This window comes from Amphibalanus amphitrite, unplaced genomic scaffold, assembly GCF_019059575.1.
Source record: "Amphibalanus amphitrite isolate SeventyFive unplaced genomic scaffold, NRLGWU_Aamphi_draft 000028F_arrow, whole genome shotgun sequence".
NCBI classification, from domain to species: Eukaryota; Metazoa; Arthropoda; class Thecostraca; order Balanomorpha; family Balanidae; genus Amphibalanus; species Amphibalanus amphitrite.
Genome location: NW_024881524.1, coordinates 1,182,747 through 1,234,988, shown reverse-complemented (window position 1 = coordinate 1,234,988; position 52,242 = coordinate 1,182,747). Strand labels below are relative to the sequence as shown.

General features: G+C 46.9%; 2 protein-coding genes across 2 annotated transcripts in view; both read left to right on the top strand.

Annotated features, from left to right (window-relative positions):
- Positions 1 to 4,030: 4,030 nt before the first annotated feature.
- Positions 4,031 to 38,252, top strand: LOC122365665 (ras-related and estrogen-regulated growth inhibitor-like). Its single transcript, XM_043337079.1, has 5 exons — positions 4,031 to 4,492; positions 25,636 to 25,783; positions 32,314 to 32,447; positions 34,064 to 34,283; positions 35,420 to 38,252. Exons 2-5 carry the CDS (start codon positions 25,690 to 25,692, stop codon positions 35,638 to 35,640), a joined length of 669 nt encoding a protein of 222 aa, XP_043193014.1. The 5' UTR covers positions 4,031 to 4,492; positions 25,636 to 25,689; the 3' UTR covers positions 35,641 to 38,252.
- A 12,921-nt stretch (positions 38,253 to 51,173) lies between these two features.
- The window catches only part of LOC122365656 (diuretic hormone class 2-like), a 10,098-nt gene continuing 9,029 nt past the window's right edge, over positions 51,174 to 52,242 (top strand). Inside the window, exon 1 of the mRNA XM_043337067.1 lies at positions 51,174 to 51,285. The gene's annotated coding sequence lies outside the window, so the exon portion shown is untranslated. The remainder of the gene's footprint in view (positions 51,286 to 52,242) is intronic.

Genomic DNA, 52,242 nt, shown 5'->3' with positions numbered 1-52,242 from the left:
ATGGCTGCGGTTATCCATGTCTAGTTTGGGCGCCGTCGTGGTAGCTATTAGTGGAGCATGTGGCTGACTTCCAGACCGCTGAAGCTTCACTGATGTAACGTTGCGCAAGTGTCCACTTTTATGTAGTTTCACGAAACTCTTAGAATTATCGGCTATGGGTTTCGATTATTTCAGCAAGCCGTGAGCCTAGCTGGTCATAAACAAGAGGAGACCCTTCATTTTTAATTTGGTGACGTCACCATCGGCTGTGCGTGATCGCACTGCGGATGGAGCTATTTCCGGTCCGTTTTGGGCTCCAACTGAGCCCACACGTTCCACCCAGGAGCTCAGCGGATGAAAGGCCCAGATGGTTCCGATTCGGGGGCTTATCGTAATTGTCGAGTTTACGATGGGATCAGGCTTGTGCGATAGGTCTCATAATCGAGTTAAAAGAGCCTACTTTAGACGACCAATCGCGGCTAATTTGTTTTTATGTTGTCGAGAACGAGCTCCAGTGTAGTGGCGCTGCCGAGTATTGCGGCACAGCATAGATGCAGGCGCTTGTGCTACTGCTGCCATCTATGGGAGAGATTCGAAGGTCGCCCGCAGAGCCCGAGGTCCCAAGTCCCAACGTTCGCTAAGCGCGCGCGGTGTCCAGTTACGGATATTCTCGTTTGTAATTGTTTGTTTTGATCGTGATATCGGAAACGGAAAGCCTGTGGATGACTCACCGACTTCTTTATTTGCCCCGTGTTTTGATAGCACGTTTATGTTTCAGCATCTGGTCACTATTTACCTTCAATTAGATCGACACATCGCTTCACAAGCTCGCTGGAGGCATAGTTGTCGATGTTCAAATCTTATTAATCGCTTTGCTATTTTGCTGAATTCTGCTCCGTTTCCAAACTATCTACTCGTAGGTTCTATCCATAAAGACAGGGCATACATTTCGGCGTATTTCCGTTCCGTTCATATATTTCCGTTCAGTGCTCTGCCTAAATATTATACGAAGGAAAAAAGTATTCGGTAAAATTAACATTGGCCGAATGACATTCATTCCGTCACTCACCAACTATATGACGCGCTCGATGCGGACCCACTGGCGGCATAATCTGCAGTCTCATTTCTCCTCTCAGTGGCTGAACGGATCGTCTGCTGTGCATGCGGATGTTATGACAATAGATTGTGCCAGCCCTCGAGGATCCTCGTGGCGTCCGGGCTCGTCTACGAGATAGTATAAGAACGTGTCTCATTCCGAAAATAGCATTGGCAATGGGCATATTTATTATCGCTATGTGCGAAAGGACATAGGTATACCAAGCTGTTGAAGAATATATGTATGCACATCATTTTTGAGCGATGCATATAATAATTTCAACGGGATCATTGCGAAGCTCACTCAAAGCAAGCAAAGAGCATGTTTTACCGATTTACATATCCTAGCTCAGACGGTCATGGGATACGAGCTTTTCCCGGCTGTTTTACATCTAGTGCAGTGAGATATGTTTGAACTGCAGCCTGGGCTGTGTCAAAAAAAAAAATAGGTGGAGTTTGACTGGTTCACAAACTAGCTATGCAGAATCAGATCAATCAATGACCTCACAAGTCAGGCCAAAGAAAACTCGTCCCATATTTGTCCACCTCAGTCCTTTCGGGACGATCTCACTCCCGACAGAAGCAGACCCCTGGGGGCACGTGTGTCGTGTTGTGACATTCGGCCCATCACGGTAACGTACCGTGATGTCTGCCGTGACTCTCTCACGACTGTCGGGAAGGACGGCCCGGCGTGACTGTTGCAAACGGTGAGTATTTGATGGCCCTGCTCGGTCGCCTGTCCACTCCGCCTCTTACCTGTCGGGCCGCCCGACGCCCAGTCCACGTCCCAAAGCCACGTCCGCTGGACAGTGAGACGGAACCGACGATCTGTCCGGGCCGGCTGGATGAGAAAGGCGGGAACGGGATGACGTATCAGATGCTCAGTTAATTAGTGTAATACGCGTTTTCAGTGACATGCTAATGACGATTTAGATCCATCATACTACACAAAGCTTCTCACCAATGCAATGCAATCGACTTAGAAAAATATCGAGTCCTGGTTCACCTTCACACTGCATGCTGCTGGATTTACATGATATGTTTGGCGAAGCCCCACTATATCTGCTGCAGTTTCTAAGCTCGTTTATACTGGTTCTCCCTAGTTTCCACTATTATCTTCGGCCCTCCATTAGCTCACGGATCTTCTCCAGCCGAGCCGTAAAATACGTCGCCATTTCAGAGCACGGCCGATTTCCTCCCCATTCAGTTCTCTGGTTAGGCGACATCCGGGAACATGACCCACCGTTCCCGTCCATTCAGAAGAACGGATAAGACTTACTCCATCGACCAACTCGCTCTCTTGGTCAGCACCAGCTAAGACAAATGAACGCCGTTTTTGGAGTGCAGGCTGACTGCATCCGCGGCGTTCGTTAGACTTCTATAAATTCGTCTTGTTCCCGGACTGTAGTCGTTTCGAGGAGTCCAGCAGCGCTCATCGCTCTGTGACCGAGTTTTGAACGAGCGCAGATGATCGTTAGTCGACCGTTCTTCATGTGGCGGCTCCGGGTGATGAAACTGGACGCTAATCTCAGCCCAGGAGAAGCCGTGTTGAACGAGACATGGCCGTTTGGCTGCAAATATTACGTGAAGCTTGCAATATTTTGCTGGAAGCAGACCATGCAGAAAACTACTATTTGACAAAAACAAAAGAAGAGAACTTTTGTTTTGAGGTGATGAATTTGTCGGCTCAGCTTTGTTGAATATCTTGCAACCCAAGAAACTGCGTCACTGGGTGAATGAAACATTACAAGTGAAATATGTGTCGATATATCTTTTTAAAAAATGGGATTCCGCTCTTGCTAGCCTTTCTGTTGTTGATAAGGTTGCGCTTAGATCCATAGGCGGCGGAACGGGGGGACACCGGGCACCGTGCCCCCTCCCCCTTGATTTTGCTATTTTAACATTAGCCTTATGGGCGTTGCATGAAAAGAATGGGACCAAAAGTCGGCAGTGTCCCCCCCCCCCCTTAATTGAAGGTGTTCCGCCGCTACTGCTTAGATCAATGCTTTTCTATAAGTAAATATAATTTGTAAATATTGTTGTCGGGTTTTGTAATTGAGTAACAGCTTCTGCTTACGCCTTACGTTGTTTATGAATTCGAAGCATGATGTTGATTACTTTGTGTTATATAACACGTCCCGGTCGATTGCAGGCTCCCACACGCATTCCGTCCATGTAATAACCCTCTCGAGAGAAGGCTATGTACGTACGGTAAGTTTGAATGCATGGGGAATATGATAAATGATCATCACACAGTCAGGCGACATAAGGATTGTCTGGAGCGATCTACGCCGTTAGGCACGCGTCAAATAAGTATGCTGTGCGCCAGAGGAACGCACCGGCCAGGTTATTGTTTGTGCGATGGCACATACTAATGTCAGGCGCATAGACTGCAGTCCCATTGCCGTAAATTCTGTGAAATTGACCCTGTTTGCTGTTAATCGACTGTGAAGAGAATGCCCTGTGTTTGAATTTCATCCGACGTAGGAAAAAGATCATTCCGGGAGTCCAAACCGAGGCAGTGAGATGCCTGGAATCTCGAGCTGATTGTCGGCTTTTCCAGAAGTCTTAGTGTTGAGGCTGAACCCCCACTCACTTGTCAAATAAAGGTGGTGAACTAATAAGCTCTCTATTTCGTGAGCAGGTAGAGGTGTTGAGAGGCACAGACATATTTGCGACGAGTGAGTTCTGTTTGCTAAACCTAACGCACCGTTCTCCGCGGTCCAGCAGCACGATCGTCGCCATTTTGTTTCGTCGGCTCCAGTGTACCGATGATGTCACCTTTACCGCACCGACGACATGGAACAACCCGCCGGTCACCCTCCGTCGCGGTCGACGCGTCGGCGGTGGTCCTCAACTCGCCCTCCCCGGGGCTCTCAACTCTGCGCGCGCGCACGGTACCCTGCTAATATTAGCGGAGCCAGGCACTGCTGGCCTTGTGGTCGCGGGAATGTCCAAACAGACAGTGCCTCAGGCAGTGGGTGCAGTGCCGCCGCAGCGATCGAGGGCAGCTCACTGGCGCGCGCTGCACGTCCCGCGCCACGACGTTGACCTGAGGTGACCTGACCTCAGACGACCCGACCCGACCGCGAAGTGACGTGAATAGAACTGCACGCAAAGGATCTTAGACGGTCAGAGCTCAACTGATTTGAAAGGCTGTGTTGGAGTGAATGTGGGAAATCCTGCGCAGACTCATATCGGCGTCGACCTAAGTGGCGGCTGGCCTGCCCTTGACTAGCAAGGGACGTTTCGTCGGTCAGCAGAGGAGACTGGAGGTGACAGAGCCCGTCCCATCAGACGTAGACGTCACTGGAGAGCAGAAACGAGACTGAATCGTGCGCCTCCTCGGGAGCACGGGAACACAGGAGGAGCCAGTTGTGTTCTAATCTGAACATTGAAGAGTGGGGAGCTGGATCAGGTAAGCAGACCGGGCGAAAGCCGGGAAAGAGATAGGGCTGCATCATCTAACTATGTAATTATTTTCACTCTGTATTGTCGTGTATAAGATGGTTAACGTAGCTTATTTGACTATATCAGGGCTGATGAATATGCTTTTAATCCTTACTTCCTCAAGCAACCTGGGTGGTGACTTTATTGAATGATCTGTTCAGTTCCAGAGTAACGTTGACGTGTATTTTTCGATAATATGAAATTCACATGAAATGATGTGCTGATTCTGCAAATATGTATGTTTTGATGTTTGCCTTGTGTTGTGAATGTTGCATTAGAAAGAGTTTTTGTGTTCCAACAGTGACAATATAAGGGAGTTGATTCGGATATAAAATATATAGGTAGGTAGGTAGGAGGATGTCACCAAGTCACTAACGGCTGACCATAGACAAAGTCCGAGGCATACACCTCTCTTTTGTAACTTTTCCTATGGCTAGTTATCCTTTGACCGAGATCAAATGAGGTGTACTTGCGGGTAACCTATTCGTATAAGCAGCTATGATTGACCGCCGACTTGCAGAAAAGGAAGGGAGGCGTAAAATCCCACAATTTTGTTGCCGTGTCTTATTTATGAGACGACGCGGCGCCGTATATTTCCTGTCGCAATGAAAATGTATCCCGAGAAAGTCCATAAAATCGGACTTTCATTTTGAATCATCGAGTTTCAAGTTCGGTTATATAAGCTCTCATTTTTTACTCACACAAGCCACAATATATGTTAGAAAATATACAAAGTCACATTTTAATGTTTGATGCAGCCCACCCTTAAATGTTGTAATTTTGTAAGACGACAAACACCGTTTGCTTTTTCTATACACATACTTTTTGTGGCCTATTTTGATCAGATTCTACGTTTTCCCTAAATTTGGATCGACTACAGGCATGCCTTTTATATGAGGTTTGGAAGTTTACAAAAATGACACATGCGCTTGCAACCATTGTCCACACCTTGTTTGACCTAACATGTGTTCATACAAAGCCATGCGTTTTGTCTCGAGCTTTTCCTGTTTGCTTAGAATACGGCAGGGCCTCCTCTAACATACCCACTGGGTGGGCAAATGCCCACCCAGTCACCACAATTGCCTACCCAGTGGCGTCGATTTGCCCACCCAGAAGCAAATGTAAAAATAAAGGTCCAACCGGTGAGGCTGTAAATTAGGAGCTCTAACTCTCTGTTGCATCTATAAGCCTAGGTAGCATCCCTCTCACGGTATTGGGTTTTAACCCGCGCGGGGCTGGGGTCTCCAGCCGAACGCGCGGGGCTGGGGGGGGTAAATTTTACCCCCCCTGTTATCTCCCGAACTAATGGTCCGATTTGGAAAATTCAAACGCCAATCGAAAGATCTCATCGCGACCAACTAAAAACATGTACTTAATTTTAAGTTTGAGGTCAAGGTCAAGGTCAGGTCAAGGGTACAAATTGCAAGTTCCTACAGTATCGGCCTTGCACCGTAGTTGCCGAAAAATGGAGTCATGGACTGAGACTGATAAGTGATAAGAACACGCCCAAAACGTGTTCTTAGGCTACCAAGACAATATTCGTTGCATACAATATCATTCAGAGGTCAAGGTCAAGGTCAGGTCAGGTCAGGTCAGGTCACCAAAAACAAAATATAGAAAAGGGCATGTGCGACACATGTTTTATGGGTCATTTTACTCACAGAATTCAATAGGCACACACAATAAGTGATATGGACCACCTCTGGATGAATTTCAGGTCGAGGTCAGGTCAAGGTCAGGTCAAGTGAGGTCAAATTTTGAAGTTGGTTGTTAAGGTATAAAAAGGTGTCTATCTGATGCAGTTTTTCACGGCGAATCGAATGGTGCTATTTTTGTTTCCGTACGAGGTCTAGAACTTCCAAAAAAAGTGATTTTTCAAAATTTTCGTGTGTCGTGACGTCATACAATTTTGAATAACTCCCACATTTTTGAACCGATTCTTCTAAAACTTGGTATGTAGGTGCACATAGACCACTTCTCTGACATATATTCCGGTTTTTTCGATACACTCAAAATTTTGGATTTTATAGTTATTTTCCCAAAAGTCAGTTTTTTGAAAAAAATTGGGTCAAAATCCAAAATTTTCAAAAAACCGAGATAGCCATTTAATAGACAAAGTAGAATCACGTATATCCTTTTTTGTTACGTTTTGATTCCTTTAAAAATGAAGATGTTAGCGGCGTTTGAACTTTTGCCGTTTTTGAGGCGAAAATGGCGAACATGACGTCACTAAAACGTCAATTTCTCAAAAATTTTCCGACGGATTTCGCTCAAATTTTCAGGGAACGTGTCAAATTGATGTAAGAAAAGGTACTGAAAGTTTGGCGGCGCTGCGCGCCGCCGTTTTTGAGATATTGCAAAAATTCGCGAGGGGGGGTAAAATTTACCCCCCCCCCAGCCCCGCGCGGGTTAATCGGTATTTGTAAAAAAAAAAAAAACGAATTGTCTCGTGAGTGAATAGGCATGTACATTGTACATACAATGTACATGTAATATGGAACTAATAGACGTCACGAGCATCGCTAACTATAACCCTAGCCGTCACAGGGGGCGGGGTGATGCAACCCCCTATGTTTTTTTTTTTCGCAAATAAATCGCGTAAATAGCGGCCGATCGCGACGAAACTTGCAGTACCTTCGAGTTAATCAATTTTACACCTACACTGAAAATTTCATGATCCTGACCCAAATAACCTTTGACCTGTGACCTGCTTTTCAAGACAATTTTTGGCCGGAATCGCGATTCGGCGTATGTCGGCTCGCATTACCGCGTGTTTGCAGTCTTTTCGTGGTTTCAGGCTTTCAAACATGTGATATGATGTTGGTCTCATGCATTAGGTTGGATGGCAAGGTCACCTGAAGGTCAGGTCAGGTTATTGACCTTTGATAACCTCGGTTCACTTTTTCGAGTTTTATATGTTTCTAGGCTAGTTTTTAGAGCTGAATTCGAATTAGGCAACCATTTGAACATTTATGAAGTAGTTTTGGTGCCTTCGTAATATGTTACGAAGCTGTCAGAGGCTTTTGACACGTACTACGAATACCCGGCAGGACCCCTTCTGGTTGACCTGACCTGACCTGACCCGACCTGGCCTAAATGCATGAAGATATCATCTGTGATCACAAATAACATGATATTCGTGATCAGCACCCCGAAAAAACCATAGCAGCCATACTACGACGTTCTAACAGGCCCCGATTTTCTCGACTTTTGGTTCATTGACGACCTGACCTCACCTCAGAGGTCACCATTTGAACTATGACCTTAAAACTGGGTACCGTTGGCTTCGTCTCGTGATGACCTACACGATGTTTTTCCGTGGGGCTCTAGCTCAATAAGGGGCCAAACACGAGGGGTTCGCCCCCCCCCCCCCCCTTGCGCCGTCGAAGGACGCAAAATGGCCTGTGCCGGCGAGGGATAAAAATAAAACACACGACAAACGTTATCTTTGCAAACTATCATCTTGTTTCCAATAATGGCACAGCTTATTTTGCCTCACCCCCCCCCCCCCGACACAGGTTTTGAAATTGGTTGAACCCCAAAACAAGTGGCTGGATCCGCCCTCAGGCAGGGGAGCGGCGAAAAAAAATTGCCCACCCAGTGAAAAATCCTTAGAGGAGGCCCTGTAATACGGCACATGGTGATTATTTGATCCTGAGTTATCGGTTGCATATATGCACATTAAATAATTATATGTTCAATGTTATAGTTGTTTATCGAGCACAAAACATCACAAGTGACTTGTAGCGCTTGTTGCGTTTGATTTAATATTCCCCTGGCGTAACCCTTATTATGATCGATGTCACAGTCACGTGATAAATAACTGCGTATTTATAATTGCATTATTTTTTCCTTATCAGATTTAATTTAGTTACTGCATGGCGATGTTATTTCTGTCATGAAGTTGACAGCTGCTCATTGAGGCACAGTTTAGCATCAATTATTATTTATCATTTCATCATATATTCAAGGTAATTGTTATGGCATCAATGGCATACCAATGGGCCTAGGAGACATGCTTATTGCTTTGCTTAATATTTTGCTCCTTTATTCAAAATTGGAACACATGAATAATTAACGCTCGGACAGAAGGCCTCAGAAAAACGACAGCTTATTTTCATCAGTCCCCCTCTGGTTATTCTCGTACAGTGTAATTAATCGGCGTCGTGTTCCTCGAATGTTCACACGCAGGTCTATCACGTCACCCTTGACCGATCCATCAATCTGCGCCTCGGCTGGAAATAAACACGCCAACACCAGAGAGATGGACTCTTGAGTGGCTGAAAATAATAATGTGACGCATTACATGAGTCATTAGTGTAGCAAAATTAAACTCGCGCCGTAGTGGCTCGTTCTTAGTCGTTTATTTTTTTCATCAGTGGTCATCATTCCTGATGTCTGTTGCGCAGCCTGCGCGGTCATCTTTAACCCGCGCGGGGCTGGGGGGGGGGGGTAAATTTTACCCCCCTCGCGAATTTTTGCGATATCTCAAAAACGGCGGCGCGCAGCGCCGCCGAACTTTCAGTACCCTTTCTTACATCAATTTGACACGTTCCCTGAAAATTTGAGCGAAATCCGTCGGAAATTTTTGAGAAATTGACGTTTTAGTGACGTCATGTTCGCCATTTTCGCCTCAAAAACGGCAAAAGTTCAAACGCCGCTAACATCTTCATTTTTAAAGGAATCAAGACGTAACAAAAATGGTTATACGTAATTTTACTTTGTCTATCAAATGGCTATCTCGGTTTTTTGAAAATTTTGGATTTTGGCCTAAATTTTTTTTCAAAAAACTGACTTTTTTGGGAAAATCATTATAAAATCCAAAATTTTGAGTCTATCGAAAAAACCGGAATATATGTCAGAGAAGTGGTCTATGTGCACCTACATACCAAATTTTAGAAGAATCGGTTCAAAAATGTGGGAGTTATTCAAAATTTTATGACGTCACGACACACAAATTTTTTGAAAAATGACTTTTTTGGAAGTTCTAGACCTCGTACGGAAACAAAAATAGCACCATTCGATTCGCCGTGAAAAACTGCATCAGATAGACACCTTTTTAGGCCTTAAAAACCAACTTCAAAATTTGACCTCACTTGACCTGACCTTGACCTGACCTCGACCTGAAATTCATCCAGAGGTGGTCCATATCACTTATTGAGTGTGCCTATTGAATTCTATGAGTAAAATGACCCATAAAACATGTGTCGCACATGCCCTTTTCTATATTTTGTTTTTTGGTGACCTGACCTGACCTGACCTGACCTTGACCTTGACCTCTGAATGATATTGTATGCAACGAATATTGTCTTGGTAGCCTAAGAACACGTTTTGGGCGATCAGTCTCAGTCCATGACTCCATTCTTCGGCAACTACGGTGCAAGGCCGATACCGTAGAAACTTGCAATTTGTACCCTTGACCTGACCTTGACCTTGACCTTAAACTTTAAATTAAGTACATGTTTTTAGTAGTTCGTGATGAGAGCTTTCGATTGGCGTTTGAATTTTCCAAATCGGACCATTAGTTCGGGAGATAACAGGGGGGGGATAAAATTTACCCCCCCCCCCCCCAGCCCCGCGCGTTCGGCTGGAGACCCCAGCCCCGCGCGGGTTAAATGGCACGCGCCCAAAGCTGCAAGTGACTGATGACTTCTCTTGTCGGGTGTGTTTGGCGCCAGCCACCTGATGGTTAGCTGATTCAAATGATTCAAAACAATTACAAAACAATAGCATCTGTGTGCTTTGACATGTATTCCATGACCAGTAACTGAAGCGAACATCAAAAGTTGCACCTACTGCCAGGAAGTTCTCCTTTCTAGAGTGATCTATTGTGGTGCTAATGCTGCTCCACGGAACTTTGGTGATTCTGGAATTAAAGCCAGTGTGTTCATCCATTCATATTCATTCGCAATGTGTCTGGCTAGACTCTCAACGTGTGTGTATTTCTGGGTCAAGGGCAGCAAGGCGAGGAATTTATGGGCTGCTGGTCTGGTCTTATAAGTGCACAAGCTCCCATCGTGACTTTCTTCTGCTATCCTGTACATGTCCTTATTAAAATATGAGCAGTGAGCAGTGAGCACACATGACTAATGTTGGTTGAAGTATAGCTAGCTTCGCTATATCATTATCGTTGGAATCGATGTTTGATGTGTAGTCAATAGTCAGGCTCGATTGCTGCGGGAAGATAAATTTGGAATTTTCAGGAAACAAAATGCCTACGCATGCGCGACCGTTCTACCAGCAATCCGCCGAAGACTCCTGAGAGAGCACTAAATTCGTACCAAGCTCACGAAGCTGCATGTGGTCTTATGCGTAACCTATAGAGTGTGATGACATGTCGCTACATTTGTTCAGCGGGTACTCGCTGAATCCAGCACCGAGACGTTAAGACCGGTGATATGGGCTGTTCATTTTTTTTTTTTTGCTTGTTTGGATATAAACACTTCATCCACATTTATAATGAAAGGATAGAGGAGTATAAAATGAATAGATAGAGGAGCTGAACGAACCAATGTTCAGCTGAACATTGGTTCGATACATAAGCCTTCCGTGGCCAACATGCAGACAAGGATAAGGAAAGCAATCAGAGGTTGGTGCACAACTGAGAGCGCCACCCTTGGTGCTGTGCACATCTTCAGGCTATTAAGATGTCCAGTTGTTCACAGACCGGCGGTGTCCACAGACAAGTGCACAAACTGTCCGAACGCACCATCAATCGCTCAGGAACGACAAAATTACCGGCCGAATCCCAACCTGCCGCTGCTCAGTTGGCTCGCAATTCATCTTCCCTGGCAGCAAAGAAAGGAGCTGCTGAAATCACGGGACGGCTTCATCGCCCACCTTATGTACTGTTTTTCTCCCGTGTTATTTCGGTGTTAATAAATGTCGCTATGCTGAAAGGGTGCTGGAATGCAAGATATGCTTGGAAGAGTCATAGGCCGATTTTTTAGAGATTAGTTACAGATTGACTTCAAATCTAAAATCAAATGTTTGTCTTCATGCTTGGTTTGATTAATGCAAATGTTGAGGCACTAATAACCCATTTCATTACAATCAGGACACTCCCAGTTACACATACTATATCATTGTAATTTATTTGTAGAATTGGGTACCAACTGCCCATTATAAAGGCTCTGCATTTATCGCTCCCATTTAGCTCTCCTCCGCTAATGACCGGGCCGGTTCCGGTGCGAACGTTAGGCCGAGACAGTAAAATTGGCCGCTCGTGTCGGTCCGGCTGAGCCCGGCGGTCCCCTGTGGTTAGTGACCGGAAAAGTAGGTCTGTTCAGGAGCGGTCCACTCGCTGATAACGTCACGCTGCGGCCGGCACAAACTTACGGCCAGATTGTCCGGTACGGCGGTCTTACTCGGTCAGGTCAGATGGCCGCGGGCGATTTACTGGGCGACGCTTGGCTGCCTCGGACGCACCTCTCCCCGCCCCGGGTCAGCAGGGGGAGAAGCCCCCGCTCTCTGCGGTTACAGGCCACGGTGGTGCTGATGCAATGCCTTCCGTTCGAGCGGAGATCGGCGCTCATTGCCAGGTCTGCGGGCCGCGACCGACATCGGGCCGCGACCAGCCGCCGCGGCGAGTTTCCAATCTAAATATCCGGATTCTGTTGTTTGTCAATTGGAGGACAGCACAAACGGTGCCAAAATGGGGAAGCGCTGACAACTCTTTCTTTATGAATCAACGTGTAGCACGTCTGTACCTTTGTGCGAGTCGTAGACATTTGGAAAGCTGTCTTTTGCGGTCTGCCTTTTTGTCATTGCATTATTGCATGCGACGTGCGCAATTGCGCAAACCTTTGATAGATCAGTAGCGCAAAGCTATCACCCAGCCAGCAATTCGCTTGGGCTGACCTGTGGCAAGCGTTGGGCAGCTTGGGCTTAGCTTGGGTTTGCCCACTTTGATCAAAACCAATGCATTTTTTACTAGGGCTGAGCTGGGGCATGCCTCAGCTATGCCCACGTGCGGATAGCAGTAGCTCAGCCCGACATCTGCCCGCGCATCCAAAACAGGCTTAACTTGGGCGGAGCGCGGGCTGATCAAGCTGGCTGTGTCCTTCGGCTAACTGGAGTAAAGCCGGAGCTTAGCCATACTTGTTCGGCTGTTCGCGCATGCGCAGTTCTGCGCCAATCATGTGCAGCGTTTGTGACAGTCTGTGCGCTGTGCGACGAAACGACACACCGGTGTTGGGGCATTTGGTGGTTGATGTTTGGGCGCGTGTGACAGCGCGAAGAAGGGATAGTGCTCACTGCTCTTATCAAGTGGACTGGCATGGAGTTTTACGATAGGTAAGTGTATTGAATGGTGCGCTTGATCGTATGTAAACGTCATGATTTTGACTGAGTTTGACGCCATCAAACATGAAGCTGAATATCTGTTCAGCCTGGCGACTTATACCCTCGCTCAGAAAAGCTGCATTCCGTGCCTTTATATCTTTATGAAATACCAGTACTTCTGACCCAGGAAAATGAAATACAAAACACAAGTATTTATCTACTTATCACCGAGCACGCTCATTCTCTGTCCGCATTAAAAAAAAATGAACATTTTATACGGATCAATGAGAAGTGTTTTTACAGTATCAATGCATCAATAAGTTATTTTTCAAGCAAACATGCAAGTAAATTAAACCAAATAATTTCTTTTTCAGGTACGTACCATTAGAGCAAATGGTTCCAAAAAAATGGAATAGTTATACAAACCAGGACCGGGTGGACGCCGCAGTCGCCCTCGCCAAGTGGTTTAGCGGAAACTGCCTGCTTATAATTAAGTAGGTATACCTACATATACGGAAACTGCGTCGAAAGCTGGCCGACCACCTACTGCAGATGTGTGTGTGTGTGGAGGAGCCAGACGCCTCCAAAGCTCCCATTCACCAGAGTGAAGTTCCTTATAAACGATTGTTTGCTTATTGCTTTATGTCTTATGAGCGATTACTTGCTGTCCTTACTTTATGCTTTCAGTTGAGTGTTTAAAGGGACCCTCCCACCTTAACATTAGTTTTGAGTTGAGATAGCCAAGTTTGCGGCCAGGCTCAGAAACCACCATTTATCGTGGTCGCAACCCCCGCAGCTTTATAGTGTTCAAGAAATTTCTTCCCTTAACTTGCAGGGTGGGACCAGCGTGGTCCCTATCTCTTAACCATTACGGGAATCTGATGACGTCATCAGGCTTTCGAACGTCCGTTAAATGTTTGACTAAAACGTTTTGTAGCACGCGGTGGTATATGCTGCTTTGCGCGTAACAAATGCCGCACTTTCAAATAAAGTCGTTAGGAACAGCGGAGATCCCAAAAAGTAAACAAAAGTAAAAGTCTAATATCTTGAAAACCGGTGAATATTTTTCGATGAAATTTGGTAGATATTCGTTTTTGCTCTTTCTGAACCGAGCGACATCACTTTCATGCCAATTCATTAACTTTTTTGAAGGTGGGAGGGTCCCTTTAACCAAGTATTATGAACGGGGAGGGAGGCTAGCGGGAGGCTAGCGGGCCTTGTGATTGTTTTATAGTTTTGATGGCGTTTTTTCATGACTCATGCCATATTACTGCTGCAGTTTGCAGTCCACTATTTCATGTATTTGTGTTTCATTTGACGTGCCTGTAGTCGTTTGAAATATACATTCAATCAAAGTCAACCACTACTTTCCTTTTGCAATGCTCGAGCCTCGATGACCGGTTAACAGAGCATATGAGTGACCGTAACAATTTTAAATATGCATTGAAACCGCACAACCTGCTGAAAGTGCATTGGTTGCTCCTTGCTACTTGATCCAGTGTGAAGCAAAAGCAAGATGAAGTCAAGTCGAGACTAGAGAAAACAGGAGCCATCACTCGAACCGAACTCGAGCAAAGCCACAGCAGTTTGCAATGTATAAACCCCATTCACTTCTATGGCTTAAGTCGGGATAGACAGGGCACACAGAGTGGGCTTGCCGGAGTTCAGCCCGCTCGGGCCCAGAGTAATCTCCATTATATAAATGGATTCACTGCTCGGGCTTAAATCGGGCTAACGCCAATCGTCGCTCAACTAGGGCTAAACTACGGCTGTCCGGAGCTCGCAGAGCGGGCATACCTCCGGCAGAGCATGGGCTTTAGTCGGCGTATTTGTGTCATACGCCGACTTTAGCCCAAGCCCTAGCCGACTTTAGCCCGACTAAAAATCTCGGGCAATCCGCACTTGAGCCTGCTTGGGCCCGGAGCAAAATTGCTGGCTGGGCACTAGGGTAATGTAATGGCGGCTGTAGTCATCTTGCATGCTCATTACTCACTCATTTAGATAAAAATGTCATTTTAGGTGCTTTTAACATTTACAGAACATCCGATGTGCAAAAGCATTCCTCAAAATACTACAACGTTTTAAACTGTTAGACATGACCCTCATATCGCCTCTCTGTCTGTGCTCTCCGGCTACGGTGGACGTCTTTCTCCACCGTCTGACGTTTGCTTTTCACCGCGGCCGTCATTGGGGCCTCCAATCACGTCTGGAGATTACCACCGCCTCCCATTTGTCTTCTAGGACAAAAATATGGCTACGCGTGATCCGCATCGACGTCAAAATGCCTACTTCATCTGTCGTTGGAACATTATTCATAAGCTACAGTTATTTTTAGAATCCAGACGCATAAATTTTAGGAAGATATACGTACAGCATTCTTTGTGGTCTGTGATGACAGATGCAAATGGTTGCATTGCAAGTATTTGAGTTGGGTCTTGGTACTATCAGATCAGTAGCTCGTCACGCTAATCTCAACCTTCTGACACCCTTTCGGGCGCCTCCTGTCATCTACCAAGGACTGGAGCGCAAGCACACTAGTGGGATCGCAGACGATCGCTCAACAGATCAGATTCGCTGCGATCGCATCGGATTAGCGCTTCCAAGCTGCGAGGTGTGACCAGCATCACTCTCTGCCCCGCCGCGTGCGAGGGGCGCCGCGTCCCTCAAATACCGATCTGCCGACTCAGCTGCGGTGCTGCCAAATGGCTGCCAGATCCGTCAGGCGCCTGCCAGGTGTCTACGGCTGGTCGAGACGGGCCCGAGTCATGTCTCTCGCGGTGTGTCACGAGGTGTCAGCGAGCAGTCTCAGAACGAGCCGGTGTCACCGCCCGGCCGCGGGCAGATGATCATACAGAGACACTGACGAGCTACGGGATACGTCAGAAGAACAGAGGGCGCGGCAGCATGACCTCGTGCCACGTCAGTGGACGAAGGCACTGGGACTTGACCTCGTCATAGGCGCCAGACGCGCTGGCGTCACCATGAAAAAGCGTCAAAGGCACCAGGGGCACTGGCGTGACCTTGTGGCCACGTTAGAAACACCATGGAGACAATGGCACGTCCTTGCGACACGTCAGCGGCACCAGAAATACTGGCGTGACCCCCTAACACGTCACCGAACCGGAGGCACTAGGGCGTGGTCCCGTGACCGGCGTAGGAGCTGATATTGTAGCTCAGCCATAAGGAGCGGTTATCGTTATAGCCACGATAAACTGAGTTAAATGTAATTCGTTTGGTTTGCTAAAATATAGCTCTGCAGTGTTGAACTAATGTGTTTTGTAAGTACAAATCAATTTCCCCCATGGGCCATGACGATGAATTACTTAAAAATCCAACGAATTAAGTTTGTTGATCAACATCTGTATATATGCTCCTGTCGTATTCAATCTGTTCACATATTTCGTCACTGGAATTTTATTTCGCACTCAGTCAACACTTCATCATTTTCGCATTGGAACTTGGTTCCACGGCGCCCTCACGGATATCGGCCGACTTCCCATGAATGATGGCTGGCTGTTCAGTGCTGTTTTCTCTTTTCATGTCGCACCTCTTTTGCTGCTGCGCCACTTAGGTTGACAGCGTTTCATTCATGAGCACATAAAGGTTTAGCCAGTGGTCACACCGCTGCTGAAAACGTACCGATAACGGTTCAAGGGATAAGTGCTCACTATCCATCATTCGGAGCCGCGGAAAACCTGCAAAATACGACTCAGTAAGTAAATGTCACCTGCCATGGAACATTATCTGTGGCATTTTTAGACGGTTAGCTCATGCTGAAGGCTGATAATTTACCAATCAAATAGAACGAGAACGATTTTGAGCAATATGTAAAACCAACAAATATTGTGTAATGCATCGACACTGACACACCTAAAACCAACGATGGAATCGCTGAAAGATTAAAACACTACATTGCAGTGGTATAACCAATTAACCATATCAACTGAAGTGGAACATTTGGTAAATATGTTATCATATTGTAAACGCAATGAAAGAGACAAACTGCATGGTAACAGGCGCGACAAAGTGTCTCATTGCTTTTTGTGAAATCGCTCGTTAATCTAAACATATCGCTTGTTATGAGAATCACCCCATTATCTAGATCCGCATTGGAATGCCGATTGTTGAGACGACATTGGGTCCTGTTTTGGGTCTTCTTAAAATAGCCCGACCAATAGACAAACGGACGCGCCATTGGGCCGTTCCGGGACCAAAGAGTTACTTCTGGCTGCGATTGTCTCCCGCCCGGAACAGCAGTTATCGGACTGCTGAAATTCCGCTCACCACCCTGATCGAGATAAATGTGGCCCACTACCGTTTTCCCGCCCACCCAGCTTGGTAGAGGCTGCTAGACAAATCCGGGAGGGATGAGGCGCCTCAAAACACACTGTCTCTTGACCCGTCACGGACGATTTCCCTGCTCTGAATGACATGGACCCGACAGTGGCCGCAATTAAAGCGACGGAAGCCGCATAAACGGACGTCACCCACCCGCTCGCCGTTTCCGGGCCGTAATCTCGTGCACCGGGCTACATGTGGGAGTCGCCCTAGGCCCAGACAGCACATGTGGGAGACTCCACGCTTGACGCCACGGACCGAAAGCGTCTACTGCCACGTCCAGAGCCAGTGATGTCATACTTGTGACGTCACTGGCAATCGTCCGTGGTAGTAGGGGCCACTGCTGCGGCGGCGAACGCGGCCGGAAGGGTGCCGCCATGGCTCGCACACGCGTATTTCTGGAACTATGCGCGGAATGTGTGGAATAATTCGGGACCACGCAAGTTGGCACGCTATATGCGTGAACATACAGGGTGTCCCATAAGTTCGTTCTCACCTAAATTTTACGTTTTTAGGCTCTCTTGCTTAAAGGCACGCTGAAATTGGTTCGTAACTGAGCTTACGTGGTTGCCATGGCTGGTAGAAATATGCTCCACATTAGCTAATTTCTGTAGACAAAATAGTTTTTACTATAGAGCCCGCTTCCTACAGAGACGGCTAACGCCGCAACATAGAGGTCTCCGATACGGGTACGTCTCAGTATTTAGTCAGCACGTGACCATTCGCGACGATTGAGGGTGATTGAGGCCTACCAGTCTGTAGCCAATGCCCATCGCTAACTGGACGCACAGTCAGCAAGTGACGCCGATGATTTGTCGGGAGTCAGTCACTACAAGTTTATCCTCTTTCCAGTCAGCCCTCAGGAGTGAGCCAAGTGGCCAAAACTGTGTGGCGCCAAAGTGGCATCAAAAAGGTCAAAGGGTTACAAAGTTGGTAAGCAGACTTTTCAGGATGGATTACCAGCTGTCTAAGAGTGTTCTTTCGGGGTACATAACTCAAGGTGACTTAAGCTTTGCTTAACGGAGGGCACAAAACAGTCAAAAACGTCTTAAAATGGCCAAACATGAGTTTCGTTATGTCTGAGGCTAAACAAAACAGAGGGCTGATGACATCAACCAGGTCATCAGGACTAACTAGTCCACGTTCGAGATGAAACACCCGTCCAAACCCGAATACAACCCCATAAGGGCGGAGGAGGAGGCCTCCGTTTCGTCCCGTTATGTTCCTATGCAAAAGGCCAGGTCACTGTGTTAGTGTGTTGTGGGGTTATAGGCGTTCTGGAGTTGACCAAGTTGCAAGTGGCAACCCAGAAACAGTTTTGAGAAACAGAATGTTTTTCCAAGAACATCTAGGAGGAGTTTCAGCCCTCAAGCTGAACTCGAACCGCGAGTATGAACATATTTATAGAGGAGAAAATGGCATCCGGGAGGTCGTAGGCCCATCTTCAGGCAAGACAGTGCATCAGTGCACAGGTCAAGCAAAGCTTAAAAGCGGTGCAAGGAGACTGTGACAGGCGTTTGTGGCAAGATCACATGCCAGGCACCTCATTGGATCAAAATTTCATAAAAATTTGTTGGTTATGCTGAAATTGAGGCTCGTCGAAGCGTAGCGCTGTTCCAGCCTCGAGGAGCTCACGGCGCATGTCAAGTCAGTCTGGGTTAACTTTAAGCCTGCTATGCAGCCAAACATGCCGTTTGGCATGCCGCAGCATGTATTCATGTGTTTGCCAATTAAATGGGGAGCACATTGAGGGGTCATAAATATATTAAAACGCAATGTACTCTGTTTCACATGCAAACATAATGTGAGAACGAACTTATGGGACACCCTGTATGTGGCTACAACTGTTTCTGGCTCTTGAAAGGTGGATTTAGCTGCCGACTGAGATGGAAGACAACCTTTCAAAGTCCAAAAACCACTCCTCAATCTTCTTCCAAATGTAAAACAAAGCATGAGAGAAATGATGCAATCACACATTTTGAAAGCCGTTTTCAGTGTAATGATGTCCAGCGAACTGGATTATTTCTGACAGTAAATTGGGGTTGAAAACAATAGCATGCCGATCCCTCTTCGTCATTGTGAGCTGGAAGATCACCCACAGCCACCCACAGTCCACACACCTTTGTCAAGTAACTTACCATATGACTTTTGGGCAATTACCGTTCGTTGCGCGACAGTGAAGGGCCTGTTCGGAGTGGGTTTACATAGTTCACCGAAACAAATACAATCAGGAACAATCGGTACTTTGCACTCTAGAGCTGCATTTAATCTACATGCATAATAAGGCTGCTTCTGGAAGGCGGCATTATCTAGATTCTAGAAAATGAGAAGGACCGTTCGGACGCCACTACCTAGACCCAAAAATGCTGTGTGCCTCTTTTTAACACTCGAAAGATTGTAAGTTGAATAGAATGCTTGCATCCATGGGTGTTGTTTATCTCTTTCAACACATTCGTTGGAGGTTAACTATGGTTAGTTTGAGCATTATTATGAATACTATGGTGTAGAAATGATATTGTACTTATGATAAAATCAATGCTACGAACGCTAACGTTCATAGGTTTTACGAACCCTAAAAGCTATGTAGTTGTCTTTCAACACACACGGAAGTCAGCACATGCGCTTGCACGTTGGATTATTTGTGTGGTGTAGCGTCTGTCTGAATCAGTCAGCCCCCACTCTTCTGGTGGCCAAACACCAACAGTCAATCTGCCAAAACACGTCATTGGTGGAGGCACAGAGCTCAGTGTTTGACGCCGGGTCATCCATCAATCTCAGATAACCACAGTATAGCCGGGATCGGTCGCCGAATCCCCAGTTCATCAGAGTGGCTCACCGCCGCCCGACGATCGTCATGACTTTTCCAGTTAGCAGTATCAGTAACGGTTCATTGAAGAGCTGGACAAGTCTCAAAATCCGTGGAACAGCTAGCTGTATGTGCTAGCTCAGTTATAACTGATGGAATGATAATTGCGGGGGCCGGGGCGAAACTGGACATGATAGTCTCAGGTCGATAATGAGGCATGCAGCGCAAGTTTTCGTAGCTTTTCAAAAACATGTCTAAATGCTGCGTTGTTGTAGGCGAGCAATAGTATGTTTGAGCATTATTTAGAGTAAAAAAGTATGTAATAAATAATAATAGCTTTATGCTCATTCTTTTAACTTTGTAGTTAAGCTTCAATAATTAAACAAAATAATTGATATGTTTCGGCTTGCGCCATCTTCGGAATGTGAAATAATGCTTTCAGAAACGCCCATAACATCCGTTTTAAATAACCGGATTTTTGACTGAGAGCAAATTTGGTGCTTTCTTGTGGCATTTTCGCATGCATAAACTCAGCTTGATTGCATACCTAAGCAAACTTGCCGTATAAAAGTGAGTCTTTGGTATAATACAAGTACACACAATATTATTTTGTAGCAATTTTCAATTATGCAGCCTAATGTGCATATCATTAAAACCATCTTCCCAACTCTCGCTGGTGCAGGCTTTTATCCGGTGCTCTGTCTAAACTTCCTAAATGAAAATGCATGGGCGATGGGGATGGACAATGGACATACAAGAAACAGTTGGTCCACCAATGGTGGCGCCATGTGATGCAGTGACCAATGACCAGTGACCAGGGTCTTGTTCATATCGGAAAAACCTTTAGTTAGTGTCCCTTTGCCAAAATGCCACTTACACATTTGCCAACGATGGTCAGGTGTGTGAGGGTGGCTGCATGAACGCATCTGTTGGGTCGCCCTTTCCAGTAAGTGTCACTTAACAGCAAGGGGTCTATCTGAACTTGGCCCTGCACGACTGACGGCGGTTGGAGAGGCAGTTGAGTGGTTGTCAGTGGGCGGTGGCGGCGGCCGGCGCGGCGTCGGACCGCAGCCAGCCACAGAGAGGCGGCGGAGCGCGCCTAAGGCCGCCACCTTGACCCGGTTCAGTCGCTACCGCGGCGGCGGCTGCAGCTCGGCCGCGCTGACAGGCGGCACACGCGGAGCACAGGTAGCCGCGCCGCGCCGCCTCGCCTGTTAGTCACCACTTTATCAGCCGCCGCCGCCGCCTGGCACCGCCGCCCGCACGCCCGTGGCGCCGAGCCAGACGGCACCTGCTTACGACGCCGGAGTCGCACGTCGTCGTAGACGGCACCGCCGCGGACTGCTGACTGCTGAGAACGCGATGTTTTCTGGCTGTGAACTCAGATATGGTGGTAGGCTGGAGCACTGACGTCTTAGATGGCCCGAAACCTTTGATGTGTGGCGAACAATGAATATGAAATGCAACAATGAAAAAGAAAACTGGATGGAGTCGGGAGTGAAAGTGAATGGCTATGATTCACGCGAAGGCAGCGGATGTGTTTAGACATACTTTCTTTGAAAAGCGGAACTTCACTTCCTTGATCCTAAAAAGCTGCCAACGGCATGACCTTCAGTGGCTCCAAGGCTGGGATCAGCTCCAACAACACATGTTCGTCTCCCGGTATGCGCCTGATTACATACACGTCTGTACCACGGTATGCACCTGAGCGCAGACTGGTGAACCGATTCGCGCATCACTCAGGACCAGGAGTGTCGGGGCCACGGCGCCGTCTGGCCGAGCGCGGAATGAATCACACCACACCTGTGTACCGGGCTCTGGGTCTGGCGTCGGCCCGAGCCACCGTCAACAGGAAGTGGCGGGTTTCCGGCCGCTGATTCCGGGAGGAGTTTCCTGGTGCGCATTCCGGGCCGGCGTCAGGTATGCCGCCATGGGCGCTCCTGCAGGGGCGGCGAGCGGCGCCAGGAACTGTCCGGGAAAATGCAGGCTGTGGCGATTAATTCTTAGGAGACAAGTCCTATGAAGGTGGGAGAGGCTGAGCTGATGCGAGTGCTAACCATCGTCTCCCTGTACACACTTGACATATACCTACTTGTAGGTGCATTGATTTAACCCTCGCATGTGTAGGGGGGGGGGGGGGTCGGATGGACCCCCCCCCCATAGTTTTTCGCGAATAACTCGCGTAAAAAGCGGCCGATCGCGACGAAACTTTCAGTACCCTCGCATTGATCAATTTTGCACCTACCCAGAAAATTTCATGACCCTGACCCAAATGACCTTTGACCTATGACCTCTTTTCCGAGACCATGTTTGGCCGGAATCGCGATTTCGCGTATGTCGGCTCGTACTAGCCGCGTGTTTGCAAGCTTTTCGTGGCTTCAAACGTTCAAACATGTGATTTGATGTTACTCCCGTGTGTGTCAAGGTCACCTGAAGGTCAGGTCAGGTCATTGACCTTTGGTGACCTCGGGTGACCTCGGGTCACTTTTTCGAGTTTTACATGTTTCTAGGCTAGTTTTTGGAGCTGAATTCGAATTTCGCAACCATTTGAACATTCACGAAGTAGTTTTGGTGACTTCGTAACATGTTACGAAGCTGTCAGAGGCGGTTGACACGTACTACGAATACCCGTCACGACGCCTATTGGTTGACCTGACCTAACCTGACCCGACCTGGTCTAAATGCTTCAAGACATCATCTGTGATCAAAACTAACACGATATTCGTGATCAGCACCCCGAAAAACCCTTAAGCAGCCACACTTAACGACTTTCTAACAGGTCCCGATTTTCCCGACTTTGGGTCATTGACCTGACCTGGAAGGTTAACCAATGACCTAGGACCTTAAAATTGGGTATCATCGGCTTCCTCTCGTCACGGGCAACACGCTCGTTTTTTCCGCGAAGCTCTAGCTCGATCAGGGGCCAAACGACAAGGGGGGGTCCAACCGACCCCCCCCCCTACACATTAGAAGCTCTGGCAAACGCCGCACACATGCGAGGGTTAACATATCAATATAATTTTTGGGGAAGCACTTTTCATTTAGGAATGAAAAATGACACATGATTGCTAAATGCTACGTCTTTTTTCGCACTGCACAGAGTAAAGTATAACAAATTATTGGAAAGGACACGTTGTCCGATTACCTTTGCCCATCATCCTTGCTCTCTACGGCCGCTAGTGCAATGACACCTGTTTGAAAATTTATGCTGAAAGCTGCGAAATATTTTGTCTGTTATATCTCAAGACGTTTGTGGTTTTCGAGTCCGTGTCAATAGCTCAATGCATTGAACAGCTATTGCGTATTGAGCAGTTCCTCAGTCAGTGAAAAAAAATGTCTCAAACGGGCGTGATATCTCGCGCCTGAGCATGAGAAGCCCTGCTTTCGATGATAAGAACCGGAGAAGTGTCAGTGGGGATTGGTCTCACTTACGGACATTAAAGACTTTTATGTTTCATTTACGAGAGTTTCTGCGAGACGCATACATTACACAATGGAAGGCACCGACACCTAATATCCGGTAGTAGTATAATGCGGAATCGGAATCCGGGTCTACGTCAATGCCTTCAAGTATTGACAAGGATTTCTAGTTTCTGCGCACCAGAGGCGGGTTCGTATATAAACATGTTTGGAACATTTACATTTTCAAAATAAATTGGATCAGCTGACAGTTCACAGATGAGTGCCACTCTGTGCCAGGGGAGGGGTGTCCCCCCCCGCCCCGGGGGTCCGCGGCGGTCGGCACTGCGGGCTGCGCGGGGCGGCGGGGGCACCTGAGAGCGGCAGCCACCGCGCCGGCCCGGCCCGGCCCACCGCCTACCGGCTGACCCAGCTGGGTCGGCGCCAACTCAAACAGAATAACAGGGGCAAAGTCAAGGCGCCGCCGCCGCGACCGGGTGGGCCGGCACCTGTTTGAGTGACAGCGACAGCGGGTGACCACGCTATCACCACTCGCCACCACCCGAGACCACTTCTCCTCCCCACCCCCCCCCCCCCCTACACATGAGACAGTTCCGCCACGGCCTCCTCCACAGTCCACACCCGACAGCTGAGCCACTGTCAACACCCCCTTCCCCAACACCCCACCTCGTGTGGTAGGCATAGTTCCCTGGACGTCATCATTGAATGAATATCATTGAAGCCGTCTCAGTTACATGCATTGTGAGCTGATAAATGTTGAATAATTGAAAATGTTTATGTGTGCTCATTTCAATGGTCATATCAACGTTGCACAAACGCAGACTTGGGCACTCCCAACAGTCCCAACTCCGAAAGACGTTCCTTAGAATTAACTGCTAAAAAAGTCGCATGGAAAAAGGCTGCCAGCATTCGCCCAATTAGCAAGAACGTTACAGCGATTCAGGCCCACCCCCACTAGCCCTATAAGCGACTTCTAACTTGTTCGGTCTCGGCTGACAAGTCGCTCCTAACAAAAACTGAAGCATGCATCACCGGACTTATCCACGGACAAATGTGCCGTCATGGACCGACGAAGGCCATCGTCCGACGCTTTACAAACGACCTGTGTGTCTGGAGCGGTGCCAGTGGCGGTAAAAATGCGTCAGCGACCTTGTCGGGACCATTAGACAAGAGATAGTGCACGCGCAGTGGTGGCGCTAACCCCGACAGAGCTTAGCCAAGGCACTCTATTATACATACGCTTAGTCCTAACGTTTGATTAGGTACTGGGCTTAAATATTAGTTTAATCAAGAGTTTTTGGCGATGGGCTTTGACTCGGCGTGTACCCGTGCGACATCGCATTTTTTGCCTTGTATCAAATTTCTAGTGATGTAAGATGGTCATAGTACTCCTGTGTGCATGGGTTGGGTTAGCATGGTGTTGGTGACTGACTCTGTTAGTGCTCTTTCTTCATGTCTAGCTTGGGCTGGTGCCTGTTTGATGTCATTGCTGACGGCGCGAACTGGCCGCTCGGAAGTGTTTGGCAGCCGCCCCACCCATGTCGTGCAGTGTGACACCAGCACGCTGTTCAACAGTGACTGTTCTGCCTGTCCGGCCTTGTCGAGTGGCTGCTCCAAGCGCTGAATGGGAACGGTGTCTGTGACTCTGTTCGGTCGGTTTCGACCCGCAGTCAGTCGGTGCCCGGTGGGCTGAAAGACAACCTTCTCCAGCAGGCTCGCAGTCTGTATCATTCGTAGGGCTGTTAACGTGCAGTCTCCACACAGAGTGCCGTTCTATAATGGATGTCCGGATGGCGAAGTCCGGGTGAAAGGGCTACCAAAGAAAGCCTGGTCGCCCGGCGTTATAGGAGTCGGCGCCGTTGGCAGGAGTGCTTGGTCGATATCTGTCAAGATGCGTAAATGTCACGAGGCGAAGGGTTCCGCGACTTTTGTCCCCTTGGCTAAACAGTGACTCGCTTGTCTTATCCCTTTGACTAATTGGCAGTGGCACAGATTTACTGTGCTGTCGAATTTTGTGAAGTGACACCTGCTCAGACACCGTATATACGAGCCTGTTTGTGTTTTGACGCTGTCCATGATTTAGAGATACCCCCTCTCGCAAATTGGCGACATACCGAGATACGGCGCTCATTACTCACGCCGATAAGCAGGCTTAGCATAACTACGGCTCCCTTCGCTGTCAACAGGGTCGTCAGCTTCCACAAGTGTTGTCCCAGAATGTGTGCCGCTATTCATGCGGTCTCACTGCTGCGCTCTATTTTCAGGCCTGGTCTGTGCCGGAGCGCCAGCGCGGTGAGCCGCCCCGCGCGCCCCGCACCATGTCCTCCAACCTGCGAGTGATCCGACGGAAAAAGTCCTCCCTGTCAGAGGTGAAAATCGTCCTCTTTGGAGCGCCAGGAGTTGGAAAGAGTGGTAAGTGGAAGGAAGAACTGCTGCAGCAAGCAAAAATACATTTATTAACCACCTGTGTTTCAATCTAACCGTTATGTATCAGAATACGAGATGTTTAACATCAGTCTCTCCTTGCATTAATTTTACATCGAAGCGCACTTGGAATGACGATCAATTCGGATAATCCCCCTGAAGTTTCAGAGAGGATGTCACCAGAACTACTGTGGTAGTGTATGGAAATGATGCTCTGAAACAAGTTGCTACATTAGATATATGGCGATTCACGGATCGGTAATGAAAGTTAATGCCATTCAGATTTCAGATGTTTCTCTCTTTCTATTTGACGTCTATTTTGAATGAGAAGATGTCTATCCAGTCTATATTCAGTGCTAAGCTTTGTATTAATCTTTCGGAAACCGTAATGGCTTTGCTTTTATGAACATACAGAAAGTATTTAGTACATAATTCATTCCAACTTATTAGACAATCAGACTATTAAGTATTTATTTATTATTAACATGAATTATAAATAACCAATAAATTATTATAATTAAAGAATGTTAGTTTGCAGGTGTAATTTCTTTGAATAAATTTTCTATTTCTGTCCACCCATACATCAGGGGCGGCTCACACGTCCCAGGCAGCTGTGGAAATGCGAACACGTAAATGTAGGCGCGCGTCTGCTTGTTTGTGCGTCTGGCGCGACGCCGTAGGTGGCGGGCTCCCGTGCAGGTCAGAGTCGCGCCCTTGGCTGCCATTCGGCCGATCCAGTGCGCGCAGAAAGAGGGTCACGGTGGGTGGTGTGGTGGGGCTGAGAGACCCCACCTGTCGGGCGGCGGTGCTGGGAGGCAGCCAATGGGCTAGTGAAAGGAGAGGGCAGTGCAGGAAGAGGGGCAGCCGGGCAGTCATACAGGAAAGCGGGAGCGCTACGAATTGCCCTGTAGTGGGGATCGCTATGTACACTGGACTGATTGGAAACAAGTACGAGAGATGGATGTCATTGGATGGTAGCATCGGTTTGATAATGCAGTCCTCGAAATTCCCTTTGAAAGTAAGCCGCTAGCAGTCTTCAAAGCTTTGTAAGAACTCACTGTTCGTTCCTGCTCTTACGTTTAGCTAATGCTAGCAGAATGCGTTCCATGTAATTTTGCACTTCCTTCGCACTTTATTACGCCCGAAGACGAGTAAAAATTATTACATCATTTCCATAGAATTGCCTAGCTCAAAGCTCACTATTATCCTTCAGATTTTCATTTTATTTTATGGCAAGTTTCCAGACTGCGTTATCGTATGACCGTAATTCACAGCGGCCGGTCATATGCTCACCCCAATGTTCACTTATCTTGGACAAGCTCCAAATAATCCCAACATGACCACCGTCACCGGGCTCACCTTTCAGGAAGTCGTTTGTTCTTGTAACCCCTAACACCGCTGGCGCGTTGAACACCGTCCACCAGTCCTCCTCTCAGAAATCCTGCAGGCCCATTAGAGCTACACGGTGTAGTAGCTCGAACACATGACGTCTTCTGTCAATGACTGGCACCGAAACCAGCAAAAGTGCTAATCCATATCACGGTATGATTTCGTCCCCGCTGGACGTTGGTTGGGACTGGGCCAGACAAGGCCATCCGTTGGGTAGGAGAGGGGCGAAGTGCTGCCGACGACAGCCCCTGTTCTCCGTCTCCCCCAAGAACTGCAGCCCACGCGTCACATGGCCTGTGGGTGGGGGAAGGGGAGGTGTTACCACCGGGACCTCTGTTCCCCTCAATGAGCTTCCCGCTTCCGGCCTAACTCCTGTGCCTCCGCGGGTGCGGGAGGGGTGAAGTGCTACCACCAGCATCCCTGTTGCCCCTAAGTAAACTCTCGGCCCCGGCCCCAGCGGCCAGCGTATGGTCCATGGGTGGGGGAGGATGGAGATGCAGCCACCCCTGTTCCCCCTCACTGAACTCTCGACCCACGCCTGTGTGGCCCCTGGGAGGAAGAGGGGAGAGATGCTGCTCTGTTCCCCCTCACCGAACTCTCGGCCCACGCCCCTGACCGCGCCCCTGCTCCGGTGCCCCGGTCGCTCCGCTCGCTGACCCACCGGTGACCGATGCGCTCCATCCCGGCACGGTCCGCGGGTGCCGGCGCGGTGGCTGAATGCACAATCCTCCCACACGGCACCACTCCGTCAGATAGGTGGACACGGAGCGCGGTCACCTGATGGATCACCCGCGCCGCCAGCTGGTGCCGGCGAATACACCGGCCGAGATGAGATCCATCTCGACACCACACTCCTATCTGACCCCACTGCCAGGTTTTTTATCCCTGTCCTCCTGTCTTTTTGCATCTTTTTATCTTTTGTGCTACGTATTTCAATTTATCATTTTTCCTTTCCCATGATGATGGGATTTAGGTATGTTTTAATTTTGTAGTGGCCCTACAATGTCCAAAAACTTTTGAATGTAGGCATTTGTTTTCCTTAGATCCGAGGTTTATTCCTATGTAGAGCCTAGGAGAGAAATATAGTGTGTCATTGCATGCTACATGTCCAGCAAAGCGGTGCTAAGGATACATGATACATGCTAAGTGTTTACGTCGCGTACAAGTATGTATTTTCTCGTCGATGTGGTGCCGTTTTTAATTTGGCTGTGGTCGAAACTCACGAAGACTTGAAATTATCGCTATCTCGGATATTTATGCACTCCTGCATTTGCATGTGACGTTTCGCGGACACTATGAGTTAAATGTATGGAGCGATGTTTGTTTATATAAAGCAATCCAGACGAGTGTTGACGTCAGCGCTAGACCATCTTGTTTTCACAAACCAGTGTTCAATCACAAATAGTCTAATCTTTTGAGCTATAGGAAAGTCGCTCGCGGAAATATTGAAATGTGTGCGCCTTAGTTTAGATTAATTACGTCGTGCATTTGCAATGCAAGGACTCATTATTGTGACAATTAATCCTGCTGATCAGAAAAAAGGCAATTTAGAAAGAAATCAATTTGAATCTAAGTATGTTTCCATCTTAAACAAACCCAGGGGCGGTTCTCCCATATAGGCAAGGTAGGCAGTGCCTACGTCATTTGTCGTCTCCCCTGTGTCTACACCTTCACTAGACTGTGGCTTTTGATTGTTTGATTGCTTTTGTTAAAGATCTTTTTCTTTTCGTTTTTCAAAATGGGTTGAAACGAAAGAGAATTGCCTAAACTTTTCAAAAAATGTCAAACAAAGATCGTGTTATAACAACAACTTGACAAAATCCTTTGCCTAATTGTGCCTACCTCGTCCTACTAGATTATCGACTATTGCCATGTTGAGGCTATTGAGCCTTTTGGTAGAAAAAGTTTAGATGGTCGGCACATCGACTAGGTGCTACCTTCTAACTTTCAAACTTAACTTTTTATTAAGTTCATTTATCATAAAATAAAACACATTTAACGTTATCAATTTTTATCATTATTTTAGGGTACCTAGCGTTGTTATGTCTGTTGTGTTATTCTATTGTTTGTTAAAAATTATATTGGACGAACTAGACTCCTACTGGTGGACTAGCTTGCCTCTGGCTGCAGACGTGTAAGCTCTAGTTAAGTTAATGGTTTTTGTAGATGACGCTGCTGTCGCTGCTTGACGCATCCCGACTGAGCAATAAGGCTGTCTTTTCCCCCCCTAGTTTACTTATTCCGTATTCAGCTGTTCTGCCTTACCTACCAAGTGCCTACCTACTTTCAATAGGTCAGCGCCGCCCCTGAACAAACCACTCATTCGTCACACACACTAAAAAAGGTGTGCTATTTCGGGAAATGCCAGAGCCACAAAAACACCCAATTCATATCCGTTACTCGGCGGGGACGAGCGCTGGGTCTACAAATGGGCGACGTCGGACGCCCAGTCAATCGTTCGGCTCGTTTTGGGGCTAAAACGGGGAGGTGCGGGCATCCGACTGTGACGGGTGGGCCCTGCTCTGCCAACAATGTGTCAGCGGCGCGGCCGCCGAGAGGACAGGGTGCTGAGAGGGACCCTCGGCCGGCGCCGCCGCGCTAAGGGTCAGATAATCTGCCGTGTCACACAGAGGGAGGAACGACCTTGGCGGTGGCCTGAGGCGACCAGCTGACGCGGAGGGGGTCAGCGAGGTAGAGTCGCGGGCGAACGGGGGTCAGCGAGGTAGAGTCACGGGCGAACGGAATGAACAGGGATTTGGAGGTGGAGATGTGTGGGCAGCGTAGTCCGGCACAAATTTATCTTATTTACAAATTATGTGTAGATATAATGTATTCCGTGTTAGAAAAGATGGAGGCATCCTCCATTTTTTTTTTAATCATGAGGCATTCATGTTTCAGTATTTTGAATTTGATGAAATGATGGCCGTCCATTGGCTAATGGCTGTCGCTGATAGCGGCTGATTTTATGGAAGAGTGGCAACAATATATGACGAACAAACCATTCAGCTGATTGTGCCAAACAAATAACATGCAATCTCGCTACCATAAAGCGTTTTGTTTACTGCATATTAGCTCACGCCCTTCGTTGATGTTTTCTGTCATAAATATTTGCCTTTTTGTTTAATGGTTATCCTCCGCCTTGATCTAGGACGCTGGCTATTTAGAAATTCGTATTTCCTGAAGCTGATGAACGAGAGGAGCTCGTATGTGTCAAGCATGTCTCTTCTCTAGCCAGGAATGTAAGCTAAGATAGCTTATTAGCGATGGCAAACGAGGGATTTTTCTCGGCGAGCAGACATGTCAATGTCATGCCTCGCGGCCAATTAGGGAGCCGGAAACGTGCCAAAACCAAAACGAAAAACGATAGCTCAGCGCTGAACAGGATGGAGTGAAAACTATTTATGAATGGTTTTAAATAAAGACTGGAAGCGTTGCCAGTTTTGTGTTAAAATTAGCTTTAACTTTATGCATGACATTTTTATACAAATTAGGCTAATGTTTAGGGTTAGAATGTTAGACAATAGATAGTGAGCATACGTAATGGTCATTTGGAGGGAAAGAAAGCACCTGCTAGCTGAACATATCAATGATATTTACTTAACTTGATGTCAGGATGATTTTTGTTCTACTTCAAGCTTGCTTTTAAAAGACAGCATATGTACAATTGTTTCGAAATTTAAAAATTAGCAGATATCTTCTCAGAATTAAATCTTTAAGCGGCCAGCACAGCACTTTCTCTTCTGAATAATTCCTATGCGCTGGTTGTGACAGCCCTATTCTCTAATTAGTATCATGACACACGGGTGGGCCTGCACACGTATCATGGCTTAACTGGGCGGCCGAGTCCGGCTAATTGGGGCACCGGGGGAGGGGCGGGGGAGGGTCTGTGACGTCACAGGCCGGTTGTGGTCATCACTGGAGGCATCAGGCCGGATTGCGGCCATATAGTCGGCGGTAATTTCGTCCGCGGCCAGCCCGTTGAACACGGGATGAGGTGGATTAGAGGTGGGGGAGGGGTGGGGGAGGGGTGAGGGGAGCGGGTGTCTGCGCTGCACAGTCATGGCGCAGCACTAGGTTCCGCCAGAGTGTGTAATGGATCCATTTTTCAGGATCCAATGCAATCCAGATTCATTGGTCGCCGGTGGGTGGGTGATGGAGGAGTTAATGGCGTGTAAACACGCACCTCGCACACGACACACCAGGTCGAAAGCACTACCTTTTAAGATGAAGATGAACGCCTGGAAGCAGTACAAAATGGCCCATCGCCTGACCTAACGACTCGACTGACTACGTATTTGTATTGCCACCACTTTTGTGCAGATGACTGCGCCAGGTGCCGCTCTTTTGAAGTAGCCTATGTAGGTAAAGGTATAATCAAATCTGATGACAGCATAGCGACAGGCGTCGTGGTCATTTGAAACTACGTATTTTATATCATAAATATGTTACATCACAAAGCTCGTTAGTAACGTATTTATCAGTTTATAACTATCTGATCGGGAAAAGATCCGTAATCTTAGTTTGATCCATATTCCATAGTTACTTCTGGACCAAAGAGACACAAATCTTACCCCAACACTTATGTATGTTAACCAAAGAAGGATGGAAATCAGCCTGAGTAAATGATGGTTTTTGCTTCTCTGGAAACTACCTACAGTCCGTTTGGACGTATGCTGCATGCGTGTGCTATTTCTGTGCCCCAGGTGGATGGTAGTCGCGTGATTCCGAGAATAGGGGTATAAAGCAGCGTGACGTTTCGTGCTAGTCGTGTGAGAAATACAAAGGCTGTTATCGAAACCAGACGACGTCATGAAACAAGATATATAGGCAACAATGAACAGAAAAGAACGGTAGACAGCCACTTGTGTGAAAAGATATGTGTGGTATTTCTCCGTCAGAAATAAATGTTTCGTAGAGGGACATAATAGCAAATGTGAGAACACTCCAAAGGTATAATGCGGCGATGTTTAAGAGCTGCCTTAGCCCTGTCAGGCAAGCGCCAATCGTCACGTTCATCGCTACGGTTCGTTGTACGAAGTCTCGCACCTGATGCTATTGTTTGGTTGTGTTTGTTCCCCGTTTAGTATGCGGCGGCTTCCCGCTCACAATATCGTCTGTTCTGCTTCCAGCGCTGACAGTGCGTTTCCTGACGAAGCGGTATATCGGCGAGTACGATCACCATGGCGACCAGCCGCCGTACAAGTACGAACTGATGGTGGACTCCGAACCGGTGCTGTTCGAACTGCTCGACACGTGCGCTAAGGTCAGTGGCGGTCACCACGGGCCAGTGGCCAGACGACAGGTGCGGGAAGGGCTGGTGCTTATGTTACTCAGGCCCATGTCACTCCACATTTGATGACATCATAAGGGGGCCTCAGGACAATCAATGGCGCGGTGCGCCACAATCGCTCCCAAGCTACTTACCAACAGCTGCCATTTTTGAAAATATTATTTTGAAATAAAGTTTCAAGTAATGAAAATATTGTAATAAAGTTGTAACTTAAATCCATACCATATCTAAAAACTTACTGAAAAATAATTACGGAGCGAGCGAAGCGAGCGTAGTCTTTCCTTAGATTAACGGAAATTTCTGAGTATGAGCGGCCGGCCGGCCGGCCGGCCGTGCGGACGCTTTTGCGAGGCTTATATCTCAGCAACCACTTGACCGATTTACACGCGGTAATTTTTGTAGGGTAGCTTCATTCCTTCTACCAAGTATTGGACTATTCCCGATGCATGTGGGTGACCCCTTATGCACGTGCCACGTGCAAAACGAAGAGGTGTCAGTTTTGTAATTGTTGCAATATCTCGGTAACTACTTGGCCGATTGTGCTGAAAGTTGGCATGTAGGTAGGCACCCACTAGGCACTGCATATCCATGTGCCAGAGATGGGGTGCTGCTGCACGTGCGCACGTGCAGGGGTCGTTTCCAGATCTGGAGAACGGCTGGACCGATGGCGCTCAAATTTGGTACACGGTTAGGGACCAGTTAGTAGGGTGCCGTGCACAAGTCAGTTGGGACCCTTCCTGCACGTGCGCACGTGCAGGGTGCCGCTTCCAGATCTCGAGAACGGCTGGGCCGATTGTGCTCAAATTTGGTACATCGCTAGAGACCGGTTAGTAGGGTGCCGTGCACAAGTCAGTTGGAGGTACCCCTCGAAATTTCGCACGTGCAAGGCCCACCCTCTCGCTCGCTCCGTTAGTCGCCCCAAAAGGCGTTATACTGGTTTATCCATAGTAAAAATATAAGCTCGATGCGTTTTTACGTTGCTTTCCTGCTGCTGCAGAGGGTTTTTAAATCGTCTATATCCTCAAAACCGGCCATTTCTTACTTCTTAGCATATTGCTGCTCTTTTTTGTCGCTGGAAAATTAGTTGGGCTTTCCACTGACATCAACGACTGAGCGGTATGTGCAGAGTACCATCAATAATCTTCAAATGAAGTTAGTCATTTTTACGTTGCAAAGGAATGGAGTACCCCTTGCGAGCATCAGGGGTGACGTCACTCAGGATCTGTCTGGCTGATTGGTCGACGGGGGAGTGACTGCACCTTCTATAGATGGCCTTGATGTTACTATTGTGCTGATGACTTGAAAATTAAGTTTATAAAAGACAACTGCAAAGCTGATGTTCTGAATGTTGAATGCCTTTTATTAGTATTTTTTATCTAATTTAGTTTTAAATCGTGATAAAAGAAAGATTCTGCTCAATTTAGGAACTTTGATGTCAGTTCTGTATTGCTTTTTAATATTGCAATCATGAGCTCCCAGTCTTTATCTTTGGCCTCCAAGCACGATCTGCACCACACTCTGTCACCGTCAGCCCCACGTCCTCAATGCCCACCCTCTGACCTCAACCCCTCCCTCCCCCCACCCTTCAGACGGCCGGTGAGCTGCCCTCGACCAAGACGCTGGACTGGGCCGACGGCTTCCTGCTGGTCTACTCTATCACTGACCGAGAGAGCTTCAGCTATATCAAGCGGCTGCACGCGCACATCTCCCAGTGGCGCCGCGAGGCGGGCCCGGCCGCCACCGCGCCCATGGTGCTCGTCGGAAACAAGGGAGACATGATCCACCTGCGACAGGTCGGATATGAAGAAGGTGAGGTCGGGTTGGAGGGGGAGGGGGAGGGATAAGTGGGCTCAGTATGTGAGGCTGATTTTAGTAATGTGCTGCCACGTGTTTGTCTCTGGTTTTGTGTCTGTCTCCGTATTTGCCTGTTTCTCCTGTTTCTTTTCTTCTTCTTTTTTCTCCCTCTCTCACTTTTTCATGCCTTCTCCCTCTCTCACTCTTTCATGCTATCACCCCGCTCTCTCTCTCTCTCTCTCTCTCTCTCTCTCTCTCTCTCTCTCTCTCTCTCTCTCTCTCTCTCTCTCTCTCTCTCTCTCTCTCTCTCTCTCTCTCTCTCTCTCTTCTCTCTCTCTCTCTTTCTCTCCCTCTTTCTTTCTTTCTTTCTTTCCTTCTTTCTTTCTTTCTTTCTTTCTTTCTTTCTTTCTTTCTTTCTTTCTTTCTTTCTTTCTTTCTTTCTTTCTTTCTTTCTTTCTTTCTTTCTTTCTTTCTTTCTTTCTTTCTTTCTTTCTTTCTTTCTTTCTTTCTTTCTTTCTTTCTTTCTTTCTTTCCATTTCGCTCGCTTTGTCCTGCCCTGCGCTTTAGCTCTTGTCGTTGCTAGAGAGGACCCAGCCCAAATGAAAATATTATTTCACAATATTTACAACAGCTAATAAGATGTTTCGTTTTTTCTCACTTTTATGTGAAACTTAACTGTAGTAATTAGCGTCAGTACCGTTTCATTCCACCCCATATGTGAAGGTCATTTTCTAAAATGTTTGTCCAAGCGATGCACTATCTACGTATTTCCAGAAACGCTACCGGGCTATCATAGCTTCGTTCCCAAACTTGTGTTTATTTTGTATGTGATTAGCTCAAAAGCCAATCAACGGCAATGTCAACGTAATGTGGAAAGCGTATACTAATTTGCTGTGTGTCAGTTTGGCTGGAGTGATTGGTTTTAGTGGTATCGACCCACTAATATGTGATCAGAGCATATACCGAGCACAGAACATAGCTCTTTTTTGACAATATTTTAGTAAAACACATACATTTATGTAACTTCCTTTTAGGTCTATGCTTGATTTACTTGTGCAAATAAAAATTGAATCAACCACGCATTTGACGCATCAACAGGTACTATATTGAAGACATCTTTATGATTTCCCTTTTTGCACTTGTTCCGACAGGTGAGATCCTGGCGCGCGACATGGAATGTCTCAGTTTCCGCGAGGTGTCCGCCTCCGAGCAGGTCACAGAGGTCGCCGAGGCGTTCAACGACCTCTGCCGCGAGGTCAACAACCACCGGCGCAAGAGCAAACAGTCACTGCTGGACCGCGTGCTTGGGGGTCGCGGCGGCCTACGGGTGTACGCCAGGGGCAAGAGTGACAGCGCGCTGCCCAAGGACTAGCGGTCTATGGAGTGGTGCTGGAGGATGTGAACGCCTAAGGGGAGCGGCAGATATGCGAGTTAAAGTCTGAGACACCAGCCCTGACTGAGATGGACGTAATCGTCCATTTTTGGGTTAAGCCAGACGCGGATTAGGAATCGAGTTATGATTTTGTTCGCACTGAACCGCTCATGTCCGTGAGAATGTCCTATAGCGCAGCGAGTGTCGAGCAATAAAGAGAACAGTCAAAATCAGCGATAAGATGAGCTCGCTGAACTGCAAATAAGTGTAGAGCTACCACCGGTTGGCAGAAGCGGGGAGAATCGTTCGGGTAAGAGTCTCCTGATTTGTTCGAGAATGCGCACGTTGCAGGCCTACATATTGTTAGCTCGTCAGGCCCAGATGTTAGTACGTTTTCTGTAAGCATCGGAACACTTGTCTCTGCGGGTTTCAGGACAGTGATCTTTGTGCGTTTGTCGATCTTTTGAACGGCAGGGTTCATCCAGCCACGCTCTGTTCAAAGGGCTAGTTTATGTGCTTTCTTGGAATATACAGGTGCATTCTGTGTATGCGTTGTGACGGTGATATCATAAGGATACGTTGTCTAGCCGAGACGCCATAGATAGACGTGAATGCTTCAAGCGTAATGTGAGTTATTCGAATGGGATGCTTATTCACGTCTTGTTTCGTGCATCCAATAATTTTCGTACCCCCTGAATGTCCTAGTTGTTCCCTCTTTTTCTGGATGGATCAAATGAAGGAAGTGCATGCGTGAGTGATCACCAAACAAAGTCGGATAGCACGGATAATTTGATAGCATGATTGATGCGTGTATCTCTTTTGAAAACAGATCTAAATGCCACCATATTATAGCACATTTTCTAGATATGGACGGAAGCCTGTCTTATGTGCTACCTCACATCTTTTGTCTGTTTTGTGCCAATGTGGTTTACTTGTGAATTCTGTGAGCACACAACTCGTAAGGATGAAAGCAGCGTCTGTACTGCCGATTTGTTCTTCATTTGCATCATATTTTTAGGCAAGGGAGGCCAGACTAGTGGCTTTACATGTGTGCTGTATGTGTGCGCATGCTGTTTAACCCGCGCCCCGCTGGGGGTCCTGGATTTCCACGCCCTGCTGGGGGGGAGGGTGTTTGAACACCCCCCCCCCCCTTGTAACTCGGCTCCTGGGCCACGTAGCGATACGCGGAAGGCGGCGTTCGAAAGAGCGTAAAAAATAATGACGAAATCACTTCGGTCAATTTTTTGGTCAGGTCAAAGGTCAGGTCACCAGAGGTCATTGAAGGCAAAATTTCGCCGATTTCCAGGTCGAATGTCGAAAATTTCCAAGAAGCTAACGCATAACTCGGGAACCAATAGAGCTACAGCGCCGCAGAAAAGTGCATTCGATAGCCCTATTAACGCCCTTTCTGAGTAATTCTCTCAGATTTGACCTAACGTCAACGGTTTTGCCTGCAGGGGGCAAAAACTGCAAAAATAGCCGATTTTTTCGGAAACAGTTTTTCTGCAATAACTTTTGACCCAAGCCTTGTACGAGCTTACGTTTACCGGTATCGTGTTCCTCTCGTCAAGACGCATCGAATGAACTATAACTTGACCTTGAAAGATCAACTTGAAAATTTGACCTCAGGTCAAGGTCATGACCTGACCGGAAAGGGTCATGTTGCATATCAGTCGATCCGTATCGTCGAGCTGAACACATATAAGGCGTTTTCATCGCTCTAGCATGTCTCTATCAAAAGTTATTTGCGAAAAACTGTTAGATACCATTCGTGACCTAAGATGACCTCAGGGCACAAACAAGGGTCACGGACACCATTTTCATGTTCAGTGTGTCTAAACCACTTTTAATTCGGTGTTTGGGAGTGTTTATAATGTCCTTCGTCCAAAAGAGGCGCATTTCAATTTTCTCCCATTGACTTATAATGGGGAGGTCGCAAAATTGACCTGACCTTAGGTCATCGATATCAAAATTCTGAGATATACATTTTGTACATGCTATTGCTCTTAGCAATCGCTGAAAGTTTCAAAGCGATCGGTCACTCGGTGTAGCTATGACAGATATTGAAACTTTTTATGAGGTGAGGTCACTTCAAGTGACCTGGTGACCTGACCTTGAATGACCTTGGTCTGAAATTTTCACAACATGTGTAGAATTGATGTATGATAAGGTGTACCAAAAACGGCGGCGCTCCGCGCCGCCGTTTTTGAGATATTCGCGAAAAACCACAAGGGGGGGTGTTCAAACACCACCCCCCCCCCCCCAGCAGGGCGCGGGTTAAGCAAGAGCGCTGAATTAGGGTGTCACTAAGTGTCCTTGTACCTTTTGTTTAGTGCTGCTACGTGTTGAATGAGGAATGTCTCCATCGCTTTAGATCATGACACCTTGGTGGCGTTAATGGGCGTTGGTCGATGACGTTCGCACGTGTGATTGTGGTCGTCCTCGTGCCGGTAGTTCAGAGATGACACGGTCACGCTTGTTGATGGGCCTCGTCTGTGGCCGGCCTGACATATATCGGAGTGCTGCATTTTGTGGACTCACTTCGCTCGATACCTACACGTGTATTGTGTCATGCTATTTTATTGAAAATAAACCTTATCAGCGAAGTTTCATCAATTTTTTTTAATAGCATTCCATATCACAATTAGGAAAAAGTGACAGTGGGATTGGATATCAATTTTTTTTAATGGTTACTTCAGAACATTTATTTTTGTCTTCTTTGTTTACTTCAGTGTAGATAAATGTGGGGTTAAGATGCTTTGATCGTCCCAGTGATTCTTTCGAGAATAAAACGAAAGCGACACGTAACATTGGCCCTTTGAACTAGCACTCGTAAGCAAAACTCCGCTCACGTGCGCGCTCCTCTCGTCTTCATTGGCAGCCATCGATTCCCTTGAACGCACGGCTGCCCCCATTGGTGCTTCAGTCTTTGATAGCTCCTCCGTTCTCTTAGGTATACATCTCGAAACAACATGATTTGGTCATGAAAATGTCATTTTCACAATACGCAGGAATATCACTCCTATAGTTGTGGGTGCATGTATGTACATACATAGTCTGTACTCTGCAGGTAGATTTGGCAGCGTGCTGGGTATCTGTGGAATTCAATGATAAGCCTGATGGCTCTGGTTCTGGCTCCCTACGTTATAAGTTGATCCAAAAGAGCACAAGATCGAGGGATCAGCCCGTCGCTCTCGTAAGTTAGCTTGCTGTTGAGCTAGCTCGTCGCTCACAATTCAAGACCAAGTTATGGCCTTACTCAGATCTAAGTAGGAGCTGCACCTAAGAGCAACGTTGCATTGTGCATGTGTGCAATAAGTAGAACTGTCACCGCTGCAACTATCTGCAGAAGCAGTGAGTGCATGGTGCAACTGGTGCTGGCGGCGCGCAACTTCACTTCGCCTGGCCGGCTGGCGGCGCGCCTGGCTAGGTAGGCAGGCCCGCGGAACACGCCTGCCTTGCGGGTCAGCCTACCACTGCAGTGGCTGGCTGAGCGGCCGCAAACCGAGGTTTTCAGTTCAGTTGCCAGCCAATCTACAATCTTTGTAACGGGTCGTGGGCCTAACAAGTCACAGAAAGTCTATTCCGCTATTTCATGTCCTTCGAGATGTCATTTGCTGTGCTGGTGGCTATGTGAGAAAGACGAACTAAAAGGTGTAGAGTACGAGCTTGCAGACCCGAGTACCTAAAACGCGGGGCTGCTCGCGCCGCTTTCAAAGCAGCTTGCGAAAGCTGGCGAGCATGCAGATCATGCTTAGCTCTTGAAAAGGAAGTGCATACAAATAAGCAAATGGTCTAAGAAAGGTTACAGTAATCGAGTATTTGTAAGTCAGAGCAGATTCACCTAAAACACAAAACACAACGGTTTATTATTACTTTAATCTAACTTCACGTTTTTGCTTTGACGGAGTGCAAACAGTGAAAACGTAGTCAAAAAAGTATTATGATATATTTCGACTTGCGTCGTCTTCAGAATGTACATTTTCAGAATTGTCGACGAGCAAATTCAAATCCTTTCAGAATAGCGTGCAACATTTTTGTGAGATCTCTGGCTAACAAATTACAGTCAGGTCATACCTATAATAAATTTTAACAGCGTACAATACAATGAATACAATATCACTGAATAATAATTGGATAAATATTGTCAATGCTACACAATACCTAAAAGTAACACAGGCATATGTTATTTGTGCAGCACGCCAAACTCGCGAAAATGCATGACCTATGCAGAGTGATTGACAGGATAAGATGCATTCATACACTTAATTACACATGTTTCAGGTGCGTACAACTAATACATACACACAGCAGACTGCAGAGTAAACATGACACCAGTGTAGAGCTCGCTGAGGTGGTGTACGAGTGGGGGGGGGGACGCTGTCAACTGCGTCTACCCTAAATCAAATTAGTACAAATGACGATGAAAGACGCACCTAACAAGTACAAGTACTTCAGGTGAGACAAATAAAAAGAATGGATAAGCCAATAGAGACATGCTGACAAAAAAGAGGACGGAAGGCCAAGCATAGAACATTGCCTATGTGGGAGTGTAGGGAGGGGGATGGAGAAGGGGCCAGGATGAGGTTTGTGTGTTTAGGCATGGTTTTTGGTTTCTTATTTCAACAGATTCTGCTATTTTCAGATCAGCCACATCTTTACATACTCTCTCTATGCTAATTTTGAATGAGGATGACGATATACTACATGATGGGTGGTTGAGGTTGACATGGTCTCCGAGAGGGGTGTTTTTGGTCTTGTTTTTAGCATCCCGTAGATGCTCATTAAATCTTTCGCGGACTCTCCTTTTTGATTCACCTATGTACACAGCGGGTTTCTCATCACACAGGTTACATGTGATTTTATATACAACATTTTTGGTATGACAGCGGCTACGAAGGCCTGCTTCACAGGTGTGACATCTCTTTGATCCAGCAGGGCACGGAGGACTTTCGAGACCTGACCGTATCATATGCTTGGACACCGTTTTCCCGCTGACCCATGCGACCTGTGCCTTCAGACCAGACGAGCGCACTGCACCGTTCACTCGGCGCGCTAGTGTTTCGTCAATGTACGGGAGCGATATGTAGGTCGTGTCATTTTTGTTGCGTCCAGTGGTGTTGTGTTTGTGACCTTTCTGTGTGTGGTGCATGATCTTGTGCTTAGTTCTCTGTATGAGTTTGTTGGGGTATCCGTTGTGTCTGAAAAGTGTCTCTACGACCTTCATTCCTCGCTCTTTTGCCTGTCTGTCTGAACCTAGCCGTTTAGCCCGCAAGAGTTGTGAGTGGAGTACTGATCGTTTGCATTGCATTGGGTGTGCTGATGTGTAGTGAATGATGATAGGTGCAGCCATAGGTTTGATGTACAACTCTGTGCTGTAGGTGCCGTCTTCTTGTACTGTGATGATGGTGTCTAGATAGGGTATGCTTCTATTTGGTGTTCTGTCAGTTCTTTCGATAGTGAATTTCAGCGCTGGGTGGAAGTCGTTCGTAAACTGGAAATACTCGTCAAGCTTGTCTGCCCCATGGGTCCAAATGCCTAGCACATCATCGATATAGCGCATGTAGGTCACTGGCTGGTACTGAGAATTTTGAGAAGTCAGGATCAGGGATTCTACAGCATTCATGAACACTATGGCTAGTGGGGGAGCAATCCTAGAGCCCATCGCTACTCCTACTGTCTGTTTGAAGAACTTTTGACCGAACCGAACTGTAATTTGTTAGCCAGAGATCTCACAAAAATGTTGCACGCTATTCTGAAAGGATTTGAATTTGCTCGTCGACAATTCTGAAAATGTACATTCTGAAGACGACGCAAGTCGAAATATATCATAATACTTTTTGGACTTATTTTAATATCATTTCATTGTATCATGAGCATAAGGTCATTTTCTACCATCATAATATTCATAATTATGCTCAAACTAGCCATAGCTCACCTCCAACGAATCGAACAAGACTTTGACCGACGAGAAGCTTTGGTGCGAATCGTGATCAACGCGGATAAAACGGCAAAAACCGACGAACGAATTCAATTCCTCATCCGATGCAAGCGTGCAGGCTTATGTCCGAAGTTTATCACGCAAAGTGTACGCAATATCTCATACGTCTACAAAAACAGTCAATTGGTAGAAAAACGTCGAGAGGTCTTTTGTAAACAACTGCTAAACGAATCGATAAAGGACGCGTTCAGAACACAAGCCTTCAGACGCCGTGAAGGTAAACGTCTATATCGTGAGGTAGTTGACCACCAACACTGTGACTTGGCACTGCACTTCGCTACTCGTGTGTATGAAGACACCGCCCGAGGGACAGCTAACACACACGGGAAGAAGTTCTTCGCCCTGCTCAATGAACGCTACCCTTCCGAAGCTGCTGAGAAAAGAAACGATGCTACACCAGACAGTGATGATACTGGACTTGCTGTTCATGGTGTTGAAGCATGTGAAGCACACTGGGCAACAGCGAACGAGACTGGCCCGCTACTACCGGCAGACAACAGCGACCAGAACCATCTTGAACAGGAGCTGTGGCACGATTGCTGCAGTGAAGTTCGCCTCCAGCCCTTCGAACAGCTGACTGACGCCAACGAAGTGCAGGAGACCGTAGGAGCTATGCTGCTGACCAGCCAGGACGCCCACGAGCTGTGGTACGATTGTCACGGAGAAGACATGAGTCAGCTGCTGCACCCAGCTCTAGTCTCCAGCACCGGAGAGGCTTCCATTGCCCGCTCGAGCGCCAGGGCTACCTGTGGGAGTGACACTGGAGGTGAGACTGTTCCTCTGCAGCTCTCTGCAGGTAGCAGCGAGACAGATACTCGAGCCGAGTCAGACTTAGGCATTTCTCAATGTGCGCTGCAGGACAATCTCTCTGACTGCAGTAGTGGGGATACCGAGAGCTGCGAAATGTGGCATGATTGCTTGTCAGATCCTATTATTAACGGTTTTGACCTGATTAATGACGAGGTGATTAAGTTTGGGTTCAATGTGGAGGGACCTGATGACGACGGTGACATGTGGTATGATTGTTTAGTGGAACATGATCTCATTGTATTGACTAATGGTGAAACACAGAGCCAAGCCAGATCAATCCTGAATCCCGGTCCTTCCCCTCCTTATACGAGTCATGATCCGTTTGAAAATCGTAAAAGGTTTGAGAACATGACTGATAGGGTCCTCTCTGATCAGCTAACAGATTTATTGAGTAAGGGTCCCAACTTTGCTCTTTCCCGATCAGTCAACAAAACCGTCCTAAAAGAGGTTGAAATCGGCCTGGAGAGGGGTGCTTTCGCCTTACGGTGGAAGGAGCACATTGACAAAAAGACACAAGAGAACCAATCTCCGTCAGGCTGCTCCGACCCTCAAAGCTCGATAATACCATCCAGCACGAGCCAGCCCGTGACACATGACCCTGACCCTGACACCGATCCTGACCAGGGGGCGCACCGTAGCGTCAGGCTGACACCTAGATTCAGTGACACAGATACACGCGCTGCACCCACCGCCCATGCTCTGACAGAACGAACGCTGAAAACTCTAAAACACAAAGTCATGACCATTTACAAAAACCACAGATCGACAACGGAACCCAACCATACACCTAACGATGTAAAACTAATGAAAGAGCTTGGCAATGACCCTGACATTATAGTCAAGCGCTCAGACAAATGCAAGGGGCTTGTAATTCTCTCCAAGAGCGATTACATACAGAAAGCAGAAAAAATTACGAACGATTATGAAGCAGTCACTACAAATCCCACCCCAAAACTTGAGGCAGAGACAAAAAGATTGATTAAAACCACGCTGGCAGACAAAGTGCCCGAAAAAATTGTGAAAAGTGTTCTACCCGCGGGGTCACGTACGGCTGAACTGTATGGCCTCCCCAAAACCCACAAAACAGACGCTCCCCTTCGCCCTATTGTCTCGGCATGTGGTGACCCCCTCGACAAACTTGCATGGCTTTTGGAACGGATCATAACGCAGCTCCTTGCATTTGTGCCAGCGCACCTGACTAACACAGACGATTATTTACACCGACTTAGGACACAGTTTCCCCACGGACTCCCAGCGGGTGCCATAGTATTTTCTGTAGACGTGACGAACCTTTACGGCAACATCCCCACTAGTGAAGCTGTCACAGCCACCCTGGACCTCATCAAAAAGCATCTGGACAAAATTGACACTTTTGGACTCTCTGTTGAAGATATCGAAACGCTCCTACAGCACTGTCTTAACAATAACTATGTTCGGTTCGGTCAAAAGTTCTTCAAACAGACAGTAGGAGTAGCGATGGGCTCTAGGATTGCTCCCCCACTAGCCATAGTGTTCATGAATGCTGTAGAATCCCTGATCCTGACTTCTCAAAATTCTCAGTACCAGCCAGTGACCTACATGCGCTATATCGATGATGTGCTAGGCATTTGGACCCATGGGGCAGACAAGCTTGACGAGTATTTCCAGTTTATGAACGACTTCCACCCAGCGCTGAAATTCACTATCGAAAGAACTGACAGAACACCAAATAGAAGCATACCCTATCTAGACACCATCATCACAGTACAAGAAGACGGCACCTACAGCACAGAGTTGTACATCAAACCTATGGCTGCACCTATCATCATTCACTACACATCAGCACACCCAATGCAATGCAAACGATCAGTACTCCACTCACAACTCTTGCGGGCTAAACGGCTAGGTTCAGACAGACAGGCAAAAGAGCGAGGAATGAAGGTCGTAGAGACACTTTTCAGACACAACGGATACCCCAACAAACTCATACAGAGAACTAAGCACAAGATCATGCACCACACACAGAAAGGTCACAAACACAACACCACTGGACGCAACAAAAATGACACGACCTACATATCGCTCCCGTACATTGACGAAACACTAGCGCGCCGAGTGAACGGTGCAGTGCGCTCGTCTGGTCTGAAGGCACAGGTCGCATGGGTCAGCGGGAAAACGGTGTCCAAGCATATGATACGGTCAGGTCTCGAAAGTCCTCCGTGCCCTGCTGGATCAAAGAGATGTCACACCTGTGAAGCAGGCCTTCGTAGCCGCTGTCATACCAAAAATGTTGTATATAAAATCACATGTAACCTGTGTGATGAGAAACCCGCTGTGTACATAGGTGAATCAAAAAGGAGAGTCCGCGAAAGATTTAATGAGCATCTACGGGATGCTAAAAACAAGACCAAAAACACCCCTCTCGGAGACCATGTCAACCTCAACCACCCATCATGTAGTATATCGTCATCCTCATTCAAAATTAGCATAGAGAGAGTATGTAAAGATGTGGCTGATCTGAAAATAGCAGAATCTGTTGAAATAAGAAACCAAAAACCATGCCTAAACACACAAACCTCATCCTGGCCCCTTCTCCATCCCCCTCCCTACACTCCCACATAGGCAATGTTCTATGCTCGGCCTTCCGTCCTCTTTTTTGTCAGCATGTCTCTATTGGCTTATCCATTCTTTTTATTTGTCTCACCTGAAGTACTTGTACTTGTTAGGTGCGTCTTTCATCGTCATTTGTACTAATTTGATTTAGGGTAGACGCAGTTGACAGCGTCCCCCCCCCACTCGTACACCACCTCAGCGAGCTCTACACTGGTGTCATGTTTACTCTGCAGTCTGCTGTGTGTATGTATTAGTTGTACGCACCTGAAACATGTGTAATTAAGTGTATGAATGCATCTTATCCTGTCAATCACTCTGCATAGGTCATGCATTTTCGCGAGTTTGGCGTGCTGCACAAATAACATATGCCTGTGTTACTTTTAGGTATTGTGTAGCATTGACAATATTTATCCAATTATTATTCAGTGATATTGTATTCATTGTATTGTACGCTGTTAAAATTTATTATAGGTATGACCTGACTGTAATTTGTTAGCCAGAGATCTCACAAAAATGTTGCACGCTATTCTGAAAGGATTTGAATTTGCTCGTCGACAATTCTGAAAATGTACATTCTGAAGACGACGCAAGTCGAAATATATCATAATACTTTTTGGACTTATTTTAATATCATTTCATTGTATCATGAGCATAAGGTCATTTTCTACCATCATAATATTCATAATTATGCTCAAACTAGCCATAGCTCACCTCCAACAAAACGTAGTCAGTGTGCAAGCACAAGATTGAAGTGTCAACATCAATGCTTTCATAATAAATTTCAGACTTTAGCCCGCGAGCTGCTGGGGGAGGGGCGGGGGTGTTAAACACCTCCACCTCTATCGCCGCGCTATAGCTAAAAAAAAACGGCAAGCCGCAGGCGCCACAAATTTTGGGAACCTATAAGCATAGTGCAATAAATAAGTTATTTATTACACTATGCTATAAGGAATTTATTGAAGTTTTATTTGACGAAGTTTAAAAAATCAATCAAAATTCTTTTATCGATTTTTGATATCGAGAAATTAGTGCCTTCATGATTTCTGAGTATTCGATCAAAACGGCATATGCTCAAAAAATCACATAAAATTACAGAACAGGCGTACGTACTTACATGCACTAAACGCAATTAGGCTGTCCATACCATGAACAATCAAATGGCTATCTTCAATTTCTGATTAGCGTTCCATATTTTCCAAAAACTTGCACTGAATCTTGGGAATTTCTCGTGACTGCTTCACGATCATGATGTATGCATTTCTTACATCAACCTTTCTCAATCAAACACGTACTCATTTGATAAAATGAATGTCACCATCGAGTTCTGCGCCCAAAATTACCCCCAAAACATGTGTCATATACTGCGAAAGCCAGTTTTGATTTTCGGGGATGCGTATTTACCTGTGTGACCTGACCTTGACCCTGACCTATGCTTGACTGACCCCTAAATGGATCTGACACTCGTGTAGAGCTTACATAAAGGATTGTGCACAGTTCTGGCAGAGCTCATGACGAGAGACGCCCAGCATGAGGTTCTTAAGCCCATGCTACTGAAAGGCCAATTTCAGGTGTTTGACCTGACCTTGACCCGAATCGTAACCTCAAAATTCAACTTCTAATTACTAATCTGAAGGGTCTCGTTGCGTTCTTTCATTTACCGCCTCGTGCGTTTCGCTGCACACATTGGTTCTCGAGTTATAGGCTGGGGGCGTTTAGCGCCCCCCCCCCCAGCAAACGGCGTTTGGCGAAATGCCCCTGCAACTGCGGGGTTAATAATTGAATCAAATGAAAAAACTTGTATGTTCTTACACTACCAACACAGCGCCATGAAGGCATGTTCCACCAACATTGCGTCAAGTGCCATTGGGTCCAATTATTGTTATGAATTGTAGCTCGAGACTTGCCAAATATCCATCTTTAATTGCGCTGTGTTTTGCTCTAACTTACTGGCTCAAGGCCTTTGAAATGATAACGTGAGATATAGATGACGTCCCTATGTTATTTGTTTTGATACGCGATTTTTACGATCGCGTGTCAACGTAAAAGACGATTGAGATATGCAAATAAGACAACACAAAACAAACGACAATAACGATTATATCCCAGACACTAGACAGCTTCCTTTTATCTCTGAAGCACTCTTGAAGCGTCATAAAGCATTTCAGATCAGTTGCGTATTTATTAGACAAATTATAGTCATGGTTTTCTTGAATGCCAAACTAACAAAAATATGCATTTTGAAAAGTTATTATTGGACATTTTCACGACAGTTTACTTGGCAAATGCACCAGAGTTGCTCAAATCTGACTAAATTTTAATGTCATAAGAAAATGCACAGAATCAATAGGCTATAGCATCATTCATGTGTTTTACCTTAAATGGAGTTCAAAAAGGATGTATGTATTCATTTCATTTTTCGTTTTCATCAGCTCCTTTTCTTTTTACAGGGTTGTCAATCGCTAAACCACAGACTTCTCTATAGAGAAGTTTGTGGCTAAACTACATATATGAGAACATATACCTAGGCAAAGTAAATGCAAAGTCATTTAATGGATGACAAAACTGGTCTAATATTTGCGAGTCAAATTTATTTTTAGCTATAATTCAGGCACTTTAACCCAGCGTCAAACACAATAAAAACTATACTGCACTATAGGTTTTTTTTGTAACTGGCCTGATGTCATGACCCTGTTTAAACGGAAACATTCTATCTGGATTTTCAAGATTTTGTCCCTAACGATAATTGTTCTCGATTTGTTTATATTACTACAGGGTGTTTCACTAAAAGTGTCAAAAAGTAAATGCTTATTAAAGATATATAAAATATGCAAATCACGTGGTTGCGCACGTGGCTTTGTTGCAAATTTTTGGACATTTATGCTTTGTCCATTTAAGATATATTTTACACCCATACGGAACGAGGGCAGGAGGCCAAAGTTACTAGTCGTTTTTTCCTTATACAGATCAAGAACAGGCTATTTACACCTCAACAGGAGGGGTGAATTACACGGTGCCATCAGAAACATTGAAACCGTATGCCGACTTTTCAGGAAACGTTTTACTCTCTCACCTCGCTACGTTCCAGATTATAAAAGTTTAAAAGGGCTTCTTAAGAGGTTTAAAAGGGCTCCTTCGGTGCCAGTTCCAGTCCAAAAAAGGCGGGGTCGCCCCCACCTCTCAGCGGAAACCGTTTGAAAGGTCAGGGTCTTTTTTAGGGCTTTTGAAGATAACAAGAAGCTAATTTCAACATCAGAAACAGCCAAGGCCTTACAAGTTATCAAAAACAACCACTGTGACGGCTGTAGCCACCAGGAACTGGCTGGACCAGAAGTTCCTGGGCCGAATAATCAGCTGCCTCACCGCCCGCCCCCATGGCCAGCACGAAGCCCCGATCTGTCACCGCTAGACTTCTGGTTCTGGTCAGTGACTCAGTTATAGCTCTCGCAGAGCTGAGGAAGACTGAAGTCGCATAACTTCGGGAGCTGAAGAGCACAATTCAAGGCTTTGCCGACAGTCTGGACGCTGAATATGAAAACGGACTGTGAGGCACCTCCGGACACGTGCCGAAACGGTGCATCAAAAGAAGGGGCGGATATGTGGAATAGGTTTGAGTGACGGTGATATCGTTGTTATATATTCAAATGTCCAACAATTGCGGATGAAATGATATGCAAATTTCCTTAAAAAACATTGTTCTTATGTGCATTATGACCTTTTACTTTTTGACACTTTTAGTGAAACACCCTGTAGATGCCGGCAGCGCTCGTGCGTTGCCTTGGGCCAGAATTGGAGGATCCATAGCCCAATGAAATGTGCATTATTTTGGAGGCCTTACCTGGGACTACCATTGAACCGATTTTGAGGTTGATAGCTTAAAATTTCTTTGAGTCAGAGGACCTCACGTCAAAACGGTTTTCCGACCCCAGCACGTGCAGCCTGCACCCCTCGCAGACGGTGACCCCCTGGAAACTGGTTCAAGGTGTTACCGATGTGTCCCGCCAGTATGGCTTTGCCCGTGACCTCGGGTTGACCTGTAGCCTTGACAAAAAATTTCGTGCCACCGAAACTTTGAAGGGGAATAGCATGTGCCACGAAGCACCGAGCGAACCGAGGCCAGCACCAAAAGTTTACCTGACCGGAGACGAATCAAACGGTCCGACTTTCGTCCCGATCGGTCCACCCATTTTGACTCCAGGTCCAAAAAAGCTTGGACAAACTCACTCACATACTCAAATACTCACTGACAAACAGGTTCAGCCGAACCTTTTTTCAGCGACTCACCAATGGGAATTTCCGGATGCAAAAGCATGCTATCGCATGCTTTTGATCCTCCAATTCTGGATAACAGTTACAACTTTGAAATGGATTATCTTTTCCTCTGCTTGTATTTTCATGCAGCGCCTATGCTCCAAGTTTCAATGATGCTCGATTTGAAGGGCTAACTATAATGAACATTTTATAAAGCGTCAATCAACGTTACCTGATGACCTGGTTTTAGGTATTTTATGGCTAGCGTTTGCACGTATGTGAAATGCCGCTTGACAATGAATTTCCAGAAACGGGAGCACTAAGCCTCACCGTCTTATGATGCGATAAAAAGCGTCCATTCTTGTAAGCAATGCGCTGACTTTGTTTTTCATCCACCTTTATTCATTGTTTTGTACTTACCACAGAGGTGCCGCTAGTCGCTGACTCATGCGACCTAATGTCTCGGTAACCTTTGTCCGATCCTGTCCAGCATTCGGTCCCGGTCCTGGTCCATGTAGGCTGTCATCTGACGCGAGGTCGTCCGGCGGGCCGCGGGAAGGGGCCGGCCGGGGTGCGGTGCGGCGCCCGCCCGTCTGCCGCTACGCGCCGGCCTGGCTGCGTTTGTGTGTCGCCTCTGTTTATGTACGGCGGGGTGTTTTTACTGGTCAGCGACTGGTGCCGCGCTGTCTGTGTCCGCTGCTCTCTCCTCCCCGGGGAGAGAGGGACGGAGGAGAGGCGGGTGCGCACGTGCCGCTCACCGGATGGGGTCTGATCGGCGCCACCCGGCTTCCGAGGACACCAGACGACACGCTGATAGGCTCCCCGCGCCTGTCATTACCTATGTAGGTGAGAACTGCGGTATGACTTCCGGAATGAGGCTCTCTGCATCATGCATGCTTTGCGTTATTCCTCTGCATGCATATGAATGAGTGCATCAAGCTGAAAGATATTTGCATTCAAATACTTTGTGATCTGCACTAAGCATAAAAATACTCTGGCGGCTTTGCTAATATATGATAGATGTATACCTCAGGGAATATTTATTAGCCAACAAAGCTGTAAACATATCAACTGCTCTGCTCGTACACCTAGCTTCTGCTTGCTTAAGTTTGTAGATGAAGAATTGGGCTTTTGAGAGAGATTGCTGAAAGTCAATGGTTCGCATCAAAATGTTTGACGGAGCATGACGTCACTCTGACCGACTGATGTCATTTCTAGCCGACCTACATATGGCTGTCACAAGGTGTCAAATTGATATAGCGTAAGGATGCTGAAAGTGTTGTGTCGAAACGTTTAGCGGTTTTTAAAATATTCTAAAAAACGGGAGGGGGCTCTGTAGAGTCCTCCTCAGTCAAGCCTTTATTCTTGGCTTAGTGAATTGAAAAATGGAAATAGGCCATTGAGCAAAATGGTACACTAACAGGAAACTCGTTTTCTCTTTTTTTTTTTTTGCTAGATCATTTATTTTCAGAAAGATATGCCTAGGGCTAGGTACACACAAATGTAGGTTTCCTGTCATCTTACAATTTGAGATACGGAAAGTGTTTGCTCGTTACAGCCAACGATCCGACCAGACCGGACCAGACCACTGAATCAATGATCCCTGTGACCGCGAGGTCCGCCTCTGCGACCGGCATCAAACCTTCACAGTATCTGCTGTAAGCGGCGCGACACGGCGGACATATCGAACATTTAAATCGGTCCACCGACAGTGGGACGCCTCGGTGTCCGGCTCTGTGGGCGGCCCTGCCCGGTAATTAAATGTCTCCGGTGGACGCGCACCCAGCGCGGCGCTCATTGGTCCGACGCGGCCGAACGCCGGCCTCCCATTGGCCGACGAGGCCGAGCGCCAAATTGAATATAAGACTGGCCGCAGTCGCGATCGTCCTCTCAGTTTTGTGTGAGCACCGAGCTGATTTGGGTCGGCTGCGGAGCGCAGAGCGTCGTCCCCATCGGGAGCAGCCGTCACCCAGTCACCGACCCCGCCTCTCCAGGTCAGCACGAGCGGCAGCTCCGAAAACACAATCAGTGTTTACGGATAGCAAGCTTTTTACTTTTTAGTTTACCTATATGTGCCAGGCAATGAGGACTAAGTGCAACTACCTACAAATTTAGTTTTGTATTGTTCTGGTTGTTCCTATTGGTTTCCTTTGCCTAAAAAAGTACTTTAAATTTCTGAAGAGATTAAATTTTGTTGCACTTCCATTAATGTGTAATGGTTCAAAGCGTGTCGATTACCTATGGATGGTGGCAGTGAGGTTATGCATATAGCAAACTGGTCAATCGCACACAATTTCGGCGATTTTGCCAAAGCCATAATTTTAGCCGATGGCACTTGTGCATTGTGCGTGCACACCTAATGCATACATGATACCATTCCGAGTCACGCCAGTTAAAGATCCGATTGTATTCATGGGACCAGCGTAACTTGGTCTTTTTCGTAAACATAATTGAATTGTCTTGCGTTCAAAAATGCCCTCTGTAGCATCCCACGTCCGCCAAAGAGTGGAGGGAACAATAACGTTCAAATAAGGAAATCATTATGATCAAAGTCATTAGTCGCAGTACATTGCTACATTTATATAGTGCATTTTTACTACACCAAATAGTGTATGCTTGAATGTTGCAGCAGCAATGGCGGTTGCTACACTATACATCAATGGCGGTTCCTAACAGCGATGCTAGCTGTAAGACATTGGCCAATGACTGAATCAATGTTGTCATTTGGCGCTTACTGCGGAACCCACCGCTGCGCACACTTTATCTTTGATTGCATGTCGATTACTGCGCTCGTATTGGTGCTGTTATGTTCCGCTTCTTACGGTGTGTGTAGTGGTGCGAGTGCTGCCAAAGTAAATAGCCAATAATATGGCATAACATCGCGCTATCGCCCACACCGTAATCAGAGGGCATTTGTTATACCAGCCGAGGACGAGGCGCTATAGCAGTCC

What these genes read in the sequence shown, in the direction of transcription:
- LOC122365665 (XM_043337079.1), top strand. Translation starts at nt 25,690, where the DNA reads ATGTCCTCCAACCTGCGAGTGATCCGACGGAAAAAGTCCTCCCTGTCA. An exon ending in TGCTCGACACGTGCGCTAAG is followed by an intron (nt 32,448 to 34,063) that starts GTCAGTGGCGGT and finishes CCCACCCTTCAG; the next exon opens with ACGGCCGGTGAGCTGCCCTC. An exon ending in ACAGGTCGGATATGAAGAAG is followed by an intron (nt 34,284 to 35,419) that starts GTGAGGTCGGGT and finishes TTGTTCCGACAG; the next exon opens with GTGAGATCCTGGCGCGCGAC.